Genomic DNA, 69,868 nt, shown 5'->3' with positions numbered 1-69,868 from the left:
TTGAACATATGCAACTTTTCTCATTATTTCATGTCTCCATGTGTATATGCATATGATCATGAGTGTCTACATGTAGATGGTTGATATGAGTCACAAATATATATTGGCAATACTTAGGTTAGCAAATGGAACATGGTTCATGAATGTCACTTCCCATAATCAAGCCATATGATTACACTAAATAGCTCTATGAGTGACTAATACATGAAATGATTGTATGACCTTGCAATTTGCTTAAACATGTTTAGAGTATCATTATGAACACCTTTGATATTCATGCTTAGGGGTAATTAGGTCATTAAGCCATAGTTTGAAGCAAACCATCATTTAAATGTGACATGTTTGACCAAGTTTGAACTAGGTGTTAGAGACCTTGCATGGAGGTGGTCACTAAAGCGAAGTTGTAGTAATTGCTATAAGGAACAACTTTTATTTTTGGGTCATTAACTGATTTAGCTCCTAACATGCTTGAATTGGGATCACAAAAATTAGTAAAATCAACATTTCAAGACTTAACAAAATTTGCTAAGTCCTTGTTCACTGACCGACTGACAGGTCGACCTTGGTCATGATTTTACTCAGTCTTGGTTGCGAATTAGCATGAGTTCATTAAACAAGAATTGTAGATGGTACTTAGGACTACAACTTTTGTTTTGGAATCATTCACTGAATGGATTTGTATCGGGAGATAATTCAAATGGAAAACTCGCTGTCAGGCTCGGCTTCGGGATTGACTGACTCACTGAATCGCTCGGCACAGTGGCCGACCGTCGCCAGGACAGGGCCGCCGCGTGGAGGCAGCGATGGGCGCCCGTCGTCGTTGCCCTGACCTCGCAGGCCACGACATGCCAGAGCCGGCCATTATCACCCTAGCTACCGCCCGCTCCTGTCCACGCCTTCATTTTCCTTTCCCGGCTCCTCCTTCACCGTTCGCAGCGCCGAAGCAGCAGCGCCGCTCCCCGCCATCGCCGTTGCCAATCATCGGCTAACCTCGCCGCTTCTCCATCACCACAACAGCACCACCGCCACCCCAGCAACCCACTGCCTCCCCCAGTGCCCGCTGATAGAGCTCGGTAAGCCGCAGCGCCGCGCGCAAGCTCACCGGAGCTCCGCCGCCACCCTCCGTCGCCGTGGTCGGACCTAACCCGACCACTGCAGGCCACGATAGAGCGCAAGATAGATTCACCATAGTTCAGTTATGCTCGTCCGAGCTCTAGGTTGAGCCACCATGGCTTCCACCGGCGTAACGCCGTCGTCCCGCGCCACCGCTCCGCCATGATCGCCGCCGTTGTCGCTAGCTCCGACGAGAGGTCCCACCAAGTAGTCCAATCGACGTGTTAGGTCACGGGGATCACCTAGTGATGATGTCACAGCCGGCGAGTTCGCCATCGGCGAGCTTTGGCCGCGCCAGCGCCGTAGCAAGTGCCGTCCCTTGTTTTGCGTCAATGACAGGCGGGCCCTACTGACCAATGGGTCCCGGCTGTCAGCGACTCTATATTATAAAGCTAGTTCAAATATTCTAGATTTGAGTGTGTTTTGTAATTTTTAGATCTCCAATTTGGTAGCTTCAAAAATGGTGAAATAAATTTGGTAGTGTTCCCTAGGAAGTGTAGTATTTAGGAAAAATATGATCTTGACACTTATAGTAGAAATTTTGGAAGATTTAAATGGAAGTTTCAAATGTGTTTTTGAATGCATGCAAATTTGTTTATTTTATATCTTGAGTTCCTATGCTCCAAAAATTATGAAATTTTTGTGGTAAGCTATTCTTGTCATGTATGAGCTTTGGTAAAAATTTTAGGGCCAGTGCATGAGTAGATTTGTAGTTATAAATTTTCCTTTAATAATTAGGAGATCCTAGTATGAATTTTCATAAATTATTTAGGAATCCAATATTCATGAAATTTGTTGGAGGTTATCCTAGTACCAGAAGGATGCTAAGAAAAATAGGAAATCTATTGCTTGACACTTTTCACTAGGGTTTTCTATTTTTGCTATTTCAAGCCTTTCTGCCTTGCCCTTTTTGTATAGAATGTTTTACTATATAAAATGGCATGAAACTTTTGCAGTAGTCTTTTGGTAGCATTAGTAAGGCACTGTAAATTTTTAAGAATTTATGATGCACATTTGATATATATTTATTATTTAACCTATGTATCTAAATAAAATAATAAAGTCATATAAAGAAATAGTTTGGGCTTCACCATTATATTTTCTTGGATGTATTTGGTATGCTTAAACTGTTGGTAGACTTTGTGTTGTCAAACTTTGAATGATTACATGAAGTAGAAGTATTGTTACTCTGTAATGCAAATTGGAAGGATTCCGGATAGATTCTGGAGTTTGATAAGTCGCATGATAAAAATGATGTTTATTGTAAAAATGGTTAATAACAAAGTTGTAGGTAATTTTATAAGCTTTCTAGAAAGTCTAGGATCACTGCATTTGGATAATTAGAACTCCAGTTATGAGTAAAACAAGTAGCTGCTTTTTGTGAAGTAGTAGATGCATTGTCGAAGTAATTAATTACATAATCAAGAAGAGATATGCACCTACTCAGTAAACACGATGCACTTGTTGTTACTTAAACCACATGCTAATAAGAATAATTGCAAGAATGCATTCTTCATGTATCATCACACTACCCTTGTTAACATATATGCATTCGCAATATCTTATGCCATATTCATGCATCTAGGATCGGAGGAAGAAATAATGTTGCTAGAATTCGATGAGATAGAGGAAGGGGACAAGTAGGAGAATCCTTAAGTCACAGCTCCTGAAGGCGTGGAACAGAATCCTGAAGAGCTTCCAGAGTGTCCTGACCACTGCCCCACTTCATTTCTGCGAGGCAAGCCCCGGAGCATTCTAAGTCTCCTAGTATTTTACAAATGATTACTTAAGTACTTATGATTGATGCATTAGGTTATAAGAGTTGAATGGAACCACTTGATGCATATACATTCCTTGTCCAGATATTACACCTTTAACCGGTATAGGTCCAGGATCGAATATATGCTTAGCCATGCTTAGACCGGTAGAAGTCAGGTGATGTTCTGTCACCTGCGAGATATAGGTGGATACCGGAGCATGGTTGGCTATATTTGCTATCGTGGAACAGAACCATGGCGTAAAAGAAAATCGAGACCGGGCGGGATATCGATAGAGAAGCAACAAGACATGGAGGTCTTGGGTGTGGATCTATCCCCGTCTGTGTCGATTAAGGACCGTACCATTGTTGGCGCTTCTAACAAGATTGAACGCATGCCTCTCACTTAGCTGGTTGGATAACTCGTTCCGACCATGAAGCCGAGTAGCTTAACTCAGGTCGGGACCTGTTCTGTTGTGCGCTCCTTGCGGGGGGCGATCAGACTGAGCCCAAGGGCAGGCTAGGCCTGAACGTCCTAGCATCTGGTGTCCCAGATTGTGCGGTGCGGTACGGACCCGCAAATTGTGGACCTGAGTTGTACCAAAGGTGACCTAAAGCTGGCTTCGCACGGTATGCCTAGGTTTGTGTTAGGAATAAATTCCCAGCTGGTTGAAATCGATTCGAATCGCCGTCTCTCCCGGATAGTGAGAAACTTGGCTAGTCCCAACATCATAGTAACTGTGTTATGGAACAGGATGGTTCGGATGAATATGGAATTACAATACCTGCTATGGTTACTATTGTATGTTTCTAAATTGATATACCACATGTTTGGCACAGGATAGTTGCTAACTTAAAAATGGATAGTTATAATTAATTTGATAAAGGAATCGTAATTGTACAATAAGTCAATTGCTTTTATGCAAAATGTTATTGAGTTATATCCACTTATATAGCCTTGCATAATCCTTGGAGTCGATTTATTTTTGGTTTATGACGGGTAAGTCTAGCTGAGTACCTTCTCGTACTCAGGGTTTTATTTTCCCATTGTTGCAGATGGCACTGTGTATCATGGTTATTGCAAGAGTTGCTTCCATCCCGCCGTGGATGAGGAGTAAGCCTTGGGCAGGCTTCTTTATTAATCCCTATCTTTGCTTTTGTGGACCGTGATCCTACTTGGCACTGTATCAAACTATGTTGGAACTTTAATTTCGAACTTAATTGCTTCCGCTTTATCTATCAAACTCGGTTTGTAATAACTTTTATTCGTACTCTAACGATGAAAATGTATCTATGAACTTTATGTAATATGTGGCATGTATGTTGAATCCTGTACGATCTTGGTTGTTGTAATCGTTTATCGAGACCTGTTGTGGTACTCGACGGACTACCGGGTTTATATAGGTTCAAGTATGATAGTGCGACCGCTTGCAGGCTGCCATTGTACTTGTACTCTTATAAATTGGTCGGTTCTGCGACACGAAGCGATAGGACATCGCCGATGGGGAGCAGTACGCGGCGGCTACAGTAGACGAACTGGGCCGTGTATGTGCCCGGACGTTGCCGATGGAGAGCTTGGCGCAGTGACCGCAGTAGTACTTGTAGTAAAGCTAAGCAGAGACTGTAATCAAATAAGTTTCAGGGAGCCCCTGAGTGAATAGTCCTTTGAATTTTAGGAGTACATTAGTCCTTTGCATGATAAAATCACTTTATAACTGGTGAATTTGTGCAAAAATGAACAAATTTTCCATCTTCTGTTATGGCAAACAGTTTTTCAGTTTCCTCTTTTTGTGAAGAGGTTTCGATGCCTTCCCATGGCCAAGTTGCAAAAAACTAGGAATGCAGGTGAATTAGTTCTAATTATGCTGGTGAGCAAAGAGGTTGTAACCACTGGGGTGTGGGTCTCCCGCAGTCCTACCAGTTGTACTCAGAACTTGTTCCCGAAATCTTAGTTTTTAGGACTTATTATGAAGAGAACTGAAAAACTTAGATAAAGTTTGCGAAGATAATCACAGCAAGTGTTTGCAAAATGTACTTGTATTATTTGTATTAGCCCCCGAGTGAGGTCTGGCCCCTCGCGATTTGCAGGGGTCGGATGTCACTAAAGATCGAGGATTTGTAAAGACAAAAACTGATAAGAAAAAACATGCGTTTATTTAAGGGTAAAAACGACGTAGCTGCTCAATGTTCCAGGCGTTGGTGAAGACCTCACCGTTGATGGTTTTCAACTTGTAGGCGCCTAGGTGGAGTACTTCTGCGACGACGTACGGCCCCTCCCAGAGCAGGGAGAGCTTGTGGCGGTCCTTGTTGCTCTGCACAAGGTGGAGGACGAGGTCCCCGACATTGAAGGCTCGGTCCCGCACCCGTCGGCTGTGGTACCATCGCAACGCCTGCTGGTACTTAGCCAAATAGAGGAGGGTGATGTTGCAGGCTTCATCTAGCTAGTCCATGGCATCTTGGTGGGATGCCTCGACCCCCTATTCGTCGTATGCTCTGATTCTTGGTGCTCCATAGTCAAGGTCCGTTGGGAGAACGGCCTCAGAACCATAGACCATGAAGAAGGGTGTGTAGCCGGTGTCCTGGCTAGGAGTTGTCCTTAGGCTCCAGAGCACTGCTGGGAGCTCAGCGAGCCAGCGCACACCGAACTTGTTCAACCAGTTGAAGATCCTAGGCTTAAGGCCTTGCAGGAGCATGCCGTTTGTGTGCTTGACCTGCTCGTTCATCTGGGGGTGCGCGACGGCTGCCCAATTGATCTAGATGTGTTGTTCATCGCAGAATCGAATGAATTTCCTGTCGGTGAACTGCGTGCCATTATCTGTGATGATGGAATTCGGTACTCCAAAGCGATGGATGATGTCGAGGAAGAACAGCACAGCTTGCTCGGATTTGATCATGGAGATCGGTCGAGCTTCGATCCATTTCGTAAACTTGTCTATGGTGACAAGTAGATGGGTGAAGCCCTCGGGTGCCTTTTGGAGTGGCCCAGCCAGGTCGAGCATCCAGAATGCGAAGGGCCACATGATGGGGATCATCTAGAGCGCTTGGGCCAGGAGGTGAGTCTACCGAGTGTAGTACTGACACCCTTCGTAGGTGCGTACAATTTGCTTGGCATCGGCTACTGTGGTGGGCCAGTAGAAGCCCTGTCGGAATGCGTTTCCAACCAAGGTCCTCAGCGCGGCATGGTGACCGTAGACCCCGCCATGGATGTCGCTCAACAGAAGTCTTCCCTATTCGCTAGGGATGCAGATCTGTAGGATCCTGATGTGGCTCCGTTTGTAGAGTTTGTCTTCTACAAGAACGAAGGACTTGGCGCGGCGTGCGAGCCGTCGGGCTTCCATCTTGTCCGCCGGTAGTGTGTCGTGGAGGAGGTAGTCGAGGTAAAGTGTTCTCCAGTCGTTGAGAGGGTCAGGCTCTGCTGTTGGATCCTCTTCAAGCTCTGTGACCATGGGGTCGGGCGGAGCAGTCAGCGGGTCGACCTCCGAAGTCAGATCAGATGGGCCATCGTCGGCCTATTCCGACCCCTCATATCGCACTGAGGGCTTGTGTTGATCGCTGGTGAAGACACCCGTCGACACTGGCTCTCGGCCAGATGCTGCTTTTGTGAGCGCATTGGCTGCTTCGTTGAGGCGCCTTGGGATGTGATTGAGCTCGAGGCCATCGAATCTATCTTCTAGTCGTCGGACTTCTTAGTAGTATGCCACCATCTTGGTGTCATGGCAGCTTGACTCCTTCATGACCTAGTCGATGACCAGCTGGGAGTCGCCCCTGATGTCGAGGCATCGGATGCCCAGCTCGATGGCGATTCATAGGCCGTTGATGAGCACTTCGTATTCGGTGATATTGTTTGATGAGGGGAAATGGAGTCGAACCATGTACCTCATGTGGACCCCGAGGGGTGATATGAAGACTAGTCCCGCGTTGACACCCTTTTTCATCAATGATCTGTCGAAGTACATTGTCCAGTACTCTTGATCGATGACTGTTGGTGGCATCTGGACTTCGGTCCACTTCGCGATGAAGTCAGCCAACACCTAGGATTTGATCGTCGTTCGAGGGGCACAAGTATTGCCCTGATCCATCAGCTCGAGCGCCCACTTTGCGGTCCTTCCTGTAGCATCCTGGCTACGGATGACCTCGCCGAGGGGGAATGACATCACGACTGTCACAGGGTGTGAGTCGAAGTAGTGGCGTAGCTTCCTTTTGGTGATGAGGATAGTGTAGAGGAGTTTCTGGATTTGGGAGTAGCGAGTTTTGGAGTCGAATAATACCTCGCTGATGAAATATATAGGGCACTGCACCTAGAAGGCGTGCCCCTCTTCTTCCCGCTCTACTACTAAGGCGGCGCTAACCACTTGTGTGGTGGCCACTATGTATAGCAGGAGGGATTCTCCATTGCTTGGAGGAACTAGGACCGGGGGTTTGGTTAGAAATAGCTTGACCATGTCAAGCGCCTCCTGGGCCTCGACTGTCCACTCGAAGCGGTCGGATTTCTTCAGGAGTCGATAAAGGGGGAGTCCTCATTCGCCGAGGCGAGAAATGAATCGGCTGAGGGCGGCGAGGCACCCTGTGATCCATTGAACCCCCTTTATGTTCTGGATCAGGCCCATCCTTGTGATGGCTGAGATTTTCTCTGGGTTAGCTTCGATGCCACGCTCGGAGACAATGAAGTCGAGCAGCATGCCCCTCGGGACCCCGAAAACACACTTTTCGGGATTGAGTTTGATGCCATTTGCCCAGAGTTTCACAAAGGTTCGTTCAAGGTCGGCGATAAGGTGGTTAGCCCGTTTGGACTTAACTACGATGTCGTCGACATAGGCCTCAACGGTTCACCCGATGAGGTCCTCGAAGCAGTTGAGCATACAGCGCTAGTAAGTTGCCCCAACGTTCTTCAGACCGAACGACATTGAAATGTAGCAGAACGCCTTGTTGAGGCCCATGTAGTCGACACACATCCTCCATTTCCCGCTCTTCTTTTGCACAAGAACAAGATTTGCTAGCCACTCTGGGTGGTGTACTTCCCTAATGAACCCAACAGCCAACAGTTTTGCTATCTCTTCACCGATGGCCTTGCGCTTTTCCTCGTTGAAGCGGTGCCGACGTTGCTTCACCGGCTTGGAGCCTAGATGGATTTTCAAGGTATGCTCGGCGACCTCCATCGGGATGCCAGGCATATCCGAGGGTTTCCACGCAAAGATGTCTTTGTTATCACAGAGGAAGTCGACGAGCGTGCTTTCCTATTCGGAGGAGAGCACGGTTCCGATGTAGACCTTTTTGCCCTCGAAGCTGCTGGGGTCCACGAGGACCTCCTTGGACCCTTCCGCTGATTTGAATGATCTGGATGACCTCTTTGCGTCGGGCGCTTCTTCAACAACCTCCTCCCTGAGGGTGGCAAGCTCTGCCGAGGCGACGACTCCTGTGGCGTGGCCGCAGCATTCGACTTCGCACTCGTAAGCATGGCAGAAGGAGGCGCCGACGGTGATGACCCCGTGGAGACCCGACATCTTCAGCTTGAGGTATGTATAGCTAGGGACGGCCATGAACTTCGCATAGCATGGGCATCCCAGGATGGCGTGGAAGGTTCCGAGGAACCCTACCACGTCGAAGGTGAGGGTCTCAGACTTGTAATTGGACTGATCCCCAAAAGTGATGGGCAGATCGATCTGCCCTAGCGGCATGGCCTACCTACCAGGCATGACGCCATGGAAAGGTGCTCAGATGGGGTGGAGGTTCGTTCGGTCAACGCCCATCTCGTCGAGTGTCTTGGCGTACATGATGTTGAGGCCGCTGCCTCCGTCCATCAGTACATTCCTGAGTCGCTTTGGGCCGATGATCGGATCAACAACAAGCGGGTACCTTCCTAGGTGTGGGTTGGTATCTAGATGGTCGATCCGATCGAAGGTTATGGCAGATTCTGACCACCGGAGGAAGGCAGGTGTGGCCGGTCCGGCCGTATAGACCTCGCGGCGCGTGACCTTCTGGCGGCGTTTGGAGTCATAGGCCGTTGATCCTCTGAAGATCATGAGGGCATCGTTCAGCGTTGCGAAGGCGTCGTCCTTCTCCTCGGTGTCGTCTATGGTGGGGGTAGGTTCCTTCCCCTGCTCCCCTTTGTTGAGGCCTCCGAACAAGTATTTGCACATGAGGCCACAATCCTTGTATAGATGCTTGGCCGGGAAAGCATGGTTTGGGCATGGCCCCTCGAGCATTTTCTCAAAGTGGTTTGGAGCGCCCTCCGTGGGCTTCCGGCCACCCTTGCGGTCGGCAGCGACCACGAGCGAGTTGTCGCGCCGTTGCTTCTTATTCTTTCTTTTGGCGGGATAGTTGGAGGTGCCTTCGCCGGCGTCCTCGTCCCTGCCTCGCCTTGTCATTGGAACGGTCGAAGATGGCTCCGACCGCCTCCTCTCCTGAGGCGTGGCTGGTGGTGATGTCCAGGAGTTCCTTGGTGGTCCGTGAGCCCCTATGCCCCAACTTGTGAACCAGAGACTCGCAGGTTGTCCCGGATAGGAAGGCTCCTATCACGTCGGCGTCGGCGACGTTAGGGAGCTCGTTGCACTATTGGGAGAAGCGTTGAATGTTCCCGTGGAGGGTTTCATCGATCTTCTGGCGGTAGTTCTTGAGGTTCCATGGGTTTTCGAGGTGTTTGTACGTGCCCTGGAAGTTCCCCACAAAGATCTCCATCAGATCCGCCCAACTTTGAATGGCGTTGGACGGTAGGTGCTCCAACGACGCTCGTGCCGAGTCAGCCAAGAATAGCGGGAGATTACGAATAATGAAATCGTCATCACTCGCACCACCAGCTTGACAGGCAAGCCAAAAGTCTTCGAGCCAAAGCCTGGGGTTTGTTTCCCGAGAATATTTAGGGATGTTGGTAGGCGGTCGGTACCTTGATGGGAAGGCAGCATTGGGGATGTGTTGGCCAAAGGCCTGAGGCCCTGGCAGGCCGGGGCTCAGGCTCCGGTCCTTGCCACTGTCATAGTGTCCACCGCATCGAGGATGGTAACCATGGTAGGCTCCCTCCCTTGCATCGCCGTGGGTGCGCCTGCAGGCGTCGATGGTGCTACGCACGTCACGGTCGTGGCCGAGACGTTGATGCACCGGGACAGCGGTGTGCTGCCTGCCGCCTGGCAGTGTCTGGTGAACAGACACGTCCTTGGTGGGGTGCACCGAGGGCGTGCGCTGGCTGGTGTCAGGCTCACTTTGCCGAGACAACGAGCTTTCTGCCTGCTGCACCGCCACATGCTCGAGCAACGTGCGAATTTCTCGGTGGGCCCGACGATCCTCGGATGTCACGGCCTCTAGAAGGCCGTGCAGCAAGGCCGTCGCAGTGGCGATGTTTTGGCTCGCCCGAGCGAAGTGAGGGAGGGTCCCATCATTGGTGAGGATCCTCTGGTGTATAGTGCGAGCCGTGGCACGCGTGCGCCCACCATCTTCACGACGTTCGATCTCACGATTAATGTCCGTGTCCTCCCGGACAAGCCCTTATCTGGCCTCATCGATCTCCAGCTTGCAGGCTCTCAGCTGCTCCATCCTTAAGCAAGATGGGGCCGCTGCCTCTCCCCTGGACCTACCGTCAAAGTTGCTTGTTGGGGTAGCCTCTTCCTCGGAGACGCTTTCGACGCACCCCTCGGGGGTTTGCGCCATGAAGAATTCCTGGGAAGGGTGATGGCTTCCCCTGCTGGAGTCAGAGCTGGAGGACGATCCTAGCTCCTCCATGAGGAGCCTGTGGAGAGTCTTCGTATCATGTTCAATTGCCCCCATGAACTCGCTGTCCATGGGTGGCTGAACCATGCGTAGTGCCAGAAGGTGGCCAGGGGTCGCCGTGGCGTTGTGGAGACCGAATGGAAACACTGTCGGGGCGCTCTACACATGGCGTTCCGAAGAGAGGGTGATGCAGCGCGGGGCCTCCCTAGATGACTAGGGTCCAAGGGAGTCACTGGGCTAGCCCTCAAGCCTCCGGTGGCTAAAGTTGACAGAAGGGAGAGACTGGACGGCCGTGTGGGCTAGCGCCAGCTCTCCTCCCAGTGTGACAATGAAATCTAGGTCACTGAAATGCACGTGTGTGCCTAGGACCCAGCTGATTGCGTGGTTGGCCATCTGAGGCCTGATTTGGAACATGCAAAGGCCCCTACCTGGCACACCAACTGTCGGTGTTTCGAACAAGCACCGGCAAGTAAATTTATATTGATGCACGTTAGGCCCAGATGGTGCGCTAAAGGACACAAGATTTATACTGGTTCGGGATGAATGTCCCTACGTCCAGTCTATTGCTGCTCGTGTTATTAGCACCCAAAATGGTTCATAGTAGCGGGTACAAACGGTCGAGAGAGGGACTGGTCCTAAGTCTCTGATGGAAGGGTCAAAAGGTTGCCAAGAGCCTGGTAGCAGCTTGACTGTGTGTGATGTGTGTTGTGTTGTCAAAAGTCGGTCCCTTTGTTGGAGGAAGCACATCCCCTTTTATAGATGAAGGGGATGGCCTTACAAGTGAGAGGGAAAGGGTGCGTATGCTTCCAAGCCTTGTTGTTCACGTCTACCGAGCCTTGTTGTCCATTCCAGCGGGTACGAGATAATGGTAAGCGCCTACAATACTGTCGATGCTACTATAGAATGTTAGGGTGGCTATAGAGTACTGCTCCGCGCGGGGTATGGACTCTGGTATAGTGGTTTTGACTTATGAACCTTGCTTAGCCTTGCTCCGCACGCCTTATGATTCCTATGAGTCCCCGTCGGAGGGACGCGAGGTTGGGGTCTGAAGTAGCGCTGTGGGCAAGGCCTTTCGATCGGAGAGGGCGTCTGGAGATCGAAGCGAGTGCTTCCATCTGGTGGGCCTGAGGTATCGTGGAGCGGGCACCGCTCCCTTAAGACCACAACACGGCAATAACACATCCATCATTGTGGAGGGCACGAGCCCTTTCCTGGACCATAGTGGTTGTCGTATGTCTATGTAGGGTTCCATGTCTAAGGACTAAAGGCGGTGCCTACAACTCTGTAGGGCGAAGAGCACGTGCCCGCAACACTATTTAGGCTCTGCCATGCCTGAAAGGGTCTAAAGCACCCATCCCGTCATTCCCTGGTAGTATTTTTCCTATCAGGGCACAGGGTATGGTCCTCGAAGCCGTGGTTGACCCAAATGTCTTGTCCTACCCTGTACCTATCATCATGAGGGAGCGGGGAGAGGTTGTTAGGTGAGACGAAACTAGTCTTTGGACATCGGGCGAGGTGGAGCCTAGCTTTTATCCGTCGGGCAAGACCGAGCCCAGCCCTCGGGGGTCGGGCGAGGCGGAGCTGACCCAAAGGCGTCGGGCGAGGCGGAGTCGAGCCCAACCCTCGGGCGAGGCGGAGCTAACCCAAAGGCGTCGGGCAAGGCGGAGTCTGGCCCTGAGCCCTCGGGCGAGGCGGAGCTAGCCTAAGGGCGTCGGGCAAGGCAAAGTCTGGCCCTTAACCCTCGGGCGAGGCGGAGCTGGCCTAAGGGCGTCAGGCGAGGCAGAACCAAACTCACGTCATTCGGGCAAGAAACGCAGCGGCGCCCATGTCCGTTCGGGAGTTTTTAACGTTCGATGGTTATTGGTTTCACCTTCTGGGGTACCCCGGTATTAAGTCCCCGACAAGTCTAAAACACAATGGGCCAGAAGGGTAGTCCAGTCACCGATCGGAAGGTCTACCCAAAAGAACAAGCGCCCGCTCGTCAACTTCTTCGGCCCACCTCTCCGACCAGAACACTCGGGCACCAGCCGTTTCCGAGCGGTCTCTTCAATCGGAAGGCCTGGCCCAAAACGGTGCTTCCTACTCTAACCCCATGACTTCAACCCCATGACTGGGGCTCGTTGGAACTCTGCTCATCGCTCTTCTCCAACCGGCGCACTCAGAGCTGACTGGAGCCATCCAACTGGGGCACCCCGTTCGGTAGGAACCAGAAGACGTGCAGAGAAAGGCAAGGCAAGGCTCACAAGTCAAAACCACTATACCAGGGACCATACCCTGCATGAAATAGTGCTCTGCAGCCACCATCTCCCCCTACAGTATTGTAGGGGCCGCTAAAACTCCCATACAGTAAGCCCTCCTGCATGTCTCTCGACATCGATCGCGGTATGGGCACCAGGATTTGCCGTACCGGGTGAACATAGCGCGACTCCTCACATGCCACTAGGCATCAAATAGTATTTACAGGTACCAGCCGCCATCCTTCCTGAAGCACATAGCAAGACCTCCCGTGCGCATCTGATAATCTACAGCGACATCAATAGTGTTGGGGGCGCCTACCATTATCCAGTCTTCATCAGCGTGGGCAACAAGGCTTAGAAACATCCGTACTCTCTCTCACCTATAAAGTCACCCCCTTCATCTATAAAAGGGGATGCGCTCCCTCCAATAAGGGGATGGACAAATTCAAGAAAGCCAAAGTTCCTCATATCGACATCTACACCCCACAACCGTAGAACCTCCAAGTTCCGACCGCAACCCTTCCGGTCGGAGCCGACCGGACCTCTTGAACACCCCATCTCTCTTCCTCTCGTTGGTAACCCCACTGCAGACTTTGAGCACCTGGGCTTAGGAATAAAGTCACCGACCAACCCTGACTAGACGTAGGGCACGTTGCCTGAACCAGTATAAATCCTGTGTTATTGAGTGCTAGGTATGGATGAAAACGGTACGGATATTTATTCGACCGTCCGTTCGACCGAACAAATATGAACACTTATCTGGATAGTTACTCGGATATCCGTATTTTTTTTCGGATACGGATAATAAAACGGATATCTTAGGCGGATATCAAATACGGATGTAATATCATCGATATCCGGCGGATATCGGATAATCCGGATATTAAAACGGATATATCCGGATATTATCCGGATATTATTCAAACTTTCTCAAATGAAAAAATGGCCTATATAAGGATTGTAGATCTTGATGAGCTGAACAAACTTGGTATTCAAAACTTTGCAATTTGAGACAATCTAGGGTTCCGAAAACTAGTTTGTAGGCGTCGAAATTTAAAAAACACAAATTTGAACCGTCCAAACTATCTTAAATGGAAAGTTGACCAAAACAACAATTGTAGATCTTGATGAGTTGAACAAACTTGGTATTCAAAACTTTTCAATTTGAAGTCATTTAGAGTTCATAATACTAGAGTCAAAGTGTTGTTTTTTCATTTGACCAAATTTGACCTGGTCAAACTTGCTCAAATGAGACACTAAATGACCTCAGATGAAAAAACTCTGAATACCAAGTTTGATCATCTCAGCAAGATCTACAATTGTTACATAGCTCATTTTCCCATTTGAGAAAGTTTTATCGAACACTAGTCACGAATTCTTGAATCTCATATAGACTTTCTAAAACTATGTCACACACTTGTGAAATTTGAACTACATTTTGTTCAAACTTTCTCAAATGAAAAAATGGTCTATATAAGGATTGTAGATCTTGATGAGCTGAACAAACTTGGTATTCAAAACTTTTCAATTTGAGACAATCTAGGGTTCCGAAAACTAGTTTGTAGGCATTAAAATTTAAAAATCACAAATTTGAACCATCCAAACTATCTCAAATGGAAAGTTGACCAAAACAACAATTGTATATATTGATGAGTTGAACAAACTTGGTATTCAAAAATTTTCAATTTGAAGTCATTTAGAGTTCATAATACTAAAGTCAAAGTGTTATTTTTTCGTTTGACCAAATTTGACTTGGTCAAACTTGCTCAAATGAGACACTAAATGACCTCAGATGAAAAAACTCTGAATACCAAGTTTGATCATCTCAGCAAGATCTACAACTGTTACATAGCTAATTTTCCCATTTGAGAAATTTTTATCAAACACTAGTCATAAATTCTTGAATCTCATATAGACTTTCTAAAACTATGTCACACACTTGTGAAATTTGAACTACATTTTATTCAAACTTTCTCAAATGAAAAAATAGCCTATATAAGGACTGTATATCTTGATGAGCTGAACAAACTTGGTATTCAAAACTTTTTAATTTGAGACAATCTAGGGCTCCGAAAACTAGTTTGTAGGCATCGAAATTTAAAAATCATAAATTTGAACCGTCCAAACTATCTCAAATGGAAAATTGACCAAAACAACAATTGTAGATCTTGATGAGTTGAACAAACTTGGTATTCAAAACTTTTCAATTTGAAGTCATTTAGAGTTCATAATACTAGAGTCAAAGTGTTGTTTTTTCGTTTGACCAAATTTGACTTGGTCAAACTTGCTCAAATGAGACACTAAATGACCTCAGATGAAAAAACTCTGAATACCAAGTTTGATCATCTCAGAAAGATCTACAATTGTTACATAGCTTATTTTCCCATTTGAGAAAGTTTTATCGAACACTAGTCACGAATTCTTGAATCTCATATAGACTTTCTAAAACTATGTCACACACTTGTGAAATTTGAACTACATTTTGTTCAAACTTTCTCAAATGAAAAAATGGTCTATATAAGGATTGTATATCTTGATGAGCTGAACAAACTTGGTATTCAAAACTTTTCAATTTGAGACAATCTAGGGTTACGAAAACTAGTTTGTAGGCGTCGAAATTTAAAAATCACAAATTTGAACCGTCCAAACTATCTCAAATGAAAAGTTGACCAAAACAACAATTGTAGATCTTGATGAGTTGAACAAACTTGGTATTCAAAACTTTTCAATTTGAAGTCATTTAGAGTTCATAATACTAGAGTCAAAGTGTTGTTTTTTCGTTTGACCAAATTTGACTTGGTCAAACTTGCTCAAATGAGACACTAAATGACCTCAGATGAAAAAACTCTGAATACCAAGTTTGATCATCTCAGCAAGATCTACAACTGTTACATAGCTCATTTTCCCATTTGAGAAATTTTTATCAAACACTAGTCACAAATTCTTGAATCTCATATAGACTTTCTAAAACTATGTCACACACTTGTGAAATTTGAACTACATTTTATACAAACTTTCTCAAATGAAAAAATGGCCTATATAAGGATTGTAGATCTTGATGAGCTGAACAAACTTGGTATTCAAAACTTTTCAATTTGAGACAATCTAGGGTTCTGAAAACTAGTTTGTAGGCATCAAAATTTAAAAATCACAAATTTGAACCGTCCAAACTATCTCAAATGGAAAGTTGACCAAAATAACAATTGTAGATCTTGATGAGTTTAACAAACTTGGTATTCAAAACTTTTCAATTTGAAGTCATTTAGAGTTCATAATACTAGAGTCAAAGTGTTGTTTTTTCATTTGACCAAATTTGACTTGGTAAACTTGCTCAAATGAGACACTAAATGACCTCAGATGAAAAAACTCTGAATACCAAGTTTGATCATCTCAGCAAGATCTACAATTGTTACATAGCTCATTTTCTCATTTAAGAAATTTTTATCAAACACTAGTCACAAATTTGAACTACATTTTGTTCAAACTTTTTCAAATGAAAAAATGACCTATATAAGGATTGTAGATCTTGAATCCATGACCATGACTCCATGAGACCCATGAAGCCATGAGCTTGGCTATTTCTACTCATGCCGCGAAGATTGGTGCTTGTATGATGTTTGATGTATGATGTATCTGTATCTTTATCTTATTTGTTGCTTTACTCTTTAGTCTTTTGGCTTAATCTAGATGGATTATGGACTCATAGAGTGGTGTAATGGTTTGCACACGTATGATATATATATATATATATATATATATATATATGCTGCTTTTACTCAATATCCGAATAGATATTTGTATCCGACCTTCTCTGAATCCGATTCATACCGTATTCGATACTCATTATTCGTATCCGTAACCGAGTCAATCCGTATTCGTATATGTATCCGAACGCTATCCGTGTCCGAATCCGAATCCGAACAGAAATATGAAAACAAATATAATATGAGTGATATCCGTTCGTATCCGATCCGTTTTCATCCCTAGTTATCTCCAGTCGGGCCAGTTTTTTATATTTTAAAAAATGAGACGGAGCTATGCCATATGTAGAGGCTAAGCACCACGACAGTAAAAGTCACAAAAAAAAGCACCACAACTGTAAAGATCGTTTAGATCGTAAATTTTTGCAATCTGGACACTGTAGCACATTTCGTTTGTATTTGACAAACTTTGTCCGATCATGGACTAACTAGGCTCAAAAGATTTATCTCATGATTTACAACCAAACTGTATAATTAGTTATTTTTTTACCTACATTTAATGCTCCATGCATACGTCCAAAAATTGATGTGATGGAGAGAGTGAAAAAACTTGAAATTTTGAGGCAATCTAAACAAGGCCTAGGAGTACAAGGCAAAACATGTTGAACATTTGGTCAATTTAGTATTTAACAGTGCAGCCACCAAGTACGCTAAAAACGCTAACAGAATAGCATATAAACAATAGCGCACAGTGGGATTAGATTTATACCCTAGGGTGGGACTGCCGGTACCCGCGGACTTTTTAATTTGAGACAATCTAGGGTTCCGAAAACTAGTTTGTAGGCATCGAAATTTAAAAATCATAAATTTGAACCATCCAAACTATCTCAAATGGAAAATTGACCAAAACAACAATTGTAGATCTTGATGAGTTGAACAAACTTGGTATTCAAAACTTTTCAATTTGAAGTCATTTAGAGTTCATAATACTAGAGTCAAAGTGTTGTTTTTTCGTTTAACCAAATTTGACTTGGTCAAACTTGCTCAAATGAGACACTAAATGACCTCAGATGAAAAAACTCTGAATACCAAGTTTGATCATCTCAGAAAGATCTACAATTGTTACATAGCTTATTTTCCCATTTGAGAAAGTTTTATCGAACACTAGTCACGAATTCTTGAATCTCATATAGACTTTCTAAAACTATGTCACACACTTGTGAAATTTGAACTACATTTTGTTCAAACTTTCTCAAATGAAAAAATGGTCTATATAAGGATTGTATATCTTGATGAGCTGAACAAACTTGGTATTCAAAACTTTTCAATTTGAGACAATCTAGGGTTACGAAAACTAGTTTGTAGGCGTCGAAATTTAAAAATCACAAATTTGAACCGTCCAAACTATCTCAAATGAAAAGTTGACCAAAACAACAATTGTAGATCTTGATGAGTTGAACAAACTTGGTATTCAAAACTTTTCAATTTGAAGTCATTTAGAGTTCATAATACTAGAGTCAAAGTGTTGTTTTTTTCGTTTGACCAAATTTGACTTGGTCAAACTTGCTCAAATGAGACACTAAATGACCTCAGATGAAAAAACTCTGAATACCAAGTTTGATCATCTCAGCAAGATCTACAACTGTTACATAGCTCATTTTCCTATTTGAGAAATTTTTATCAAACACTAGTCACAAATTCTTGAATCTCATATAGACTTTCTAAAACTATGTCACACACTTGTGAAATTTGAACTACATTTTATACAAACTTTCTCAAATGAAAAAATGGCCTATATAAGGATTGTAGATCTTGATGAGCTGAACAAACTTGGTATTCAAAACTTTTCAATTTGAGACAATCTAGGGTTCTGAAAACTAGTTTGTAGGCATCAAAATTTAAAAATCACAAATTTGAACCGTCCAAACTATCTCAAATGGAAAGTTGACCAAAACAACAATTGTAGATCTTGATGAGTTTAACAAACTTGGTATTCAAAACTTTTCAATTTAAAGTCATTTAGAGTTCATAATACTAGAGTCAAAGTGTTGTTTTTTCATTTGACCAAATTTGACTTGGTAAACTTGCTCAAATGAGACACTAAATGACCTCAGATGAAAAAACTCTGAATACCAAGTTTGATCATCTCAGCAAGATCTACAATTGTTACATAGCTCATTTTCTCATTTGAGAAATTTTTATCAAACACTAGTCATAAATTTGAACTACATTTTGTTCAAACTTTCTCAAATGAAAAAATGACCTATATAAGGATTGTAGATCTTGAATCCATGACCATGACTCTATGAGACCCATGAAGCCATGAGCTTGGCTATTTCTACTCATGCCGCGAAGATTGGTGCTTGTATGATGTTTGATGTATGATGTATCTGTATCTTTATCTTATTTGTTGCTTTACTCTTTAGTCTTTTGGCTTAATCTAGATGGATTATGGACTCATAGAGTGGTGTAATGGTTTGCACACGTATGATATATATATATATATATATATATATATATATATATATATATATATATATATATATATATATATATATATATATATATATATATATATATATATATATATATATATATATATATGCTGCTTTTACTCAATATCCGAATAGATATTTGTATCCGACCTTCTCTGAATCCGATTCATACCGTATTCGATACTCATTATTCATATCCGTAACCGAGTCAATCCGTATTCGTATATGTATCCGAACGCTATCCGTGTCCGAATCCGAATCCGAACAGAAATATGAAAACAAATATAATATGAGTGATATCCGTTCGTATCCGATCCGTTTTCATCCCTAGTGCTAGGCCACCTCCGATGACAACGTACAGCAAAACTATAAATATTCACTAGTTGGTCACTTTCTGCACTGATAGTTGGCGCCGTCCGTGGGGAAGACGCTGTACGTTTAACACTTTTCGGTCATTGGATGGCCCATTTTTCTGCCACCACCGCCGTGGCGGGCTCGGACGATGCGGTTCGCTTCGGCTCGCTGGAGTTTCCCGCACTCTCGCCCACCGGGATGTGGGTTCCACCCATCTTCGAGCCATCCTAGGGCTTCCTCTTCGGAAGCCTAGACTTCATCGCTGACCGACTCGGCATACTCCACCTCTGCGAGGAGGCTCGTGGCACGACACCCATCAAAGGGACGTCCTCCATCGACTCTAGGACGCATGACTTCGACGGCGCGGCATCTGTGTTTCATTCCGAGCAAACTCTCTGCTCAAATCCCGCTGTGAGTAATATACACGCTCTTATGTACTTACTATTCTCTATTTTCTGCCGATTACCCAGTGGAACCTCGTTGTCCCTAACGTAACCACCGTATGACCAGTTCCCCTATGGCCTCGTGTCTTCCGCGGACGCATACGCCCGTAGGTTCCAAAGGATGCTCGCGCCGCCTCCTCTCGCATCCGAATTCGTGGGAATGGCGAGCTATGCTCCCACCTGTTTCTTCGACCTCATGGATGACGATGGTGAGAGAGATGGCTCCAGCATCGGCGACATGGCACCTAGCCACTGTCCGTCCTGGGAGTGCGCCATGGCAGACCCTCCGGGTCACCCACCGACGGAAGCGGAGTTCTCATGGACCCACGCCCTCCGGGCCCTCATGCAGAGACCCCCGCGCTCACACCTGAGCACGGGGAGGAACAGCGACAACGATGGCTGCATCAGCCACTGACTGCACTAGCATGATCGGCGCACCATGCTGCACCCCGTGCGCATAAATCGGCGAACAGCGCTCGGGTCGCACCCGTCAGCCCTAGTGCAACGTCCCAATTCAGGGGACTAATCCCCCGCAGTTCGCTCGGGCCAGTCAGAATGTTGTCACCATGGCAATGCTCCTGTGCGACCTGCCTGAGCCAAATGACCCTCATGAATGGGCGATCCACCAGAACCTCTGGGCACTGCTAGAAACCGCCGCCATTCAACAAGCGGAGTGCTTCGTATCGCGATGCCGACCAACGACCTCGCTCACCATTCGGGGAACAGGGACACAGCAAATGGGGCACTACACCCTATCACCGCAACAACCATAGAGTGCGGCCTAGGAAGCCGCAATGGCACCTCACCTCGATTTGATGACCGCCCCATGCTGACCGCCTATCTACGCATGGCTCGGGCCGAACCGAGACATGCGCAGCGTCGACCAGAGTCCCAGCCCTGACCGCCTGGGACCATGGACCTTTGTCCAACACCTCCAGCAAGCGCCGGTCCCACCGTGCTTCAATGGAGGCCATGACAAAGGTAAGGCCAAGCATCAGGATCAAGACGAGGGCCCCTCCATGCAGAGGGGAAAAAAGAACAGAAAGGATCGCCGCCAATTGGCTAACTTTGCGTCGGTCGCCACGACCAATCATGCGGGCACGTAGCCCTAGCAAGACCCTCTGGGCCACTTCCATGATCTCATGGAGAGCCCATGCACCAACCATGACTACCCCTTCAAACACATCTACAAGGACTGCCAGCTCCTCAAGCGTCTGCTGAGGTCACCGGTAGGCCAAAGGAAGAAAAAGGCGAGGAGGCAGCGACCGAAGAAGGGGGCACAGTGGGCAAGGATCCAGATGACTGAAGCATGAAGTGATCCAACCGAAAGCCTACCGACTGAAGGACAACGACGACAACGCTCTCTCTGAGGACCTTGGAACAACTATGCCTTTTCTTCTTTTCCTAAGTTTCAGTCTTACCTTTACTTAGCGAACGCTCCTATAAGAGCACCCCGACCCGAACACTTTTTGGCTCGGGGCGCTCGGGGGCTCCACTAGGGGGCTCTACTACCCCTCTGTTTTTGTTTTTACCTTAAGTACTCTTTTACTTTTGTATGGAGAAACTCCTTCCTACCCGAACAAAAGGGCAGTTCGTTCCTTTGATTTACCTTATGTAACTTTGCTTTAGAACATTATGACTGATCGCACCACGCCTTTTCCTATGGCTACGACTGGCCAAGCCTCGCGGGCCATGCCCCGGGCTCGCAAAGTTGCAGCCCACGGAACAAACAGGCAGGTACGAGAGAGAAAGAAATTTAAAACAAAATTATGCTAAGGGAGAACTAAGGAACGAAAGGGAACAAGCTTCCCCGAACGGAGCAACTCCATCACAAAAACAAAAACCGATTGCAGTCATTAAAACACACACGAACGTTTTACACAGGGGTCCCCCCCACGAACTTAAACTTCTTACATTTACTAACTACTTATATTTAAAAAGGTATTAAACTAACTCAGCGGCATCTGCTGACGGCGCGACCGACGAAGGCGCAGGCTGCTCGCCCCTCAGCAGCACGACGTTTGGCTCGATCAGGGCCGAGGCGATGTTCCCCCCCGAACCAGGCTCCGTGCTATCTACAGGCTCGGAGGCATCCTCTCCACGTATGCTTTGGGCCATGTCTTCATGGCGAAAATCCATTACCCACTCGGTGGAGACTTGCTCTGACACCGACCGCGCGTGCGGCAGTAGGCTCACCCCGATTGACTGGATGTCCTCCATGCTCAGGCCTTCAGCATACCCACCATAGATAGTGGCGAAGTCCAAATTCAGGTGGTACATCGGCACCGAGGTCAGCACCCCCGACGCTCCATAAAACAGCCCGCTCCTGATAAGGTCCTTGACCACGTCTAGGACCTCCACCAGCTGAACCACGGGCACGCTGGTACTTGGTGCCGACCCGAAGACTCTTGAGATGACGAGCTGGGCAGTGTTGTGGATCTGACCGAGCTCCCTTCGAGAGCACATCGCTCTTCACGAGACTTGGCCAGCTCCTCGACATTCTGGCTAAAGTTCGCCTTGGTCGTCTCCAGGTCTCGCTCCAGCGCCTTCACTTTTTCACCCAGCTCTGCAAGAAGGGTGACAAGCTCAGAAACAGGCTGGGGGAAAAAATCAACATCATGACAAAATAAAAAGGTACACACCAATGCGAGAGGCCTCAAGGGTGGAGGATCCTCTGCCTGCCGAGCCACCTGCTCGCGCAGCCGGGCACTCGCGTCCTCCATCCCCATCACCTAGTCCTAGAGCACGAGCACCTCCTGATCCACTTCCAACTAGGCCCTCTGCTCCGCCTCCAGGGCCTTCTACGTTGACTCCAGGGCGGCCCGCTCTGGCTCAAGGGCTACCAAAGCCTCTTGAAGTGCCGCCTCGGTGTTTGCTTGGGACATCCGTAGCCCCACCTTAGTCTCCTCCTGATGGACCTTTGCCGCCTCGAGCCCTTGCTCGGCAGCACTCGCCCGCTCCACCACACGCTCCCCCTCTGCCCGCGCCGTGGCCGCCTTGGCCGCCCGGACCTAGGACTCACGGTAGGCGGACTCCACCCGGCGCTCAAGCTCGGCCATCCGGGCGTATTTCGCCTAGAGGAAGTGAGACTTGTGGGACAACACCTTCCTTATTTCCTGTGAAAAACAGGCATGATAAAAACAACCGATCAAAGATTCAAAGGGCAAGGAGAAGTACCAGAAGCTTACCTCCATGGCGAGCTACAGGTCGACCTCAACCAGCTGCCGAGCAATCTGAGCCTGCTTTCGGGTGTTCTCAAGCTTCGCGGATAGCTTGGTGAGCTCAGACTCCGCGGCATGCCCTTGCCCCCCAAAAATGTCCTAGAGCTGATGCTCCCGGGAATCCTAGAGGATGAACCACACCTTCGATGGGTCCTCAGGGAAGGGCCACTCTAGGCCACCCTCCGATGAACTGCCGGAGGGCCCAGCCTTTGACCGGACCACAGCAAGCTCCCGCGGTGACACCGCCAGCTCCCGCGGCGACACCGGCGGTTCCGCCATGGTATCCGCCTCATCGTTAGACGGGATCTCCACCACCACGTTCGCATGAGACGCCCCTGGACGTCCTAACTCTATCCCAACCACGCTTCCCTCCTGTGCCTTCGGCTCCGATGGCAAGGATGGGTCGTGCAGCCATCCACCCGGCGAGGTAGGGAGCTCGCCCCCCCTTGTCCCCTCCACCACGACCGGTGGAGGAGGGGCCATAAGAGTTACCTCCGACGCCACATCCGTCGTCGACACCAGGATCGCCACCAACAACGTCGCCGCTATTGTCACGTTATTAGCAGTCGCCCCGTGGGGCACCACCCCCGGGAGGGAAGGCTTCACCGCCACCCTGCTGCCTCCTTCGCTCACCGCAACACGCGGTAGAGTGGGCCTCTAAACCTCTCACATGGAGGTCGGGGCAATGCTCAACCCCAGCATCCCTCGGCCGCTGACAAAAATCGTGGGTAAGCCACACTCCAAAAAAGACTCAACCACCAAAAGTCGAAGAAGCAACAAAAGGAAACATACCGGGTGGCGAGCGGCACTACTCTAAAGGCAGGCCCCGACAATGATGGGCCCATAGGACGAGGACCGCTCTCGGACTGTGACCCGTGCCCCCTCACTTCAGACGGGGTCAGAGTCATCCCAATCAGCTCATGTCTGGCCTTCGGGTCGCTACGACCTCCGGCTCAGGGCTCCTCGACCGGAGCAGCGGGCAGGGCGTCCCCTGACTGTGAGTCATGCGTCAACTGGGCACCAGTCTACCCCTCAGACCACCCGGACTGCTCGACCACACCCACGGTAGGTGGGGCCTCCTCCGGCCGCAAGTCCAGCTTTGGCACCGGCCCCGTCGCCGCACAAGCGCCGGTCCACTCCTTAGACCGCTCGGCTCCCCCAGCCGCATTCGCCACGAGCGACAACGGGACCAGCGCCACCACCGAGGGGCGCGGTGATTGCGTCCACTTCGCCGCTCGTTCGCCGATGACATCCGCACTCAAAACACGCTTCCTCGACGCAGGAACCTCTGCGCGTCGCGCGGCCTCCTGCTCCTCACCAGCGGATGTCGCCTCAGGGTCACGACATACTGCCGAGGTCACAACGACCTCCTAACTCTCCTCCTTGTCAGAGAAGACCATGTCATCCAAATTCGTAGGATCATCCGACGTGAGTTTCTACTCGACGTCGCTCATACGTTCCCCGGCCCTCACGCGCCGGGCGACCTCCTTCTTTTTCTCTTCTTTCCAATAAACCTCCTTGGTTTTCTTCTTCTTCCGGGCATCTGCCGCCTCCTTCTAGGTGGCCCACCGGGCCTGGCCTGCCGGCCCCTTGGGAAGGTGTGGCTGGGACTTGTACCTCCCAAGCCCCTACGGAACGAATGAACTGAAATAAAAAACGAAGGGGCAGAGAAAAAAACACGAACAAAATAAGGGAGCGTACCAGCGTGGGTACGATCGAGGCATTAAACGGTATGGGTTTTCCCACCACCGCCTCTTTGGGCCTCAGCTGCAGCACTCAGCCAACGCGACTCCAGATCTTGTCGTCCGGTAGCTCCTCTGGCGACGTGCGGTCTAGGTCCGACCGGCCATCATACATCAACATCGGGTGTGTCCTCTCCGCCAACGGAGTGACCCGGCGGCGGTAAAGGGTGTGGAACACCCGCACCCCATCAAGGCCGCCCCTTACAAGCTTCCAGAGCTCCTCCTCGATGGCTTCCACCTTGTGCTTCTCCGTATGGGCGCAGCCCCACGACCAACTCTTTTGCTTCACTGGCCTCCTACCGGTAAACGCTAGAAACGGCGCCCCCGCCGGATTCCTGATGTAGAACCACTCCCCATGCCATCCTCGGTTGGAGTCACACGGGAAATATGCGGGATACGAGCCTCCCGCATGTGGCTTCCTCTGCAGGGCGAAGCCTCTGACCGATGCGATCTCGACCGAACTCTAGTCCGCCATAGCTCTCCCGGAGAAGAAGAGCCAGAAGAGATCCACGTGTGGCTCCATCCCAAGGAAAGCCTCACAGACGATCACAAAACTGGCAATGTGCAGCACCCTTGTCGGATTGAGGTGCTACAGTTCTAGACCCCACTCGTTGAGGAGCCCACGTAGGAACCAGTGCACGGGGTATCCTAACCCACGCTCGTGGAAGGCAAGGAAAGAAACCACCTCATCGAGATGAGGTTGCGGGAACTCCTCCTTCTCGGGGACCCTCTAGTGCGCCACCTCCTACGGCGGTAGGAACCCCTTTGCGACAAACGCCTCTAGCACCGACGCCCTCACGGTGGACGACCTCCAGTCCGACATGTCGGTGAGTTCCTCTCTTCTCCCTCACCCTCTCCCCTTCTTTCCTAGAAACCTCCGCGGCTCTCAGGAACGCTCACGGCAAAGAGAAAGAGAGAAGGCGGCAGCAGACGAAGAACAAGCAAAAGAGCAGAACGAAAACCCTCTCCCCTATCCTACTTAAGGGAAAGGGAGAAACGGTTACGAAGGGACGCGCCGATCGGGGAAGCCGGAACGACGGGGCGAGGTTTTCTCTTTCTTTCATTTAATGCAGATAAGACGTGCCCTGAACCGATGAGACGCGCCCCGCTCGATGGAACGGCTCCTGATCGGACAGGACGTGGCCTGGCCGTGGCCCACCACTACCGCACGATCAACCACTACCACACGACAGGCATAGGAACCAAAGCACCACCGCACGCGGGTAGCTCCCCACTTCCCCAGGCCAGACCTAAAGGAACCCGAATGATAGGTAAGGATAGACACCGGATGATAGGTAAGGAAGCGAAGGGGCAGCCCATGTAGGCCACGCCAACTCCATCACAGACGATGAGCACGGGTCCCGGTCGGACATCTCTGATTGAAGCTCTTCGAACCCTGTCACTCAGGTCATCAAGATCACAGTCGGACTTTTCTGACTAAGGCTCTCCGAGCCCCGTCACTCCAGTCGCCAAGGTAAACATTGCCAAAACCCCCTGTATTTCTTTACAAATCATTCATACATCCATACACGCATTCATCTCCTACGCCTGAACCCCTCGGACGGTTAGGGCATGAACCGCCCAGGGGCTCAGGAACTAAGCATCGCACGTGTAGCAAAATGCACCAGAACGCTCCGTGTTGCGCCACGAAGCGGCGGTTTGCCTCATTTGACATGAGCAACCAAACAAAGCCAGGGGAGAAAACCGTAGATGAGCACCGTGCGGCCTTCGCCCGGTCTGGCAAACCGAGTCATCTCAACCTTCTTGTTCGATCCTGAACCTCTCGCCAGGCCTATAGAATCTCCATCGAGGGGAGGCCATTAGGCCACCCGGGTTGGTCTCCGAAACGACCTAGTCATCTGCCGGGCTACAGGTAAAGGAGTAGTGGAATGCCACAAGAGGGCTATGCCGACCCCATCACGAACGATGGACCCGGATTCCACTTGATCACACCCGTTAGCGAGCTCACCGAGCTAGTCTTCGAGCCCGAGCGATCAAGACAGGTGACGAAACTCAGCCCCTCTGGTTGTGAGGAACAAGATGGGGTAGTGTAAAACAACTCACACCGACCCCCACAAAGGCCTGACAAGGCTCAGGGGCTCAAATGCCATGGGACCGCGACTCCAAACTCGCGTCGATAGGATCGGCGACATCTGGCTATGGCTCTGGGGACCGCGACTCCGAACTCGTGTCGACAGGATCGGCGACATCCAGCTACGGCTCTTAGGACCGTGACTCCGAACTCGCGTCGACAGGATCGGCGACATCCGGCTATGGCTCTTGGGACCGTGACTCTGAACTCGTGTTGACAGGATCAGCGACATCCAGCTACGGCTCTTGGGACCGCGACTCCGAACTCGCGTCGACAGGATCGGCGACATTCGGCTATGTCTCTTGGGACCGTGACTCTGAACTCACGTTGACAGGATCAGCGACATCCGGCTACGGCTCTTGGGACCGCGACTCTGAACTCGCGTTGACAGGATCGGCGACATCTGGCTACGGCTCTTGGGACCGCGTCTCCGAACTCGCGTAATGGCTTCACTAACTAAAACTAACTAAAATGAACTCTCACAATCCACGGCGCGCACCGATGCCTAGGTCTACTCGCGACTCCACCTCACCCGATCCCACAGCGCGCATCGATGCCAAAGATTAGTAAGCTCTGTCGCATCCAAACTAAGCTATCTCTGTTCATGGCACGCACCGACGCCAGGGTTTGTATCAAACTAAACTTCCTCGCCCGATCCCCAGCGCGCACCGACGCCGGGATCAGTAAGTTCTGTCTTGATCCAATCCCCGCGCCTAAAAATGCCTCGGCTGCACAACGATGCCATGGTTAAACAAAATTCCATCTCAAAACTAAAAACACGCACACCCACGGGTGTGCTCGCGCACACCCACGGGTGTGCTCGCGCGCACCCACCGACACAACACAAAAAACCCCCAGCCGGTTCCGCCCGAACCACCCGGGGGCTCGAGGGCTACACCCGCGGGTGCGCTCGTGCGCACCCGCCGGCAAGACAAAAAATCCCCTGAATGATTCGGCTCAAATTGCCCGGGGGCTCGGGGGCTCCTGTCGGGTCATAAACCCAGGGTCCCTCGAGGACCGGCTTCCACGCTCGTGCTCGGCCTAGGAAAACAACATATAGTTCATGGGCTAGGCCAATAGTCTAAAACACAACGGGTCGGAAGGGTAGTCCGGTCGCTGACCGGAAGGTCTACCCAAAAGAACAAGCGCCCGCTCGTCAACTTCTTCGGCCCACCTCTCCGACCGGAGCACTCGGGCACCAGCCGTCTCCGAGCGGTCTCTCCAATCGGAAGGCCTGGCCCAAAATGCTGCTTCCTACTCTGACCCTGTGACTCTGACCCCACGACCGGGGCTCGTGGGAACCCTGCTCACCGCTCTTCTCCGACCGGCGCACTCAGAGCCGACTGGAGCCATCCGACCGGGGCGCCCCATTCGGTAGGAACCAGAAGACGTGCGGAGAAAGGCAAGGCAAGGCTCATAAGTCAAAACCACTGTACCAGGGACCATACCTTGCACGAAAACAGTGCTCTGCAGCCACCATCTCCCCCTATAGTATTATAGGGGCTGCTAAAACTCCCATACGGTAAGCCTCCCGCGTGTCTCTAGACATCGAACGCGATATGGGCACCAGGATTTACCGTACCGGGTGAACATAGCGTGACTCCTCACATGCCACTAGGCATCAAATAGTATTTACAGGTACCGGCCGCCATCCTTCCTGAAGAAGATAGCACGACCTCCCGTGCGCATCCAACATTCTACAGCGACATCAACAGTGTTGGGGGCGCCTACCATTATCCAGTCTTCATCAGCGTGGGCAACAGGGCTTAGAAACATCCATACTCTCTCTCTCACCTATAAAGCCATCCCCTTCATCTATAAAAGGGGATACGCTCCCTCCAACAAGGGGACGGACGAATTCAAGAAAGCCAAAGTTCCTCAGATCGACATCTACACCCCACAACCGCAGAACCTCCAAGTTCCGACCGCAACCCTTCCGGTCAGAGCCGACCGGACCTCTTGAACACCCCATCTCTCTTCCTCTCGTTTGTAACCTCACTGCAGACTTTGAGCACCTGGGCTCAAGAATAAAGTCACCGACCGACCCCGACTGGACGTAGGGCACGTTGCCTGAACCAGTATAAATCCTGTGTCATTGAGTGCTAGGCCACCTCCGATCACAACGTACAGCAAAACTACAAATATTCACTAGTTGGTCACTTTATGCACCGACACCTTTAGAGGTGCGGAGGGTCTGCGTACATTCTAGGATTTTATCGGCGCTATGCTTTCAGTGGTAGGCGACGCGCCCGTCGACAACGAGGCGCTTGTGGTGACTTCGTGAATTTCAAGATCTGCCGGCTCAGTCCTTTGGAGGTAGGAGGGTTTGCGTAGGTGTGTTCGTAGAGGTGATCTCCATTTCTAGTTTTTGCGATGTATATCAATCGTATATTTAGATGCGCATATAGAAATAGAAAAAGATATTGTGCTTAAAAGGCAATGATTTATAACTTGGAACGGATGGATTACACACAACACAAGAGGAAAAAGATATTGTGCTTAAAAAAAGGCAATGATTTATAATTTGGAACGGATGGATTACACACAACACAAGAGAAGAAAGCCTGGTTTAAACATAAAATCAGATTTGGACGAATGGGTCACTGGGCCTAGACAGTAGACACACTGCTGGATATTAAGGCCTGCTTATTCGTAAAAAAAAAAGGCCTGCTTGAGGCCCACGAAAGTTTCTAGGGCGGTTGACTAAACGGCCCTCGTGCCTTTTCTTCTCCCCGTTCACCCCCTCCTCACCTCGTCGCGCGCGCGCTCTCTCTCTTGGGCTCTTGGCGAAGCTCAGCAGCTGCCAACCGCCGCCGCCGCCCTACGCCTGATGTTCTAGCCTCGTCGGTTCCTTCGCCAAGCCTTCTCCGGAAGCTTCGCCGGCGACGAGCAACCATCGGGTATGCGCACCCCTTCTCTCCCCTCTCTGCTGTGCGAAACGGAGCACCCGAACCCTAACTTGAGCCAGTATTTGGATCTGATCTAGGAGTAATTACAAGTGTTCATATGTAAATGCCTACTAGTTCGATTTTTTTTTTACAAAAAAATATTGGGTGTACATGTGTGCACCCAAGTCCTGCCTCTTCCTAGAAGATTCATTCAAGCGAATAATTATGTGTGTGTGTGTTTTTTTTTTTTTTTTTTTTTTTGCAAGTCCAGATTGCCTGCTCTGCTTGGTGAGCCGCACCGATGGCGGAGGAAGCCAATGTAAGCACAAAGCTGCCGCCTTTTTCCTTCCCTAGTTACTAGTTATGCGATGTCTCGTCTTTTGGTTACAAATCTAACCGTGACTGGCTCTTCAATCAAACAGGGAAAGAAGGAGGAGGAATTCAGCACGGGCCCTTTGTCAGTGCTGATGATGAGCGTCAAGAACAATACTCAGGTTGGTCGTTTTTCTACTAATTGATTGATGATGTCTCAGTTGACCACTTAATATGTTTTCCTGTTTTAACCATCTGTCATCGATTGTCTGTTCCAAGTATGCAAATCGTGGCATTCTTGTCTTGTCTGTCGACACTGTTTATCTCTTCCAAGTACACAAATGCTGATATTCTTGTTTGTGTACATCTGATTGTCTCTTCCAAGTACGCAAGTGTTAGTATTGTTGCCATGTGATTTTGTTACTAAAACATTCAGCTATCCGAGGAGCACACAGCAGGAATTTCTCTGTATTTTTTACAGTCACTTCCTTGAAAATTGTGTTATCATTAGGGTGTGCGACTATACTTTCTGTATATCTGTTGTGCCAGTTGATTGTTGCTTTCGTATTTAAACTTTTTAGCTCTATGTAGCCTAACACTCCAGTTAAAGAAAAATAGAAAATTGTAAGACCAGCTCTTCGTTTCATGGCATATACATCCTCCTTAGCTGCTATTCGCATATCATTCACTACAACATAGCCTTTATTGCAAGCTTGCTTAGTGCAGACTGTGTATATTGCATTTTAAGTGCTCTGTATTCTGATTGTGTGCTCTCTCATATATGTTAGGTTCTTATCAACTGCCGGAACAACAAGAAGTTACTTGGCCGTGTGAGGGCATTTGATCGGCACTGCAACATGGTTCTCGAGAATGTTAGGGAGATGTGGACTGAGGTACGGTAACACGATACCCCAGCCTCTGAATTGTTTCCATCTCTTGTGTTGCTGTGTTCATTGACATCTGTTGCTTTGGCTGCAGGTACCTAAGACTGGCAAAGGCAAGAAGAAGGCTCTTCTGGTGAACAAAGACAGGTTCATAAGCAAGATGTTCCTCCGTGGGGATTCAGTCATCATCGTTCTCAGGAACCCGAAATGAGTCGACGACTTTGCTTTGTTGATGTCTAGTCTATATGCTACTCTAAACATGGGTAGTATGTAAGGGAGGATTCTTCTTGATCCAGAATAGCTGTGTCGATGGTTGTTTTAGTTGGGTGCTATGAAATATGAATTCGCCTCTTGGCCCATTAATATACCCGATTATCTGCTGAAGACAAATTTAGAACCCCCATGTTGCAAGTTGCAAAGGTCACAGTGTGTGTTTGATTCTCATGTTGCAAGTTGCAAAGGTCACAGCGTGTGTTTGATCAGCATATGACCGTCGTTGCCAAGATTTAGCTGCTTTTCGCTTAGAAGCTGACATTTTAAGCATGGCAGAATCGTTCATTTATTTATAGATAGACAAGATTATCGAATAGATTCTGCTGTGGCCTGTGGAGAATCAAAGTATAGCTGGAGAATAGCAGTTTATTAATCGGTACACAATTCTTCAAATAATTGAGCTGCCTAGCAGGGTTGCGAGCGACGTCGTCCAGCGCGAGGCTTGGGCCGCGGGTGGCTGCGCGCCGCTTCTCTGCTCTAGATGCTGACGGCTGGCAGAAGGTGCTGGTACGTGGGACTTTTACCGAGGTGCATTCGGGAGGAGTTGCGCGGCAAGTGCTTCAGCTGCCTCTCCTCGTCGCATCGGGTAGCGTCCTGCAAGCTGCCTCCGCCCTGACTGCGTTGCCGGCGCTTCTAGCACCTTGCGCGTGAATGCAACTGACCACACCATGGCAGCTCGGTGCCCATGGGCAACGGTGGTCATCAGGCCGTCGCTCCGTTCGCGTGCTTTGCGACTCTCGACTTGTCACCTCCATCGTCGCAGACGGTGACGCTGTGGGTGCTGCGTGGCTGCGACCCATAGCGATTCTTTGTACTCCGGTGGTGTCGTGTCGGTCTCCTTAGTCAATGGTCATCGACGCAGACGTCGGAGGCATCAGAAAAAGCGTAAGCGAAAGCATAAACTTCCTATGGTGCAAGAGCAACCGAAGGGTTCACCAGTTGACAGAGGCTGCCAGACGGTGACCATGGCTAACACTATTGCCGTAGAACGACACCTTCCGGTCACGGCGAGCCACGTTGTGTTGGGATGCCCAGCAGGACCCTTTCCGGTTTTGATCCGTTGATGTTGTCACTGTGCTTTGATGCAGGACAAGCCGGTCAGGACGTTGCGGATGATCCGATACTGGTGGAGCTCGCCTCGCTCCCTGTCATCCGGACAGCTGCAGCCCCGGCAATGGGGCCTGCGTGTCCTGTGCGTGTTGCTGCTGTTTCCTCGGAGGACGAAGCCCCCAGACTGTCGTCTTCACCCGTGCGTAGCTGCGGGTCGCCGCATGTGGATGGGCTGCCTTCGGGTAGTTCTGGGGATGGCACGGTAAGCATTGTGCAGTCTTTCATCGAAGCCTTCAAGCGGCCGCTCCAGCAGCCGCTGATTGCATCCCCACCTAGGCTGCGCATCACCAAGGATCCCAATGTTGCTGATGATGACGACATCGTCCCCAAGCGCAGTGCCCGTTTAGCTGCCAAAAGCAAGTTCTGAGAACCAAAGCCGGAGGCCTAAGCAAAGAAGGTGCTCGTGAAAAAGGTCGGGCTTTTGGTCGAGACGGTGAAGCCTGATGAGGCGTCCTTTGAAGAATTTCAGCGGACGTTCAAAGGGCCCATTTCCCCTAGTGAGCGGGAAGCCACGCGGGTACTCTTTCCTGTGAGGCGTCGGCGTCGTCATGGTTCGATGACGGACGTCGAGTAGGCTAAGCATTCCCAACACATTGCCTTGTTGTACCCACGGTTGTAGATTATACTACCGTATAGTCCTTTGTATGTGTTGTAGCTGTTAGGGTCTAGCTCTAGCTTGTCGATATTCTTGATTGGTCATGAACACTAGCGTCTTGCCAGCAGTTTTTTTTTTTGGATAAGTCTAGGGGGGGTGGGGGGAGAATCCCCCACCTGATTGATTGATTGATTAATATGGCTCTGAAATAGCCTGAAAGTTTACAGATCACGTTCTGAATGTTTTACATTAGGTTTACATTGCACTACTTGTCAGCAGGTTTGGAACAGCCAGATCCTATCGATGTCATGTACCTTTAAAACTTTCCTGTCCTCTTAATAAAAAAACAGGATATGGCCTGATCGAGGGAAAAAAAACGCTCCCACATGGTTCTAGTTTTGCACACACTTCACTTTCTTTGCCTGTACTACTACTGAGGCGTGTGGAAATTTAACATGGCCCTGGCCTCTTTGCAGAGACAGAGCAAGGATACGTGCGCTAGCTTGGAGATTATGGTGTTTGTCGCTGCCCCTGAAGCTAAGCTCGATGTGCGGCTCCTGGTCTGCATGGTGGGCACATCACATCAATCTTCCTCCACACCGTAATTAGTCAAGAAATCGCTATTGTCAAAAGTGAATTCTCATACCTGACAGGCTGACACTTGTTCAAAACAAGCTAAAATCCACTTTAAAGGTTTAGCTTTTTTGCTCACGTACACCATAGCAATTGCCATGGCGGAGGTCTTGCTGAACCGCAATGTCCCCTTGATCGATGAGGTGGCAGAGTTGATCGAGCAGGGCGGCGGGCCGTCGCTGACGTCCATCCTGGATGCCCTCCGCGAAAGCATGGCTCTACAGCCAGGAGGCCTCACCGAGGGACAGAGGAACGCCGCCGAACAAACTGCCATCCGGCGCGAGATCCTCAATTACCGGGTTCAATACGAGGAGCCGGCGGCGGCGGCTCTTAGGCGGCGTAAGATGGAGAGTCCCAGATCTGCTGCGCTGATCAAGTTGACCAACGGCATCGCAGACGACAAAGCCTTCTTGGACGCCATGGACCTCGACTTTTCACGGCTCACCTTGTGGCCTCATGTCTCCTCGTTGTCGCTCCGTGTGTCGGGGCCGACAAGTTTGCTTGCTGCGCCTTCGTCGCCCGCGCCGACCACAACATCATCGTCTTGTACGTCGGCCCCTACCGTCCTTGTCTGCATGGGTCAGGGTTTTACCTCATGTGTGACGCCGACCTCAAGACGCTAGCCGCCGCCCCTCAGCTGCCTAAGTCCATCTCTTTGTTTTCCCACTGCTGCATTGGGTCTGGTGCTGCCGTTCTGCGCATTTCACCGCCCGCCGGCTATGTCGTTGCCGAGCTTCTACTCCGCCTTGGCAGCAAAGGCCTCCCCACATCCAATGCGACCCTGGTTACTTGGTCTAACTGTTTCATCAGTCTCCCCCCTCGGTGGATAGAGACAGAGGTTGTACTCCCCCAGCTCCCATATCCTCTTGTCAACGGATATAGCTTCCATGCTGACACAGTTTTCCGGTGGGAAGAAGCTGCCTTTGCTGGGCTGATCTTACCATGGGGTAAGGATCTGTTAGCCCAAGATCTGGAGTTCACATTTGTACCACTGCCTGAGGGGCTAAGTTGTGATCCTTTGCATGACCATGGCCGGGGGTGTCCCGAGGAGCGCCGTTGCATGTTCTGCTCAACCTGTGACAACACCGTCATCAGGTTTGTCTGTTTGGAGAATACGACCCTCACGAGGTGGACTTTCGACCTTTCTGACGTGAAATCCGGGTGGAAGGAGGTTATGTCTTTTGCCATTGGAAGTCCTGTGCCTGTTCCTCCTGAGTCCTGGGTCTCCTGTGCTCTTCTGAGTGTGGTTGAAGATAGCGTCGTCTATGTTGATATCAACAACAGGAGGACGCCAGGATCCCGCGTGGCCTTTTATAACGACCATATCTTGACGGTAGCTCCACAGTCAGAACGTGTAACCCACAAGATCGTCACCTCCTCCTCATGTTTCTACATGACTTCTGCTGTTCGGCTAAGCATGTAACCTTTGGTTAATATGTTAAGTAATTGTCTGTTATCCCATTCAACATTATCTTACTCTGATAAACTTCAGTAACAGATCATTTGGAAGGAGTTCAATCCAAGGTTTCATACCTATTTACTACTATACTCTCCTTGAATACCTGAATATAGCAAGTGTGCCGAAATTCTACAAAACTTTTAACATGTGAGACTTTGTTTTTTTCCCCTAAGACTGTGCCTATGGCACGTATTTCATTAAAAGGAAGTAGAGAGACATTACAAGTTACCCCTGCAATGGTAAGCGCCCGGCTTACCAAAGAGGAGGAGGACCAAAGAACACAAAAGAAAGAACATGAGACTTTGTTGTTTAGGTTTCTGAGGTGTTTATTATTTCTCATGTGTATAAAGGCTAGGTTAGCATGTCAATGAATTTTATTGTGGTAATACTCTAAGCTATCAGCAAGATCTGTTTTTTTTATTCTAGTCAAAACATACGCAGTCCATGCTCTTAGAATATGATTTCCCTTATCAAACAATGGTACATCACATGATGTTTAAATGAGATTATTGTCACTGTCGATGTTCTAGTATTTAAAACATGCAAATTGAGCTGTAAACCATGACTGCTAACATGCTAGTTAGATAAAGATAGAATTGTTGTCACAACAATATGATTTGCAGCACCATTTAACTCGTTACTAAACCCATATCAAAATGAGAACGCAGCCAGTTATGATTTTCTAGTCAAACAAGTCAACTTGTGAATGATTTGTGCTTCAGTCAATGGAAATACAACGCAATTCTGTTAGTAAAGAATTTGCAGTAGCCAAACCCATTTTGACTTGGAGTTCACTTTCTGACTGATCTAAAAAGTAGATCATGAGAGCCTACAGATTCTATGCCTGAATGCAGATTCCACAAAGATTAACTAATACTTTCAGATTATTGTTCTAGTTTATTATGACACAATGTAACCTGGAATTGCAATTTGAAGTTCACATGATCTAACCTGCAGAATAGCTGCTGATACTGTATAATACATGTCAGTGGCATAGCGATTCTTTGCATGCTTCTATCCAACCGTTTTTCTCATGTGCTAATAAGGACCTGTATATTTTGTACTGCTTTGGATTTTGACAATCTGGTCATTATTTCTCGGTAAAAAAGATGTGTGTAGTCCTAGCATGGTAGCTGATGATACCATCCTTGACAGAATGAAGAAATCTGCTGTGAACAGTGCTTATTTACGAGACTTACATTTTTGTAGTGTTGCTATTACTGTCACAACTGCTGAACTACATACCCTATTCTTCTCCGGTGGCTGCAATGTACTGGTATTTATTTGTTGTCAAGCTTATTATGATGTTTTTGCAGATGCTACAGTTCAGTGGGATTTCTGTGAATGTTCTATTTCGATGCTACTTCAGAACTGAGGGCTAGAGAAACAGTAAAGATACCAAAGGAGCGCAGAGAGATATCCAGCCTTTTATGATGTACTAGGAAGAGAGACGCGCTTCGCCGCGCCCGCATTGCTTTGTCATGCTAATGGCCCTGCCTGTGTGGGAGGCACACATAAGCAGCTTTTGTACTGCTGGCCTGATTAATTATATTCATGTTTTGAGGCTGATGAAACGCATATAGGTCAGAGTGGGCTAGCCCGTTAAAACTTAGACCATCGCACATGGTGAGGTCCAGTGCGGCACCTAAGAGAATTAGATATAGGAACCCTCAAATCCTATAATCAATGATCCGAAAGTCTAACAGTTGATTTCGTATGAATAGACAAACATATATGTATCAAACATGTATATGAAGTATGATACAACATGACAGTCACATACAAAATCCTGAAAACATCAAAATCCTAGCATTACAGGATATATATCACTTTGTAGGCACGTAAAAATTTTGATCACCAGAAGAACTTACTCCTTTACAACTGACACCTTAATAACAATATGGGACTCAGTGCCTTGACGTGATTGATAAAGAGTGTACGTTGTAGGGCTTCATCTTAGCCTAGTTTGGTACTGTTGTTGCTGCATAAACCATCTATTGAAGTTGCACCTACCTCTAACATATATCCACAATTCATTTCAATTCTGGAAGACTTTGTGCCTTTTTGAGAGAAAAGAAATATCATCTTTGTTGACTATACATCATGATTTTAGCTATTCTTGTCGCACCTGTCGCCATGTATATGAACCTGTAATCCTACGCGTGGTATTTCCATCCTGTAGTTTAGCACAGATCATTATCAAATGAAATAAGATATAAATAGAGATATGCATTGTATTTCTGAATTCATATCATGTAATTCAGGTCTTGCTGCATTTTATTTTGGAAGAATCAGAAGACACAAATAGAAAAAGAGAGCCATTTTTGTGTTTAAGTGCCAATCATTCATTTTCAGTTGAGGGCATAGGTGCAAAGGTTGTCTGTCTATGATAACACACATGATACTTACGTTGGCGCGATAATTATATCCAGTTCATGTGTAGCCTACATAACATCTAAGATATGATCCATGTCCACAGACCATTATGCAGTTGTAGTGCCAAGGTTATCTGTGCTAGCTATTTTGCTTCACTGTCCCTACGTGACACAGGGAGAAAAATCTTTCAAAATTTTATTTGTTGATCGTAGGCTAAGCGGCTAGGCTAGCTAACTTAAGTCATACAGAAAGAAGGAAATAATTGACACACAACAGATATTGGTACAAAATGAACAAAGAATCTATCCCCTCAAGCTTAAATGCACATGGTCTTCGACAATGAACTTTTGACTCACCAATTTGATCGAAATAATGGAGGTCTATATCGATGTGGTACCCGTTTAGTTCAAATAAGCTAAGTAAAACAACACTTGAAAATGGGCATAACTTATGAGATGCAACACTACTAATGTCTCATTCTCATTACTGAATCAGATAATCGAAGTCAAATTGGTATGGAGCAACCTAACCATCATTGATCAGTGTTTTCTAGCCTGTTCGCTGGTTGGTTTCTGAGCTGATAAGCCCGGCTGGTGCTGGTTTATTGTGAGAGGAAAACACTATATCATGGCTGATAAGCCCCGGCTGAAACGGACGAGCGAACAGGCTCTGAATTGGTTTGGACGCTGCCACCGATGCTCCACCTGCGGACCTGCCTGCCTGGGAGAGAGGGCATCAAATAAAAAAATGGCATCATGTATCATATTTGCATATTGGCAGTGGTTCCTTGCCTGACCATATCAGGCTGATATCTGAACTTAACTGCATAGAGTGCAATTGGCTATATGTGCATCCTCTCGCACCATGAGCTGCTCGAACCCTAGTAGAATAACTAATCAGTGTGGGGAAATTTGAGTGAGTGAGTGAGTGAGGGAGGGAGGGAGAGCAAATGAGCGAGGAAGGGATCTAGCACCTAGGAGAGAAGGGGATGTTGCACCTCGAGAACTCGTGCATCTGTCGGACATGGAAAATTGGAAATCACGTGGAGGCAAGTAGCCAAGACCTAACCAAACATAGTTTCTGTCCAAGAAGATCAAGATCGGACAGGGAAGGAGGGGGCGTGAACCTTAGTGCTAGGAAGACGGCGAGGTAGAGTTGGGGAGCCCATGCTTGCTGGAGGAGATGACGATGAGGGCGGGCTCTTACCGTCGCCTGTGCCCCATGGTTGCCGACGACCCAAGCGCCGTCGCCGTCACTGCCTCTCCATCCTGGTTCTGCGGGGAACCGTAGGCAAGGCCTGCAGCCGCCGCCGAGCGTGAGAAAGCGCTGCAGCTGGGGGAGAGGAGGAGGAGGAGGAAGAAGTGTGGACGGTGGCGGCGTAGGCAAGGCTGGCCAGCGCCGCCGGGGGAGAGGAAGCGCCTCAGCTGGGGGAGAGGAGGAGGAGGAGGAGGAGGAAGAAGTGCGGACGGTGGCGGCGTAGGCAAGGTTGGCCAGCGCCGCCGGGGGAGAGGAAGCGCCTCAGCTGGGGGAGAGGAGGAGGCCGCAATACGGACGGAGATGGCGAGGCGCAGTGCCGTGTGATTTCTTTTCTTTTTTCTTTTTTGGCGGAGAGAGCGAGAGGTAACCGGCGCAAGGCCGTAATTAATCGGGAGAGCCCAAATCGACACTCACACACGCACGAGCCCACGTGGATGCTCATGATTCATGGACAGTAACTAAACAGGAACCAAATCGACGCTCACACACGCACGAGCCCACGTGGATGCTCAGGATTCGTGAACAGTAACTAAACAGAACCAAAACGCTCTGGTTACGCGGAATCTAGGATATATATATATATATATATATTATCATATAATATATCGCCAATCGTACATTAGGAATGTTGGCTCAAATAGATCTCAAATTCAGATTTGGAAACTACGAGAGGACAGCTTGATCCTTGGTCGCTTGGATTGAAAAGAAATGCAATGGCTTGTTTTTACAATGACACTCCCTTGCCTTTTATAGGCAGGTGACTCCCATTTGCTACAGCATATTCTAACCACTAAAGTGGATGCTGAGCATATTCCTACCACTAGGCTTGGAAGCCAAGAAAAATAAAAGTGTAGGAAAAATAAGATACAAGTGCTTTAGCACTAGGCTTATCTATCAATTTCCCCCTAAGCCTTGTGCCGAGCACCAGAGGTGATCTGCTGTAGCCCAATCCTCTCCTTCATCTCCTAGAACTTGGACTTCCCCAATGACTTGGTGAGAATATCAACTAGTTGATCAATAGTGACAATGTGGCTGGCCTTGATCCTTCCATCCTCCAGGCAATCTCTGATGAAATGATACTTGATGCGGATGTGCTTGCTTCTCTCGTGGAAGACAGGGTTCTTGGCCAGAGCTAGAGCAGACTTGCTGTCTATCTTCAGCTCAACCACGTCCACCTTCCTGCCAAGGAGCTCTGCCAGCATCCTTGACAACCGTAGTGCCTGAGTTGCTGCAGTGGTGGTGGCGATGTACTCCGCTTCACAGCTTGAGAGGGCCACCACCATCTGCTTGAAGGACTGACAGCTGACAAGCAATCACCGAGGAAGAACATCGTCCCAATTGTGCTCTTGGTGGTATCCACGTCACCGGCAAGGTCGCTGTCGCAGTAGCCGACGAACCACGCCGTGTCCGGGGCCCTTCCGTAGTGGAAACCATAGTCCAGGGTGCCCGCCACGTAGCGCAAGATTCGCTTGACGGCCTGCAGATGCTCCATCTCTAGCCTTTTATGATGTATTAATTATCATATAATATATTGCCAATCGTACATTAGGAAATCATCATTTAGATCGTGGAGAGAGAGAAAAAAACACTTACTGGTATTCGTAAGGATGTTTCATAGTTTTTCGAAAGATCCGGCTTTCATTGATAAGATTAGAGAATAATAATTACAGCAATCGTTCCGGCACAAGCTGCGCCGCCACCCATTTTGCTCGGAGCTCAACTAAACTAGGTCGGGAGGCGCGCTTCGCCGCGCCCGTAGGACTGCAGTTGTGATCACAATATATTTGGACTGAACTGAAAGTATTGAACTTAGGTCGGGCAGTATTGTGTATAGCAATTGATCATAGGAAAGAAAATACAGCGTGTGCTTTGTTAATAACAAATTGGATGCTTTAGTGTCATGTATGTATTTTTTTCAAAAACAAAGATGTCTGATAGATACATAAAAAAAATAGAAACCATATTCTACTTCTACTTTAGAGTATGCAACTATGCTTTGGAGTCCATGTGCATGCCGACCACCTCCATGCACCCTGCAAACACCATAGGAGCAACGATTATTTTTTCCTACACAGATGAAAAGATGATTCCAGTATCCCTAAATTAGCAAGAGTAGTATGAATGAAAAATTCATATCACAAAAATTGTTTAGCGCAAAGGATGAATGATTGCCGCCATGGTAACAAAACATTTTGTTCTGATCTGAAGCATGCACCACATGTAGACTTCAAACTTTAGGAAATGATATCAAACTACATTTGAGTATAAACAAAAGGAATTCATGAGACTAAGCAAGGACTCAGGTGGATTCCAGAGTTTTTAGATTATCTCATTGAAGGTCTTCGGCCATGGAAGGAAAAAATGTAATTCAGAACAGGAAAATGAGTCAACCAAGAGGAAAGCAAAAACAAACATGGCATCAACACAGGCCCACCAACAATTATCAAAGCAGTATAAGATCTATGAGAAAACCAATCAATAAAGGTACATACATAAAATAGGAACTACAAATATGCCAGTATGTACCATAGAAGGCAAAATGGTACCAATTAACATGACAAAGATATGAACACTATAATAAGAAAATAATAGCCAATAGATATTGGAATGGTTCCATTGCTCGATCTCAAAAAAAAATAACATACCTAACCATAGTTGATGAACCCATATCCCTCGTGGTCCCAGCTGATAGGTATCAGGGAGTATCTGTGCAAAGGTATCTCTGAACTGGTGTTCTAGACTCCTAGTCACCAGAGTAACTTTAGAGGCATGCGTAGTTTATCCCAAAGTATGACTCTAGCTTGCCGAGACCAGATTGCAGCGCAAAGCTCATACTTTGTTATGTGAATCAATCATTAACACGTTTGTTTTTAACACCACACATTTCACTGCTGTCAAGGGATAGGCTGCTGGTGGGGAGTTCTTTGAGAAAATACGCGCTGCACAGCAGCTCAGTGAAGATGAGGATTGTTTGGACCCTAGCCATTGTCCTAGTGTCAGGTTATTTGGTTGCCCAAAGGCCTAAACTATGTCTGACTAATAATATGAACATATTTTTATGTCGTAAATGGCAGTAGTCTAGGTACTTCTTTAAGCAGCTGATATCAAGGTTCGGCTACTGCCAATCGATAGTATGCTTTTGCTTGAAAAAAGTATAGGCTGAACCTATAATAATCATATACCATCGAATGGTAGAATTTAGATACTGCCATATAAAGTGCTAGCATGTTAGCCAAAAACACAACCAAAAGAAACAGTATCTAAATAGTATGTAAACCCCATATCTTACAATCAAGATGATGCAGCATTATATTTTGAAAGAACTTGTTGCAGATACCAATGGAGACAAAGCAGTTTCAGTCTCAACCTAGTAAGCTAGCTCAGCCTCAGGTTCAATTACTCAAGCTCAATAAGAGAAATAACATCAACTGACATACACGAAGCATCTATGTTGGTAGATGGTAGTGTGATAGAAGATCGATTTGTGCTATCAAGTAATAGGCGTTTAGTAAACATATGCAATTGACCTCTGAGATGCCAATAGATCAATAGAATAGATGTGAAGTATTAACATTATAGGTTGAAGGATGATTGGTGCAGCTGCAGGCTAAACATGACCATCTCCTGTGTGTTGTGTTGAAAATCTCCTTGTTCAGCTATAGGCGTTTAGTAAATATATGCAATTGACCTCTGAGATGCCAATAGATCAATAGAATAGATGTGAAGTATTAACATTACAGGTTTAAGGATGATTGGTGCAGCTGCAGGCTAAACATGACCATCTCCTGTGTGTTGCGTTGAAGATCTCCTTGTTCAGCTATCAGTAAAGGTGGATGTTGCATCTGGCGGGCTGGGCTGGTAAACATAAAATTACATAAGCAATATCCGTGGGGCTAGGCAGGTAGGAATAAAACTACATATGTAACAACAGGCACAAGAATTGTGATATGTAGCAAAAGATGATTAATCTTGTTTAGCAGATTCATGGGACAACTGCAGTGTAGCAGATTTATGGGACAACTGCAGTACCTTCGACATGATGTGTAATGTGGACCCTTTCCGATGATCCAGAGAGCACCATCGATAAAGATGAGAGTTTGACTGGAGCAGGTAAATTTCTCTTCCTTTTAGACCAAAGAGAGCCAGTTGGACAACTTGAGGCTCCACTGGCAGTGTTGGCATCAGATTAGCGGCAAGAACAAAGTTTGATACCTGCAGATTGTATTGGTGTAATTAGAAAAAAAGCACAGCCCTGCTGTTTTAATAGCCAATGTGGCATATCCAGGAAGAACAGTTGTTGCCATCCTAATTTGTGCTGAAACAAAGAAAAAGAAACATCACTCCAGCCTTGGACCATACCAGATGGAAAGCACCAAGAAGCTAATTAATTTGAGGGGGGGGGGGGGGGGGGGGGAAGAAAGAATGGAAGGAGAGCACATGGCATCGTTGAAGCACTACACAACTACCATGAAATTGGAACTCCCTTCTGTGGAGCAGCAACAGGTACGATGAATCAAATATTGCCATGTGTTTGGAAGTTTTGGTGAATAAAAAAAGCATGTAAGAAACTGAATGAAAAAACCAATCACGAAATAAATTAGGAGGGGATGGATGAGCCTGAGAGAGAGGTCAAGAGGATTATCTTACCAAGTCTGATGCAGCCTTGGCCACGCTCTACGATCCAAATAGTCCCTGGAGGAGAGGGAGGAAGGCAACGATGCATTACTGCGAGGTGGGCAAGCAGGCACCAAGTCCATCTGTATGGAGAGGCTAGGATCGACGGAGCCACCGAGGAAAAAGGAGGGCAGCGAGCTCGCCGCTAACTCCATCGACTCTGTCGGAGGAGTAAGGCAAAGAGTTAGGGAGGGATACCGTGGGCTGAACTGGAGGAGGCGAGGGTACCTTAATCGCATCTACTTTTTGTGCGCCGCCGTGACCGCATCTCGCGCCGCTGGTGCCACATCTCGCGCGGCCATCGCCACCACTGTCCTTGTCTTGCTGGCAGTGACGACTGATTGGAAGGAGGAGGCACCGTGCGCGTCGCCGCTGGGCGAGAGGAAGATGCGACGAAGCGGCCCGCCCGCGTAGCTGCCGCGCGCTTGCTGGCACCAGGGGAGAGGAAGAGGATGAAGTCATTGCGACCGCGGCTGGAGAGGAGGACGAAGAGGAGGCGGAGGCAGCGAGGCTCCTAGGCAGTTTTTTCTGGGGCATCGATGTGTAGCGGCCGGGCGCGGCATCCGCGAGCGCTGCGGCAGGGGTGAGAGGGAGAGGAGGTGGAGACGAAGCGGTGGCGGCAGGTGGCAGGCGGCATCAGCGCGCGCGGCGGACGGGAGCCGGCATCCGGGCTCGCGGCGGCCGGAGGAGACGAAGAAGATGGAATGGGAGCTAGGCGGAGGCGGCGAGGCGTTGTGTTTTTTTTTCTTGAGATTCATAGACGCAGTCTGGGACACGGACGAACCACGGGCGGCGCCTCGAACCGTAGCTGAATGAAGACACGCACTACGACACGTGGGAACAGTATGTGAACAGTAACCGGAGCGTTCTCAGCGCGCGGAACCCAGGCTGGGACACGGACGAACCACGGGGCGGCGCCTCGAACCGTAGCTGAATGAAGACACGCACTACGACACGTGGCTGCACAGGATTCGTGAACAGTATATAAACAGTAACCGGAGCGTTCTCAGCGCGCCGATTCTAGGAGCTTTATGGAGTTGTATATGAGGTCCAAGCCACCCCTAGTTTGCCTTAAGATCTAAATTACATACGAAAGAGAAGAAACAACCATGTCATTTGCCGTTGCCGGCTGACCTTCTGCATTTGCCTGGACATCGCTCTACACCTGCAATACAAGCCGCAGTCCTTTGTTGCCTACATGTGCCCATGTGTTGGCTTCATCATGTATGGATTCCACAATCTTCTGCACTTGTTTGCATTCCTTCCTAAAAATTCTGCTGTTTCTTTCCCGCCATATTTCCCAGATGGTCAGCAGGATCAGACATCTCAGCCCCTCCTTCAGTGGAGGCGGCAATCTATTCATCATCTGAATGAACCATTCACTGACATTATCCACAAGCTCCCAATTGTCTGGCTGCAGACTCGGTGCTCTCACCCATAGCCCTACTCTATGCCATATAGTTTTGACTACCGGACACTCAACGAATAAATGATTTGCAGTTTCCAGGTTATGTACGCAAAGCTGGCAAAAATACTCGTTTGGCCAATGCCTCACCTGCAGCCTTGCTGCTGTCCATATCCTGTCCTGGAGGAGCAACCAGATGAAGAACCGGCATTTTGGGGGTGCCTTGGTCTTCCAAATAATTTCGGCCGCACTGCATCTGCCTAGATTCTGAAAATGCAGGTCATAAGCGGACTTAGCTGAATACTCACCACTCGACGAATGAGTCCAGATTATTCGGTCTTCTTCTGACTGCGTGTGGACCACGGATTCTAATTTGTCCCATAGTTGGAGGTACTCTTCGATAATTTGTTGACTCATATTATGATGAATATCTCTGACCCAAGTATTGTCTGTCAGTGCATCCGCCACAGTGCGGTTCTTCCTCTTGCTGTGCCTGAACAGCTCCAGGAACAAGTCACCGGGAGCGTGGCCGTCTAGCCATCTTGATGTCCAGAAGGAAGCCTTGCATCCATTACCAATGTCCACCCTGGTTGCAGCATCGAAGAATCGCCTGTCTTCATTGTCAGTTTGCAGCTGCAGACCCTTCCAAGGATGGTCCCTGTCATCCCAGGCATACCACATCCATCGTAGTCGTAGCGATCGGCTGAAGGCTTCCAAATCCTTGATTCCCATACCACCATTTTCTGTAGGTGTACACACTTTTGTCCATGCCACCTTACACTTTCCACCAGTGAGCGCTCTATGGCCTTGTGATGTTTAGTAGTCTACCGCCCTTGTGATGACTCTATGGCCTAGCTTTGTTGGTTAGTTTTTTATTAGCATTTCTTGAAGTAGTTGACCTGGCATTGAACCTGGAGTCATCTTTTTGTAATGCACTTAAAGTTGTGATCCAAATTAGAGTTGAATGCTTGAACCTTGAGCTAAATGCACCATAGTTCCATTATCTTGAGCGGCCAGAAATGAGCTTGTATCACCATTTCCATCAGAAATGACGTTGCCTCTTGCCTCCTGCTTGAACCCTGGGAAAATTTTGCCTGGGTATTGCCAGTGGTCCTGTTTGGCTGAGAGCCTGAGACCCTGCTGACCTGCATGGTACAGTCAAAGGTTGCCTGGTGCATGCTTATTAACTATGTTGTTGAGTGAAGCACAAGAACCGTGTATATTATTGCTACTATATGAACTATTGTTGGATTTGTTTGTTTTGGAACGAATAAAATGTCAAAAGAAAAAAGAAAAGGAAAAGCAAATGCAGACTTGCTACATTCGGATCAGATTACATACAACTAGTAAGAGAAGTTGCTTTGAATCAGCTATAGACTGTAGGGTCATATTCTGATGGAACATTGACTTGGCAAAAGCTTTCATTGAAGTTAAGTTGGAACATCTTTCTCAAACTCTTCACCTGTATTAATAAATAAAATAAAGATGCTAGCACAACTATAATAAAACGCTCAATGTTATTTTAAGTAAATGTATTATGTAGCTATTCATTCAGAGGCAAGGTATTGTTGGCATTTCTTAGCGCAATCACTAGGATTGGTGTTTCCGAGTAATGGCACCAGAAACGCCGTGATGATATTTCTGAATACATGCAGAAATATTCTGCAAGCGCACGGATATATCGTTATAGCATTTCACCCGAAAATATTCAGGTATCGTTCATTTATATTTTCCCAAAGAAAGGCAGGGTGTAAAAGTCTCTAGTAAGGACATGGTCAAGATAACATGACTTAATAATAGACCAAAGTTCATAACAGAGGTAAGCCAGAATAAATATTAGATAGTGTGACACACACACTCAAGCCAATCTCAACGATAAAGATAAAAGAAAGAATAAAGAATAAAAGAATATACCTAAATTAGAGCAGACTTATCTTGTATAGCTAAGCTAAGATGAGTAGATAGTCATACAAATACATGAGTTTCTAAGGTTAGAGATTCTAAGCTAAGATGGCTTTGGTCACTATAGACTTACTTCGAGCACCAGCGTACACCTGGTCTGTCAAGCGATATCGGCCTACGGCTCTACGTCGAACCCGAACATGGGGGATTACGAGGGGCGGACAGGGCTGTCACCACCTGCCGCCTACCCCTCAACCGTGGGGCACGAGGCAAACGAAGGTAGCCTCCAGCCTAGACACCATGTCTATGCTATCGACTACTACTCTAGCGTCGGCCAGGAACATCCGTCTTTATCAGGAGTCCTCTACTAGAGCATCCGCCATGGGACGCACGAACCCACAAGAATATAATGACCAAAACTAATCTTAAAGTAGAACTCACTACCCTAATTTAGGTCTTGGTCTAAACATGTATGTTGTATGAAAGATTAAGCATAAAGTTCTATATGCTAAACTAATAACATAAGAACTTTGCTCTAATTTCATAACATAGTTGTATTGATAAAATGAGAACAAGAACATAATGGAACTCTTCATATTATTCATACCAAGTTTGTCCCTAGAAGTTCAAGCTCTCCAATGAAGCTTGCCTTGCTCTAAATACTACTAAAAGGGTACAAGAGTACAAGTATGGAGGGAGAGAGAGCTAAGTGTGGTGTGTGAGAGAGGGAGGCCTCCTCTTTTATTTATAGTCATGGAAACGTCGGTTCTAGAAAATATTCCACCGGATCCCGCATGCAACCGACGTGGGGGAGGCACCAGGAGGCGACACGTGGCGGCTGGAGGCGAGAGGCATGGAGGGCGGTGCGGCGGCAACCGCCTTCTGCATGACGGTTCCTTGTTGGGCCAGTTGCGCAGCCATGCCGGTGCTTGGCCCAGATTAGATGGGTAGGTGGGCTTTTCTCTTTATTTGCTTATTTTGCGCTTTCCTAGTTGCGCATTTTGACTCCATTTCCATGTGTTTCATGTATATGCCCTGTAAAACAATGATTCTCTAATACATGTGGAAATAGGTCAATATAAATAACATATGTGAGTAATCATGCTAGTTTATCCTTTGTTTGTATCTTAATTGGCGGTCTAATATGGTCGTTAAGGACCGCCAACAGGTATCATAGAGTAACCACACATGTCATATATTAAAGTAAATTTAGGAGTGTGCAAAAATACTTGCTGTTCTGATCAGGGCTTAAATTGCTATAATTTTTTTGTCTGAAATGAAAACCAGTTTAAGACCAATATATAATTTGGTATTTATAAGCATCATTGTACAGAGGAAATTAGTTTAACTTATCGCTGCTACTTTGCCATGGTCTGCAAGAAGATATATATGGATCCAAAGAAGACTATCTAAGTAAAGAGTGGCCAAAATTTGGCAAAGGAAACAACGGCATAGTTTTGCAAGTCTAACGGGTTATTAAAAGGGAAGAAAAAGAAGACCCAGTTTATGAGAGAAACCAGACTCAACCCATAACCATACAACCGAGGTCAAAGTCATTGGGAAAATATCTCCACTTAGCAATATATATAAATCTCTGTTTCCTTTCTTTCTAGCAGATGAATTACATAATTAACGTGAGGTCGGCGAGCTTGCGCTTTGTATTTCTTCCCCGTCCAGGGAGCTAAAGAATGAGCTTGGAAGCAGAAAAGCATGATGCCGTGAAGTAACTCATGCATTCCTCTCCTCCAGTGGTGAAAAGGCTTCGTAACTGAATAGTGTATACTAACTGTCTGTGCTTATCCCTTCTTAACATTAACTTGTGCTCTCCTCATGCTCCATGCCTTTAGGCGAGGCACTCTGACGGTTGTAGTGCCATTGTTGAAGGCATACATGCGAGTGCCGCCATCGTCGATGAGCGCCACAGGATAGACCCTAGCCATGATGCAGACCCTGCCACCTCCACCGAAGCTCTCCACCGCAGAGCGATCGATCTGCAGGGCGTGCAGAGGTATTGCTGTTACAGCTTACCCATTTCATTTCTCACTACGTGAAGAACACTGGAAACAAAGCCAGCCCCGCCCACCCCCCCCCCCCCCCCCCCCCCCCCCCCCCCCCCCCCCCCCCCCCCCAACTGAACTCACCAAAGTTCTCAAAGATATCGTCTTTTCCTTCTCGAGGTCGATCTCAAAGAAGCCTCCATAGGCTGGTGTGTACAGTTCTGATCTCAAGGACGACCTGCAAATAAAGAAGAAGAAAAACTCTACTGCTTAATTAATTGATGAAACAAAAACATGAAGACTTTTAAACGTTAAAATGTCTCAAGAATTTAGCCAAAGCTGGAGAAAAAAAGGAGGTGAAATATGTGTACTAACTTTCTCAGATCAGAGCACATAAGAACCATGTACTTCTCCTGTGATTTGTAAACTCTAAAGTGCACAGAGGTGTGCTCTTCCATGTTGTCAGATGCAAGAAGCACAAGCCCAAATGGGCCTATGCCGCCATGAACCGACTCATCTGCTTCCCGACAGTGCTTCTCAATGTCCAAGAGCCAGGAAGGGTCAAAAGGATCGGCACTTCCTATGGATGTAAGCTCGAAATCTATCTCCACATCTGCCTGTTTCAGCAAAAAAAAAAAAAATAGTGTGCTAGATTATCTACAGTTGCTATGAATGAATTCTGAAATGGAGAAACCTAAGTGTACATGAGAATGAATGAAACTAACCTGCAGAGTATCAATTTCCTTAATCTCAAACAGATCCCCTTTCTTGAGCTCCAGGCCTTGCTGGCTGACTTCTTTTCCTCGAAGTGACTCAAACTCTTCAACTGGCCATTGCAGCAGTTGCTTACTGTCTTTATCTAACCATATAGTCCTGGGGATTGCCTAATAAATGTGAAAAAAATGATTGTGCATAGTTACACTGACAAAGGCATGCATGTTGAAGCAAGGATCACTACTAATTTACTAGAAAATAGTAGGTGATGTAGTTATTAGAACTTAGAAGCTTACATGGATTCCAGCCCAACCTTTGGCAACGTCATCCGACGAACTGTCTGTCTCATTTGTCCAACCCCATATGATCCTCCTGCCTTTCTTCGAATCAAAGAACGACTTTGAAGCATAGTAATTGCCATAATCAATCCTTGACCACAGTCTTCGGTCCTCAAGAACGGAATCTGGCACAAAGGCATCACTTTTCAGATCATAAACACCAATCATGTACTTGTCACAATTGTCAAGGCTCATCTTGAGGACATGCTTGGTGCCATTCGGGATCGCCGCCGACAGGTCCAGCCCAATGTTCTTGCCCGGTAACACTGCAAAGAAATCCGGGCACTCCCACATGGTGGAGTCATTGGAAGAGTATAGTGGGTGATCCACTCTAGTCCAGTGCACAAAATCCTCACTCTTGTACAGAAGTGCAGCACTGTAGCCGTCCAGTTCAGCCCCAACTGCTATCCTCCACAGCCCATCTGGTCCGATCCAACCGGTCGTCGGATCTCTGAACTGGTTTGGGTTCAATCCTTGTCCAACTGGTTGGATCAGTGGGTTGTTGTCTGGCTTGATCCACTCCCTCAGGTATGGATCAGACAAGTTCTTGGGAAACGCAATATTTTGGACCTGACGCTTCTCCGTGTCAGCACCAGTGTATATAATGGCAGGCTGGTCACTCTTGAGGATTGTGGCTGAACCTGTCCAGCAGCCATTGATATCGCTCGGAGTCGTCCGTTCTATCGCCGGTTCAAGCCGAATCCAGTTGATGAGATCTGTTGAGACCGAGTGGCCCCAGACTATGTTACCCCAGAGAGAACCATTTGGGTTGTACTGGTAGAATTGGTGATAGATACCATTGTAGTACACTGGTCCTGAAAATTAAGGCAACAACGGTTGAGGAGCGCTTCAGCTTATACCACAGTTTGCTATGGAAGCAGTGCCATTTTGGTGTGAGAGATACATAACATACCATTTGGATCTTTTGAATTGTTGTTACATGTTTGAAACAGTCGCCGATTCATTTGGATTTTCAAGGACGAAAAAGAAAGATGATGTCAGAAACTTGTGATGAAAATATAATCAACATATATAAGACGGTACAAACAGGGAAGACCCTAGAGTCCAAAACAGCACATGGATTACATACAGATGACAAAGAAATGGATCTTTCATGTTTTCAGACAAATTTCCAGTTGGCCTGAATGGTAAGGACTCGTGCATTGCCTAACTGAAAACTTTGAGACAATACTTCAGACTATGGCAATGGAGTGCAAAAATATTCAGCAACGAATAACATCGATCCCTTTAGGCAAAATATTGCTATGACTTTACTAAAATGTAACAGCAGTGCCATATGTGAGCACCTATATATCCTGTCCTGTGCAGCATCCAGCAACAACCAACAGGACTGCACAATTAATGAGTTGCCTACCAACCTTCCTCTCTCACATATACCATGAACACAGGAAAATATATATATATACTAGCTAGGTTTAACCTCACCAGCTGGTAACTTTTATTCAGAAAGAGAAGGAAACTCAACTCTCTCCAGTTGGGCAAAAATCAGACAAACTGCCTTTTCTTGATCCAAGAAAAGCACCTCAAATCAGAAGACACACGACAACATGACAGACCAAAAGTCAACAGGTGAAAACTAGAGGGGAGACAGAGCAATACCGTTGATCCAGTTCTTGGGAGGCTGGAAGTGGTAGGCAGTCCTGTACTTGCTGCTCACGATGGAGGAGACCTTGGGAGCCTGTGGACACAGGAAGACTCTCTGCGTGGCCTGCGCGACTCCACTCCTAGTCCTGCTTCTGCTCCAAAGACCAGATTCATCGTAGGAGAAAAGGACAAGGAAGAAGAGAAGGAAGGCCCAAGGTCGGAGCCGCCTGAGGGCCATGGACATGGAGGAGGAAAGACAGAGATGGCGATGCAAGATTATGAGATGATGACTTTGTTGACTCGTCAACTTGACGAGGTGACCAGTAGTAGAGTGGAGGAGTAAACAAACAGTGTTGCTTAGGTTGGTTAAAAGAGGAGAGGAGAGGAGGGCCTCAGAATATTCAGAGGAACACACACGGCACGGTCAGTGACTTGTTTCCATTGGCTGCTGGCCTGCTGTGGCTGCTCACTTTACATCCAGAACCTCGCTTTGTGGCAATATATCAGCATGAAACTGAAAAGAGGGAACAGCTGAACATGTTCGAATTTTATCTGAATCTGCCTCATATCAAGGCTCAAAATGAAAATGTGTGTGTGTGTGTGTGTGTGTGAGTGAGAGAGAGAGAGAGAGAGAGAGAGAGAGAGAGAGAGTTGAAGCCTTGGACTTGGAGGGATCTATTTGAGCCGACACAGTAGTATATACTTAAACATCTGTTCCTTGCATTGGGCTTGGTAAAGGTTTATTGATCTGCATCTGCTATTGCTGCTAACAAGATTAATTAACAGGACCAGTCAATGGTGTCTTACGATCTCTAGCGAGCGAATCATGTTCAGCTCCTTTGATCATCAGGCCAGTCCAATCATTGATCAAATCAAGATCATCATCTTCAGTTCCTTTGTGTTTGCTGCATGCATTTGTGGCTGGCTCAACTCAACCACTGAAAATCTAGCCTCTAATTTCGCTTGATTGCGACGACCGAATAGTGGTCATATCAGAGTGAACTGGAGTGTCAGTGAGGTAATGTAACGTCGTTGTTAGTGTCCATGTCTGTGTGAAGCTGATGGATGGACTATTTATTGGCCTCGCCTCTACGTGTACGACAACAAGAGTAGGATGGTTTCACTAACAATTATTATGCCGTACACAACGGCTAATTCCTTTTTAAATTAAAAGATAAAATACTGTATTACACGTATATAGTGTATATATATATAATACTGTATTACACGTATATTGTATAGATAAAAAGGAAAATGAGCAAAAGAAAACAAAAAAAATTGACAGCTGTGGGATTTGAACCCACGCCCTTCCGGACCAGAGCCTAAATCTGGCGCCTTAGACCACTCGGCCAAACTGTCTTTGCTGTTTAAAGTTTACAGATCTGGGTATTAATAAGTTTATTTGTTGAAAGCTGCTATAACAAAGGTATAAACTTGATCTCAAATTTGAACTGATTTTTATATACCTCTGTAGTTCAGTAGTTTAGTTTCACGATGTCGATAAGAACGGAACTCATTCAACTTTGGGCACTAAAAGCAATAGTACCTACATGTATGAAACCGCAATTTCATATCCTTCGAATACGTAACTTGAGGGTTGAGGCTTGCTTCACAATTGAGTTTTTACATTTCAATCAACACCCCAAAATCAAACAACATATCCATCATCAAGATCCCATCATTTCATTCATAATAGGTTAACATCAAAGCCCGCCATAGAAGTAGCCAAGTAGGGCGTGTCCTGGTCATGTTTTACACGGATGATTCCTTCCTTCACCATAGAACATGTGACGACAAAGTCAAAGTGAAGGTAATAACATCTGCATTGCCACATGACTACAGAATCTTCACAGGCGTCTACATAAAACATCAGCTACGTACGCTCGAAATACGCTTCTTTCTACAGATCCATGTTAGCTTCCAACAGGAATTTTTCTTAGCATGGAGAGAAGCGGCCACAGGTTGGCTATTCTTCAAGTTCAGGGGGTCGTCCGTGCATGCGCATTTACCAGTCTTCATCCAGGGTAGCCCTATGGAAGCACAGCACTGTGCATACAAGGATGAAGAAGGACGTGAACTCGATGAACATAGCCCCAGTCTCGATTAGGCCAGCATGCCTCAGAATTGCTGGAATAGCGAGGCTTCCCATGGCGGACGCACCAGTCAGGAATTTTGCTGCATTCATCCACCTGAAATTATTACCACCACAGCTCATCAGTGTATCACTATGATAGCACAGGATATGAACGAAACTATCAAGTACATACTCTAAGTAATATTCTCTCAGTGGTCTATTATTTATATCTGTGAATCGTACATTTCCATAAGTAACCAAGAGCATCAAACGCTGAACTTACCCTCCACCTTCTCTGCTAGTCAAGAAGTGTGTGGATCCACCACCAAAAAACAGGCATGGCATTGGTACAAGGACGTACATGAGAGCTGCAGAAGAATCGTAAACATGTAAAAATGTCAGTAGAAAGACTATGGGAACTTTCTCATTGACTGAGGAGGGTACCGAAGTAACAATAACCTGCTAACATGGGCCACCAGTTGTTGTACAAAGCGCATGCCTGTAACCATCAAAAATAAAAACCAACCATTAATAGCATGACAAAGCAACTTACAATTTGGAATGGAGGGAGTAACAAACAATAATAGCATGACAACTTAATGCTGCCTTTTGCACGAAGTTGCTACACTTAGGACACAGTTGATGGTGTGGGGGGTGTCTACATAGTTTGTGTGCAGTGACCGCAAAGTGCTTTCTCCAGTACATTTGACTCTCACTCAGATATGATGCTTCTGCTATAACCCTGGCAAGCAACTAGTGCCTCTTTGTGCTTTTCCTTTTGTATTATGTGTATCATGCTTATACCATGAATCACAGACAAACTAATGTACATACATTGTGGGAAGAGATCAAGAGAACATGAAAACAGCTAAGTTGTCGCTTCTCAAAACTGATAATGAATACAGCACATAAGTAATGATTAATTGGTATCATAGAAAGCTTTCAGTGCTGCAATAAGAGGCTGACAGGAGCATTAAATAAGCGATCACGGCGTACCAGTATCTGCAGTAGAATACTCGTGGAGGACATGAACGCGAGTCCAGCGAGCCTGTAATGGGAGGAATTAATGGAACAAAACTTTGTGTAAACGGAAACAAAAGTTAGAAAAGATTGAGGACAATGAGCTTACACTGTAAAGAGAATCATGATCAGCAATTGAACAGCGGCATCCAGCACAAAGGTACGGAGGGCAAGTAGACAAGTAACAGATAAACAGAATTAGTAAAAGAAACTCTTGAAGCTATTTGAGGAAGAAAGGTACCTGGTAGTCTAACACAACACAGTACGAGCTAATCTGAGCACTAGATTCTAAAAATAATCTCTCTTGAAAAAAAAAATGGACTTGTCAAAACAGAAGGTGAAAATCACGACAAAAGCACTATGAGCTAACTGCGTGCATTTCACAAGGTTTTTGCAGGAATCCGATTCACAAACTGCTGCCAAGTGGCAACACAAGCTGCCCCCCTGATCCAAAATGAGCACTTGCAGTGAGACCAACCTCGATCGAACGAACAATCCAGTGCTGGCAGTGCCGCGAGCCCGGAACAACAAGGGTTACAGACTTCACCATTCCATAACTACCTCAGAGCACACCATCCATAATCTAATTGGGATCTCCGAAGCCCTGAATTGGAAGAGAACAACCGAACCCTTCCATCGGATCGGAACCGAACCCTAGCAACAACCCAATCCGCCCCGACTACATGCACGAATCGGTGTCCCAAACGACGGGAATCGAAGCGGAACTGGAGAAAAATGTTGGAATTTCGGGGGGAGAGGCCCTAGACGCACTCACCTTCGACGGTCATCGCCATCTTCGCCTTTCCTCTACAGCCAGAGCGTTGGGGAGGAGGGGACAGGGGAGACTTGAGACTTCTTCGTCCCGTTCCGTTTCATCGCTGACGAAACAGCCAACGCGTTAGCCAGTGCCATGACTGGCAGGTGGGTCCCGCTACAGGTTGGAGGCCCACCAGTAAGAGACCGTCAATGGGCAACGGCGGGCGCCGTTAGGTTATCAGAAGAGAAGAGGAGGATCAAAAGGGGGCAAACGCCATAGCGACCAATCACTTCGCGGCGGCGGCGGCGGCGACGATGGGGCGGCTGACCAAGGAGCAGGCGGCGCGCGAGGCGGGGACTAACGCCACGTCCCTCAACCTCACCCACCGCGCGCTATCCGACGTAAGTGGAGTGGAGTCTCTCACTCTCATTCGGCCCGTGCGTGCAGCTGCTCTGTTACTCACAATTCTTTGTGCTGCTGCCTCTGCATGCGCAGGTGTCGTGCCTGAGCAGTTTCAAGAACCTGGAGCGCCTCGACCTCGGCTACAACTGCCTCGTCACCCTCGAGGTACCTCTTGTTGTTATTACAACGTAAATAAACAAGTAGTGGTAAATGAGCAATGCTGCCACGCAGAGTCCTCCTAAGCTAGCTAATGAGGATTGAGGAGCACTCAAGTTAAATATGTATTCTTCATGTGGACTATTGGTGAATTCTCACTCCCGTTGCTATATCATGCTCTTATCTCTTGACCGTATTTTCTGGTCTCACAATCGCCCAGTAGTAGTAATATATAAGTTCAGACATGGACACATGGTTCAAAAGATTAGCAGCTATGCAATCGTTTTCATGGAGACATGTAGTTCATTAGTGCTTCATATTGCCTGCTACTGTTTGAACCTCAACTGGTTTGTTTATATGTGCCTATTTTTGCTTAAAATTCTTGCTTTTATGTTACCAAGGGTTTGTCCTCCTGTGCCAATTTGAAGTGGCTTTCGGTTATCGAAAACAAGCTTGTGAGCTTAAAAGGTGTTGAGGAGCTCTCAAAGCTGCAGGTGACTTGCCTCTCGGCCTGTCCCCCCATGCATTTCCATGTAGCCAAATTCAGTATTGAATCTTACCACGTTACTTTGAGTTGCCTCACTTGGGAGTTGTTTTACAGGTACTGAATGCTGGCAAGAACAAACTTACGAAAATGGATGAGGTCGCATCTTTAACAAGCCTGGGAGCATTGATTCTTAACGGTAATGGAATTGATGAATACTATAGACTGTCCATTATTCCTATTTCCCTCGTTGGTAATATACTTGATTTCACAAGAGAACCTTTGCAATTTCTAATGCAGATAACAATATTTCTTCCATCTGCAAGCTTGATCGGTTGCAGCAGTTGAATACACTTGGTATGTAAATCGAAACCGCGCACGTGTAGTAGCTTTAACTGGATTACTTTACCCTGTTGACGCATACTTACATCCTTTTCTTAAAATAAGATGATCAGCACCTTTTCCATTAAGAGATCATGATATACAACGCTGTTCACAACTTTGTTATTACAACTATAGAAATTTGCATGGTAAATAATAGTTTTTGTGCACCTGACATTTGTTTTGCTTCTCCTCCTATATTTATATTTCAATCCAATCACCTAATAAAAAAATATGTTTTCATATAGGAGCTATGAGACAATAGATAACTATGTTTCCCTTCACTTAATTGTAACATTTACTCCGCTGCAGTTCTGTCTAAGAATCCTGTTTTTACCATCGGCAATGCTTTGGTCAAGGCTAAGTCTATGAAAAAGGTATTATTCATTTCTTTATCCTTATTACATAACTATAGAAAAGAATGTGTTGTTTCTTCTGTGTGGAGCCTATTTCTAACCCCCCCCCCCCCCCCCCCCCCCCCCCCCTCTCCTTTTTTTTTGAAAGACCAGCCTTTGAAAGGATGGAATATACCCAAAGACTTAGCCTTAGATAGGAGTGTTTGGAAGACAGCCATTCACGTGCCTAAACCTTGATTGCTTCTGCTGGGTTTCAACTCTAACCTACCCCAACTTGTTTGGGACTTAAAGGCTTTGTTGTTGTTGTTGTTGTTGTAAAGACCAGCCTATTTCTAACTCTGAATGACTAATGTGTCACTGCTACTTCTTTTCATAGCTATCCTTGTCTCACTGCCAAATAGAAAATATTGGATCTTCTCTTGCCGAGTGTGTGGAACTGAAGGAACTTAGGCTTTCTCACAACAAGATCAGTGTATGATTTCATTGGTTGTCCTTTTTGCACTTTGATTGGTGTCCTAGCATAAATTTGTCTTGCACTTGATGACTGTGACTTCTGGTTTGAATCTACAGACAATCCCTTCAGATTTGGCAAAAAATGTGAAGATCTTGAACCTTGATTTGGGGAATAACTTTATTGAGAGGAGTTCAGATTTGAAGGTTTGCACCTATCACTGTTTGCTAATTAATCTGTCATGAATTTTTTTAACTGTAACAGTCACTGGTTTCGTTGCCAGGTACTTTCTGAATTGCGCTACTTGAGGAACCTTAATTTGCAGGGAAATCCTGTTTCTGAGAAAGACAGTCTTGTCAAAAAGGTGATTCCCCTGACCAACTTGATTTTTTTGTATGTACTGCAATTCTGTAGTAATTCCAGTGTTCTCTCAGGTTAAGAAATTTGTGCCAACCTTGCGCATATTGAATGCAAAGCCCCTAGAGGCCACGTCCAAGAGTGATAAGAGCTCTAGAAAAAAGAATCCTCCGAGCAAAGATAAAGACTCCATTGGGATTGATACAAAGAGGGATAAAAGGAAGAAATCTAAACAAGAGTTAAAGGGCCTTGAAGAGCTTGAAGTCCAGAGTATTTCCACAGGTGTCACCACTTTGAACCCTGGTAATAAACTTGAAGTGCGAGACGGTAAGGAAAGGAAAAAGGTGAAGAAGGAAGCTAAGACGAAGAAATCTGAAGAGCTAGACCATGCCAATAACAGTAACTTAAAGAACAAAGACGTTCAATCTTCTGCCTATGATACCAGCATGAAGGACAAAAAGGAAGCCAAGAGGAAGAAATTCGTTGACGAAGAAGATGTAGATGCCGAAGGAATTGACAATACAGAAATCTCATTTGCAGATTTAATGTTTTCCAATGTGGGCAATCCAGAGACAAAGCTAAAGGACAGCTCAACCCTGGAAGCTGCTCCTGATGGAAAATTTGTTGGAGGTCTGGTAATTGATCACACGAAGAAGAGAAAGAAATCAAAAGGTGTTGTCACCATCACTGACTCTTCAGCTCTTAAGATGTTTTCCTCAATGCCAGAGGTGGGAGCAGGAGGGCTTGGCCTGTCAGGATGGGAAGAGTAGCGCCTAGCTCCCTAGTACCATAAGTTTGCTGCCTGATGATTTCATGTAATTCCTTTTTAGAATCGCCTTGCTACAAGAACTATATAGCAATCACCATCCGGTTCTGGTCAACAGTGTTTTGGGTCACCTGCACTTGGAACATTTGAATTACCAGTGTCATGGTTTGGAATTTTCTAAGACAAAATGATGGCGAAAACCTCAATTTTATGTGAATCGAGCAGCATTTCTTCTCTTCCCATCAACTACATTTATGGGGTGTGATCTGAGGAACCAAGCCCCTCAGATGAGGTGGTGTATCTTCAGTTCAACCCATAATTTTAGTGGAATGACTACTCACGCTTGCACTAATTATAAGCAACTCCATCGATTCGAAATTATAAAACATTCTGGCTTTTCTAGATACATATATTTTGCTATTCACTTACGGAAATGATTGGACGCGGTCCGGCCGGACGCCGTGCGCCTACCCACTCCACATCGCATCTGTCGCGCTTCCCTCGCCGCTTCGCCCCATTCCGCGCCACTCGCTCCTCGCCCCCGCCGTCACGCGCCCCACCCGCACCTCTCAGCTGCTTGCTTCGGTCGCACCCCTGCTCCCTTTGGTGCGTGCCCCTGACTGGGAAACCGCTCTGGCCGCGCGCTGCTCCCTCTGGTGCGCTCCCCCCGAAAGGGCAGCCACCGGGCTAGCCGCGCCACGCCTGGGCTGACCTGTCGTTGCCGCGTCCTTCACCGCCCCCCAGCCGAACCCTGCTGTGCAGTGCTCCGTCCGGTGCTGATGGACGGAGACAGCGGCCTCAACATCCTCTACATCGACACCCTTGACGCCATGCGCATCCCCTAGTCGAAGCTCCGACCGGCGAGCTCTCCCTTCCACGGCGTGATCCCGGAAGCACAGGCGTACCCGCTCGGGCAGATCGATCTGTCTGTCATGTTTGGCGACCAAGCCAACTTCCGCTCGGAGGTGCTTACCTTCGAGGTGGTGGACTTCCCGAGGTCTTACCACGCCATCTTGGGGTGGCCATGCAACGCCAAATTCATGGCGGTGCCCAACTACACCTACCTGAAGCTGAAGATGCCAGGACCGAACAACGTCATCACTGTGGGTAGCACCTTCTCGCACGCCTTCATGTGCGACCACGAGCATTACGAGCTCGCCACTGCCGTCATCAACTCTTTCGAGCTCCCGCGGCTCGGGGAGTAGTCGACCCCAGTAGTCCCGGACTGCAACAAGTCAAACTCTCTCCGCCATGGGAAGGACCCTATACGGTGACCGAAGTGATCCGACCGGGTGTCTACCGACTGAAGGACGACAACGGCGACGTTCTCACCAACACTTGGAACATCGAACAGTTACGTCGTTTCTTCCCTTAAAAATTCGATCTTACTATTTTTTCATTCAACGTTCGCTCCCCGGCCCGAACACTTTCGGCCCGGGTCGCTCGGGGGCTCCACAAGGGTACGATACCACCTCTTTTTTACTATCATATGGTAAATACATTTTTACCCGAACGAAAGGGTAGTCCGTTTCTTTAATTATCTTACGTAACTGTGCTTCAATATTCCGACCGATCACACCCCGCCTCTACCTACGGTTACGAGCAGCTGAGCCTCGTGGGCCATGCCCGGGCTCTTAAGGTTGTAGCCTACAGGACGAACGGGCAGGTGCGAAAAAGAAAGAATAAAAACAAAGCTATACTAATGTAAAAATAAGGAGTGGACGGGACACGCTTCCTCGAACAAAGTGGTTTGTCACAAAACAAAAATCGATGTATTCATCAATACAACTGTTCACACGGGGGCTCCCCCACAAGCTTAAACTATTACATCTGCTGGCTACTTCTACTTTGGTCGGCCGCCGACATCGGCTGATGACACGACCGGTGAAGATAAAGGCTGCTCGCCCTCCGACGGGGCAATGCTCGGCTAGGATGGAGCTTTCGACCCGACCTCCACTCCATCCATAGGCTAGGTGACGTCTTCTTGATGCACGGTGATGTCTTCTTGATGCACGCCTTCAGCCACGCTCGCACGGTGAGCCTCCATCACCCACTATGCGGAGACATGCTTGGCCACCAAACTGTGTGTGTGGCAGCAAGCTTTCCCCGATCATATAGATGGCGTCCGCGCTCCAGTCGTTGGTGTACCCTCTACAGATAGCGGCAAAGTTCCGGTCCAGGCATCTTTCGGTGGTAGGCACCAAGTACCGCAACAAGTTCATAAGTTCATGAGCATCATCCAAGAGCATTTACTGCCACCAGGCATAACCACCACCTCAAGGGCCCCGCTCGGTTCCGCTCCCTCGACTTCGGCGAGCGCAACGGGTACCTCAAGGGCGACACCTGGATCCGTGAGTCCGTCTCGCCCGATCCCTCCCCTGCCTCGGCTACGCCCGATGCCTAGGTCCATGAGTCTGTCTTGCCCGATCCCTTGGTTGCGCCCGACGCCTAGATCCACGACTCTATCTCACCCGATCCCTCATTTGCCTCGGCTGCGCCCGACGCCTGGGTCGCCTGATCCCTGGATCCTCGACTCTGACTCACTGTCGATGTTTGACCACCGATAGCCTACCACGGGGGTCCCCGAGGCAGTATGTTCGGGCTTCAGCGTATGCGGAACTCGATGGTGAACGCAAGAGACAGTCGATTTATCCTGGTTCAGGCCCTCAACTATGGTCGAGTAACAGCCCTACGTCCAGCCGGCGTTAGCCTCTGCGTTGGATTGATTATGAAGTGTCGTACAATTGTTGTTCTGTTATCTCCCAGGAGCCCTGTCCTCCTTTATATAGTCAGGAGGCCAGAGTCCTAGTCGGTTTACAATGAGAGATCCTAGTAGGATTACTGAATAGTACTACTACTAAGATCACATGGGAAGAATCCTAGTTGGACTAGATCTTCTCTCTCCCTTGCGGGGTATCCTGTGGGTCCCGCATCGACAAGCCCCCGAGCACTTCATGGTTGAGCTCTGAAAGTCTCGTTTTGCTTCTTCAGGTCTTGTTGAGTAGGAACAAACATCATCCGAGTGCTTTCTGGAGTGAAACCTTGTAGCGCTTCTTGGGATCTTTGAGTGGTGAGTGCTTTTTGAAGAAAAAGTACATCCATCTGGTTGTAGCCCCCGAGCCTCTTGCTATTTGGAACAAGGAGCTGGAGGATCTTGTCTTGAAGTTGCTCTGATTGTTCGTTGAAGTCTTTTGGTGACGTGCGCTTTTTCGAAGAAAAAGTGCACTCACTGAGTGTAGCCCCCGAGCCTCTTGCTATTTGGAACAAAAAGTTGGAGGGTCTTGAATCTTTATGTTGTTTGTAAATTTATGTTCTGAAGTAGTCTCCGAGACTTGGATTATGTCATCATCCGAGTAGTTTTGCGGCATCTTTCTGAAGTAGCCCTTTAGTCTTGGATTAAACCATCATCCGAGTAGTTTCGCAGCATGCAACCTCCGAGCGTATATCCGTGTTGTTTTGTTCAGGAAAAACTCGGATGCGAGGTCTTGGCGTATTCTTTGATAGTCTGCTGTTGTCAGATGTAGTTGTATGGTGGTGGTTGAGTGTAAATGCCTTTTGTTCACGGGTTGTACTGTGCTGGTATATTCTTCCGAATATGCTCGTCTTCGAGTACTGTTCCCTCTTGCCTGAGTCTTCCATTATTGAGTCCTATCTTTTCACTGTGTCCTTTGTTAGGCTTATTTCGTTGGTACTCCTAGTCCATGTGCGCCGCTCCTTTGATCTATAAATACTGTCCCGGAGTGCTTGTTTTCATCCATTGGACATTCTGTTGAAACCTTCGTGGTCATGAACATGGTAGTTTGTGAAGTAGAGCAGCCCCCGGGCATATTTTGTAGTTCCTGTGTGTCTTGTCGTAGCTGGAGGAAGTCTTGTGATAGGGATTAGAGGTAGGCTAATCCCGCGACAACATTGTATCAGGATGTACATGGCGGTAGTTGGAGGAAGTCTTGTGATGTGAGCTTCGTTCCTTCATCTAGCAGTTTTGGGTTGATCCTCGTCGCCTGTCCTGAGACTGTCTGGTGCAGATCAACACCATATCCAGCATCACATCGGTCTTGGGTAGACAGATGCCCGCCGGCCTTCTCTGCTCCATGTTGTCCTACCGTGCTGCTGATTTCCGCCTTGGATGCACTGCGTCCGTCCTTTGAAGAAAACAGTGTAGCTGATGGCGGTTTATCCTTCCGAGTAGCAATTTGGGACACGTAGTCATTCTAGAGCCTAGCCGTGTCCGTGTTCCTCTTTGCTACTTTGCTTTTCGTGGTACCGAGTTCGTTGGGTCTTGTAAGATTTGTAATCTTCTATTTTTGAAGTCGCTTGTAATGGAACGAATCTTGTCTTCTGAGTTGTTTTTCACTTCTCTGCTGTGATCCCTGTCGTTCATGAGATTACCGAGTTCTTTCTTAAATAACCGGGTTCTTTTGTTCCTTGCGAGGTAGCCCTTTGTTTCTTCTTGGTTGATGGGTTGTTCTTGTAGTGATCTGATAACCCTACCGTGGTGCTGGACGGATAAGTCTGAAATCTGCCCATTGGATTGTACCGTTGTGTGGATTTGTGCCCTCCGTTGTTTTAGCTGCGTCGGTAAATGGACCGTTGCGTTCTCACACGGTGTTTTAACGGGCCTGGTGGGCCATTTCTAACGCTGTAAAATTTATTTATAGACCCTTCGTCCTCTTTTTCTTTAATGCCTTTCTTTTGCCTTCAAACCCTAGCTCTTAATCATCCGCCGTCGCCATTGCCGCCGCCGTCCTTAGCGCCGCCATCTAGCTTCATCTTCCCCAGTACCTTCTTGCTTCTGCTAGTTCATGGGTAAGAAGAAAACCACAAGCAAGTCCCAGGCGACCTTCGTGGACGAGGAGTCATCCCTTTCTTTGATCGAGAACCAAGAGTTCGTGGCCATGAGGGCTGCTCAGAAGGTTTGGCCGGCTCCAACAACAAGCGAAGATCAGCTGCGCGAGCTCGTCAGCGACGGCTTGATCCAAAGCAAAGTCATCGCTGAATGGAGAGTTCTAGGCGAGCATCGGGTTCCTGCTCCGGGTCCTGGTGAGATTGTCCTCTTCGTTTCCTTTGTCCGCGCCGGACTTTGCCTTCCTGCTTCCGCCTTCCTTCATCAGTTTCTTGGTTATTTCAGGGTTAGTCTAAACCATCTAATGCCTTTCTTTTGCCTTCAAACCCTAGCTCTTAATCATCCGCCGTCGCCATTGCCGCCGCCGTCCTTAGCGCCGCCATCTAGCTTCATCTTCCCCAGTACCTTCTTGCTTCTGCTAGTTCATGGGTAAGAAGAAAACCACAAGCAAGTCCCAGGCGACCTTCGTGGACGAGGAGTCATCCCTTTCTTTGATCGAGAACCAAGAGTTCGTGGCCATGAGGGCTGCTCAGAAGGTTTGGCCGGCTCCAACAACAAGCGAAGATCAGCTGCGCGAGCTCGTCAGCGACGGCTTGATCCAAAGCAAAGTCATCGCTGAATGGAGAGTTCTGGGCGAGCATCGGGTTCCTGCTCCGGGTCCTGGTGAGATTGTCCTCTTCGTTTCCTTTGTCCGCGTCGGACTTTGCCTTCCTGCTTCCGCCTTCCTTCATCAGTTTCTTGGTTATTTTAGGGTTAGTCTAAACCATCTAACCCCTAATGTCGTTCTCCATCTTTCCGTTTTCGTTCATCTCTGTGAAGCTTTCCTTGGAATCTCTCCTTCTCTATCTCTTTTTCGCTACTTCTTTCGTCTGAAACCTCAACCCCGCCGTGAAGAAACCAGCGTTCTTGGCGGTTGCGGGATTCAGTTTCGCCAGGGTCTTAAGAGCAAGTTCTTTGACTATGACCTGGTTGATTCTGTAAAAGATTGGCGTACCGACTGATTTTACGCTGCCAATTTGATCCCTTCCCTTGTCGTCCACTCTGGATCTGGTCCTGTGGTGAATGACCGATGGGACAAGAAACTTGAGTCACCTGCTGAGATTCAAGTGATCCAGCCACTCCTTGATAGGATTAGCATGCTGAAATAGCAGGGTTTAACCAGTTTCGGTATTGTTTCGAGTTTTCTTCGTCGCCGAGTTCAGCCTTTGAAAGAGCGGGAGCACCTTGGCTTCGAGTATTCTGGGGCCGAGGATCCTTCACGCATGGTCCCAGCTCTTGAGCTAACCGATGAGGAGGTACTCGAGCGTCTCCAGAAGATGCTGAAAGGAGTGAGCGTTATTCCTCCTGCTGTCTCCGAGTTCTCTGCCAACAACCCGCCCCCAGCTGTGAGTTGTTTATCTCTTTGTTTGGATACTTTATGTACTCTTGCTGCATCTATTTTTGCTTAGCTTTTCCTTGTCTTGCTATTTTATCCTTTTTCGTAGGAGCTTGGGCGGAACTTTGTTGACCCGATCCCTCTTGACGTTCTCCCTGCCGTGGCAGAGACTGGGGATAAACTTGCTGGAACTTCTGCAACTAGTAAGTCCCTATCCTCCACAGCGCTTCCTGGAGTTTCTTCCGGATTTGTTGATGTATATGAAGAATATGTTCCTCGTCTAGTCCCTCGCGGTCCTCGTAGTGTCCCGAAGAGGGGGCGAACAGATGGGTCTACATCTGGCCTGCCTGTCTCCAAGAAGCCTCGCAAACCAAGTACTCTCTCAGGTACTCCAGTTGTTGCTAGCATGCTCTTAGGTGAGCACATTTAATACTCTTTGTTCCTTTATTTTCCTATTTTTCTCTTGAACCGAGTATTTTTTATTCTTTTTTCAGCAGGTGCTCTGGTTTCCTTAGCTGAGGGAGAGGAGGATGACGAAGTACCCCTCATCATGCGGCGGTGAGTTGTTTTCATATTCCTGTTGCATTGAATTTTTCTTCTTTGTCTTGACTTTTAGTCTTGAACTTTTTGAAGTAACCGGACGTCGGGTACGAGTTCTTCTGAGGATCCCGCGTCGACTTCTTCTGGAGCTCCGGTGTCGAGTTCTTTGGTAGCCTCAGTACCGAGCTCTACCGCTCCTCCAGTGCAGAGTTCTTCCACGGCTCTAGCCCCGGCTTCTTCCGTGGCTCCGGTATCTGCTATCCCGCTCCCATCGTCGGGTGGCAGGGACGTTTTCACCGTCGTGGTCCCCCCTGCGAGGCCTTCTTTTGGCTTCGCGAAGAAGAAAGTGGCTGGGTGAGTAGATTCTGGCTTCATCCTTTTGCTTTTGTCTTCCTTCTTCTGGTTCTTATCGGTGCCTTCTTTTATCAATTTTCAGTCTTTCGTCTTCTCTCGTTTCTTCATCGACTTCTTCTCAACCTTCCGCCGTGCCATTGAGTTCCGAGCCTCAGGACTCGCAACATACTGTTGGTGAAGTTGCTGCGGGGGCTTTGGAGCTACCTGGCGAAGTTGCGGACTTGGTTGCCCTAGAGGTGACTGTGGTCGTCGCGTCGGGTCCTTCTGAGGGATTGGCTTCGGCTTGCCGGGAGGTTGCTTTGGTCGTTCCTTCTTTGCCCCAACCGGCCTCCCCTTCCCCTTCTCTCGCTTCCAGCGGTCTCTCTTTTTTCGATGACGTGGTGCAACAGTTCGATGCCACCCATTGGCTATCGGAGCTGACCGCAGCCTGGGGGAGCTTAGCGTCCTCTGCGACTTCTTTCGGGGAGAAGCTTCATGTAAGTTTTTCTGAGATTCTTTCTTAGGCCATTTGTTTTGCCTTCGTCCTTACACCTTATTTTTCTCTATCTTTAATTGTTTAGACTTTCTCTCGTGACCATACCGGCTTCTTCTTTTCGTCTGAAACCGAGAAGAAGTTGTCCTCCGAGGTAAGTTCTCTGAAGACTGACCTTGACCTCCTCCGGGCCGAGTTGGAGACTGAGCGTAAGTTGCATCAAAAAGAGGAAAAGGCTCTCCGTGCCCGGGTGGTAGAGGTAGAGAAACAGAGAGACACTGTTGCCCAGGAGTTGGAGAAACAGAAAGATACTGCTATCCGGGAGGCTTCAAAGAACTCAGAGGCCATGAAGAGCTTGGAAGCCGTGAAGAAAGAATGTAAAGGTATTCCGGGTTCTCTTTATTTCTTTCAGTATTCAAACCTTTCCCTCCTGTTGACTTGTTGTCTGGTGTCTTGTCCAGCTCTCCGAGTTGAAGGAAAAAAGCTCTCGGAGGGCATTGATGAAATGAAGACTCTTGTTCATACAAGTCATAACAAGGCTGAGGAGGTAATTACTCATGCTGAAGAAGAACTTGCACTTGCTAAGTTGATCAGGCGTGGAGCTGATAAAGATCTTGTGCAGGCCCAAAAAACTATTGAAGACTTGTCTAGGAAGCTGGCGACGGCTACTGAAAATTGGAACGTTTTGTGGAAATCCTTTCGTTTAGTAGCTGATGTTCTCCGGACTCCAGCGGATGATGGGCAATCTTGGGCTCAGTTCATTCCTCGGATTCCGACTCGTTTCCAAGAGTTCGCGAAGAAGTGCGCTCAAGTATGTACCAAGAATGTGCTGGCCCAGGTCTGGGTCCTTGCTCCAGAGGCGCCTCTGTCCAAGATAGCAGAGGAAGCTGATAGCCAAGAATACCTTGATGCCGTTGAGAGGATGGAGCCTGAGGTCGAAGGTTTAGCCAGTAGGGTTGTAGATAGTCTTAATATTGATATTTCCCTTCCTGATGACAATGCCTGATCCAATTGACCAGCCTCTTGTAATATTACACTCCTCTTCAAATGAAAATTCTTTATTTTCGTTGATGTATTCTTTGCCCGGGTGTGGTCGGAGTTACTTGACTTGCTGAGTACTTTGTCCCGTTTTCGTCTCTGCCCTGTAAACAACTCTGTGCGTTATCCTGATGAAATCCCTCAATTTGTCGAGTACTTTTCTTTTCTTCCTCTTTTGTGATCTGTCGAGTGCTTTGTCCGCGCTATGACTTGTTAGATGTAGATCTTTGTGTTGACAACCTTTCGTCTGTGCTATGTAAAAACGACTCGGCATAGAATGTTGCCTTGACAAACTTCGGCATCCGAGTGCTTTCTTGAGTGGCGCTTGTGCTTTTCTGAGGAAAAAGTATTCCTATCTGGATGTAGCCCCCGAGTCTCTTGCTTTTCGGAATGAAGAGCTGGAGGGTCTTTTTAAGCTTAATTTCGGTCGACTAGTTTTAGGTGTTAGCTTTTAGCTACCCTTATCGGCGGGCTCAAGCGTCTTTTCAGCTATTTTGCTCTCGACCGGGATGCTCAGGCGTGTTTTCAGCCATTTTGCTTTTTGTTTCGGGTGTTAGCTTTTAGCTACCCTCATCGGCGGGCTCAAGCGTCTTTTCACCTATTTTGCTCTCGGCCGGGATGCTCAGGCATGTTTTCAGCCATTTTGCTTTTTGTTTCGGGTGTTAGCTTATTAGCTACCCTCATCGGCGGGCTCAAACGTCTTTTCAGCTATTTTGCTCTCGGCCGGGATGCTCAGGCGTGTTTTCAGCCATTTTGCTTTTTGTTTCGGGTGTTAGCTTTTAACTACCCTCATCGGCGGGCTCAAGCGTCTTTTCAGATATTTTGCTCTCGGCCGGGATGCTCAGGCATGTTTTCAGCCATTTTGCTTTTTGTTTCGGGTGTTAGCTTTTAGCTACCCTCATCGGCGGGCTCAAGCGTCTTTTCAGCTATTTTGCTCTCGGCCGGGATGCTCAGGCATGTTTTCAGCCATTTTGCTTTTTGTTTCGGGTGTTAGCTTTTAGCTACCCTCATCAGCGGGCTCAAGCGTCTTTTCAGCTATTTTGCTCTCGGCCGGGATGCTCAGGCATGTTTCCAGCCATTTTGCTTTTTGTTTCGTGAAAACAACTCGTTGAAAGTCATGACAAGACATGTTGTGGATGAATATCATCTTTATTGATCATGAATATAAACTAATACATATGTTGTCGAGGAATATTGTCCTTTGTCGATTGTGAACGTTGGTCCCTTGTGGCTTGCATATCTATTTTTTCTTGAGTTGTTTTTACGCGTAGAATCTTCTTAGCTGGCTGATGTGCCATGTATTGCTGACTTCTCTTCCATCTTCGGTTATTAACTTGTATGTGCCTGGTCCAGTGACTTTTGTGACAATGAACGGACCTTCCCATGGACTGAGTAGCTAATGTCGTCCGTCAGTTTTTTGTATCCTTCTTAGCACTAAGTCTCCGACTTGTAATGATCGAGGATGGGTACTCTTGTTGTAGTGTCGTCTTAAACCTTGTAGGTATCTGGCTGATTGGAGGGTAGCGTTTACTCTGACTTCTTCTGAGCTGTCGAGTTCTAATCTTCTTGTGTGTTCTGCTTCTCCTTCATCGTATTGTTCTATCTTTGGTGATGTCCAGATCAAGTCGGCAGGCAGTACGGCCTCTGACCCGTAAACTAGGAAGAAGGGTGAGTAGCCTGTTGCTCTGCTTATTTGAGTTCGTAGCCCCCATACTACTTTAGGTAATTCTTCAATCCATTTGGACCCATAGTCCACTAGTTCTTCGTATAACCTTGGTTTTAATCCAGTTAGTATGAGTCCATTAGCCCTTTCTACTTGTCCGTTGGCTTCTGGATGTGCAACAGACGCGTAGTCTATACTGAAACCACAGTCTTGTGCCTAGCTTTTGAATTCTGGAGCTGTGAAGGGGGAGCCTAGATCTGTGATGATTCGATTGGGCATGCCGAAGCGGTGCATAATGTCTTGGATGAACTCGACTGCTTTGGCTGCGCTGTATTTCGCGAGTGGTTTGTATTCAATCCACTTGGTGAACTTGTCGATTGCTACAAAGATGTACTCAAAGCCGCCTTTTGCTTTTTTCAGGGGTCCTACTTGATCCAGCCCCCAGCAGGAAAAAGGCCAAGCGGGTGGGATGCAGATAAGATTGTGAGCTGGTACATGGGCTTGTCTTGCAAACATTTGGCAACCTTTGCATTTTCTGACAAGTTCTTCTGCGTCTTTCAAAGCGGTTGGCCAGTAGAATCCGGTGCGAAATGCTTTGCCAACCAGTGTTCTTGAAGCGGCATGATTTCCACAGCAACCTGAGTGTATTTCGTCTAGGATCTCTTTGCCTTCTTCAAATGAGACACATTTTAGGAGTACTCCTGATGATGCTGCTCTTCTGTAAAGTCTATCTCCTACTAGAACGTAGTTTTTGCTTCTGCGAATAACTTGGGTGGCTTCTGCTTTATCTGCTAGCAATTTATTTTCTTTGATATAGTCGATGAAAACTTGGCTCCATGAAGTGTTGATTACCAAGATCTGAACGCCTTTAGCCTGAATTTTAGGGGTTGTCTCACCGGGTTGTTTGATAGAGGGAACTGATAACTCTTCTATGAATACGCCGGGTGGAACCTTCGCTCTGTCTGATCCGAGCTTGGCGAGGACATCTGCTGCAATGTTGGAATCGCGCAGGACGTGTAGAATTTCTAATCCTTGGAAATGTTTTTCAAGTTTCCGTATTTCAGCACAGTAAGCACCCATGTTTTCTTTGGTGCAATCCCAATCT

At 47.4% G+C, this 69,868-nt stretch overlaps 4 protein-coding genes, 2 long non-coding RNA genes and 1 other non-coding gene across 10 annotated transcripts; 2 read left to right on the top strand and 5 right to left on the bottom strand.

Annotated features, from left to right (window-relative positions):
• Positions 1-29,592: 29,592 nt before the first annotated feature.
• LOC136459984 (uncharacterized) lies at positions 29,593-31,333 on the top strand. The gene is made up of 5 exons (XM_066459830.1): positions 29,593-29,752; positions 30,012-30,059; positions 30,163-30,234; positions 30,841-30,945; positions 31,031-31,333. The coding sequence occupies exons 2-5, from the start codon at positions 30,042-30,044 to the stop codon at positions 31,145-31,147; spliced, it is 312 nt and encodes a 103-aa protein (XP_066315927.1). The 5' UTR covers positions 29,593-29,752; positions 30,012-30,041; the 3' UTR covers positions 31,148-31,333.
• A 6,562-nt stretch (positions 31,334-37,895) lies between these two features.
• LOC136459983 (uncharacterized) lies at positions 37,896-38,971 on the bottom strand. The gene is made up of 3 exons (XR_010760293.1): positions 38,509-38,971; positions 38,356-38,396; positions 37,896-38,262 (listed from the first exon to the last, which is right to left on the bottom strand). It is a non-coding gene; the product is annotated as an uncharacterized lncRNA (long non-coding RNA).
• Positions 38,972-39,365: 394 nt separating this feature from the next.
• Positions 39,366-44,099, bottom strand: LOC136459982 (uncharacterized). Of its 4 annotated transcripts, none has more exons than XR_010760290.1 (5): positions 43,542-44,099; positions 43,287-43,473; positions 42,669-42,851; positions 41,285-42,494; positions 39,366-40,672 (listed from the first exon to the last, which is right to left on the bottom strand). It is a non-coding gene; the product is annotated as an uncharacterized lncRNA (long non-coding RNA). The 4 variants fall into 4 exon arrangements; XR_010760291.1 differs by having other exon boundaries at positions 39,366-42,024; positions 42,069-42,494; XR_010760292.1 differs by having other exon boundaries at positions 39,366-42,489.
• Positions 44,100-47,200: 3,101 nt separating this feature from the next.
• Positions 47,201-51,600, bottom strand: LOC136457188 (beta-fructofuranosidase, insoluble isoenzyme 4-like). Its single transcript, XM_066457231.1, has 7 exons — positions 51,290-51,600; positions 50,583-50,591; positions 49,628-50,484; positions 49,343-49,501; positions 48,993-49,234; positions 48,762-48,855; positions 47,201-48,611 (listed from the first exon to the last, which is right to left on the bottom strand). The coding sequence occupies exons 1-7, from the start codon at positions 51,516-51,518 to the stop codon at positions 48,417-48,419; spliced, it is 1,785 nt and encodes a 594-aa protein (XP_066313328.1). The 5' UTR covers positions 51,519-51,600; the 3' UTR covers positions 47,201-48,416.
• A 953-nt stretch (positions 51,601-52,553) lies between these two features.
• Positions 52,554-52,633, bottom strand: TRNAL-UAG (transfer RNA leucine (anticodon UAG)). Its single transcript has one exon. It is a non-coding gene; the product is annotated as a tRNA-Leu (tRNA).
• A 301-nt stretch (positions 52,634-52,934) lies between these two features.
• Positions 52,935-55,188, bottom strand: LOC136457190 (vacuolar protein sorting-associated protein 55 homolog). The gene is made up of 5 exons (XM_066457233.1): positions 54,478-55,188; positions 54,345-54,396; positions 53,808-53,847; positions 53,632-53,716; positions 52,935-53,463 (listed from the first exon to the last, which is right to left on the bottom strand). The coding sequence occupies exons 1-5, from the start codon at positions 54,492-54,494 to the stop codon at positions 53,280-53,282; spliced, it is 378 nt and encodes a 125-aa protein (XP_066313330.1). The 5' UTR covers positions 54,495-55,188; the 3' UTR covers positions 52,935-53,279.
• Positions 55,189-55,361: 173 nt separating this feature from the next.
• LOC136457189 (uncharacterized) lies at positions 55,362-58,705 on the top strand. The gene is made up of 10 exons (XM_066457232.1): positions 55,362-55,526; positions 55,621-55,692; positions 56,085-56,177; positions 56,285-56,366; positions 56,468-56,524; positions 56,861-56,925; positions 57,281-57,376; positions 57,475-57,561; positions 57,639-57,719; positions 57,790-58,705. The coding sequence occupies exons 1-10, from the start codon at positions 55,440-55,442 to the stop codon at positions 58,480-58,482; spliced, it is 1,413 nt and encodes a 470-aa protein (XP_066313329.1). The 5' UTR covers positions 55,362-55,439; the 3' UTR covers positions 58,483-58,705.
• Positions 58,706-69,868: the final 11,163 nt, after the last annotated feature.

The sequence above is a fragment of the Miscanthus floridulus genome, chromosome 6 (genome assembly GCF_019320115.1).
Source record: "Miscanthus floridulus cultivar M001 chromosome 6, ASM1932011v1, whole genome shotgun sequence".
Taxonomy (NCBI): Eukaryota; Viridiplantae; Streptophyta; class Magnoliopsida; order Poales; family Poaceae; genus Miscanthus; species Miscanthus floridulus.
The sequence above is the reverse complement of the archived record's forward strand: the minus strand, read 5'-3'. Positions and strand labels throughout refer to the sequence as shown.

What these genes read in the sequence shown, in the direction of transcription:
- LOC136457188 (XM_066457231.1), bottom strand. Translation starts at nt 51,518, where the DNA reads ATGTCCATGGCCCTCAGGCGGCTCCGACCTTGGGCCTTCCTTCTCTTC. An exon ending in ATGTGCTCTGATCTGAGAAA is followed by an intron (nt 48,856 to 48,992) that starts GTTAGTACACAT and finishes CTTTATTTGCAG; the next exon opens with GTCGTCCTTGAGATCAGAAC. An exon ending in CGATATCTTTGAGAACTTTG is followed by an intron (nt 48,612 to 48,761) that starts GTGAGTTCAGTT and finishes CACGCCCTGCAG; the next exon opens with ATCGATCGCTCTGCGGTGGA.
- LOC136459984 (XM_066459830.1), top strand. An exon ending in GCGTCAAGAACAATACTCAG is followed by an intron (nt 30,235 to 30,840) that starts GTTGGTCGTTTT and finishes CATATATGTTAG; the next exon opens with GTTCTTATCAACTGCCGGAA. An exon ending in TTAGGGAGATGTGGACTGAG is followed by an intron (nt 30,946 to 31,030) that starts GTACGGTAACAC and finishes CTTTGGCTGCAG; the next exon opens with GTACCTAAGACTGGCAAAGG.
- LOC136457189 (XM_066457232.1), top strand. Translation starts at nt 55,440, where the DNA reads ATGGGGCGGCTGACCAAGGAGCAGGCGGCGCGCGAGGCGGGGACTAAC. An exon ending in AGGAGCTCTCAAAGCTGCAG is followed by an intron (nt 56,178 to 56,284) that starts GTGACTTGCCTC and finishes GTTGTTTTACAG; the next exon opens with GTACTGAATGCTGGCAAGAA. An exon ending in GCAGCAGTTGAATACACTTG is followed by an intron (nt 56,525 to 56,860) that starts GTATGTAAATCG and finishes ACTCCGCTGCAG; the next exon opens with TTCTGTCTAAGAATCCTGTT.
- LOC136457190 (XM_066457233.1), bottom strand. An exon ending in GTATTCTACTGCAGATACTG is followed by an intron (nt 53,848 to 54,344) that starts GTACGCCGTGAT and finishes TGATGGTTACAG; the next exon opens with GCATGCGCTTTGTACAACAA. An exon ending in ACTAGCAGAGAAGGTGGAGG is followed by an intron (nt 53,464 to 53,631) that starts GTAAGTTCAGCG and finishes TAATAATTTCAG; the next exon opens with GTGGATGAATGCAGCAAAAT.